A 62,527-nucleotide genomic window follows, 5' to 3' on the forward strand; every position below is an offset into this window, starting at 1 on the left:
ATCGCTTAAAAACACACCAGTCAAATAATAATGGAAGTTTATAGTACTGATTGTATCTTCTTCCCTTTTCTGAAACTCGATAAGTTTTTTTTAATTTTCCGAGAGAGAGAGAGAGAGAAATGTAAGAAGCCAGCTAAGATTGCCATTGGAATCTTGTCCAGGACAATATATAGTACACTTTGACAAGAAAGCACCTATTGTTAGCATGGGATGGAAGTTTCTTTACAGTAGAAATTCGGAGAGGAAAACATATAAATATTAGTTTTTGTTGTTGCACAGTGCACACTTTAAACTTTAAAGGCTTTGTACGGTCAACTTTAAATTTTTTTGTCTTTCCTACTTTGTTTGAATTAGTTTAGTGCCCTGTCAAGTATATCTCTATAGGGTCGGAATTAAATTACAGTTCTACCCAAAAGGCACACCACGTAACGTAAGTGAATTTGCCAAGTTCAAGCAAGAAGCTTTCTTGCTATATTGGGTTCTGTACATTACTATAATGTTAACCCATGTGGTTAAATTAGTTGATCCTCCCATATAATGAATGATATCTTTAACTTGTTAAGCATAAGAAATCATGGAAAGATAATGGTTCTCCAATATTGTTGTTCTTCATCTTTGGCCCTGTTTCATTTTTGTGGCTCCTAAGGAGACAAATAACTCATAATAATTATGCTATATATATGTGTATATATATATATATATATATATATATATATATATATATTTTGCAAATGTCATAAAAATTTAGCAAGGAACATCCGTGACAACTAGCCACATCCCACCTCACCCCTCACTCTTTTCCCTTATAAAAAGCAAGCCTTGCATGCTCTTATTTTTCATTCAAATCATCACTCACACTTAAAGTTCTAATATCTCTTTTTCCTTTGCACTATTCCCGTTCTTATTTTTTTCTTCCCATCTCTCTCAAGCTCAAGCAAAGTGAGCAACGAAAGTCGATCATTCAGCGGCGAAGAGACAAACTCGATTATTCAACGTATGTAAGCAATTCCTTAATTAATTTACCCACATTTACTGCGATACATGATTGTAATCAACCCAAATACAAAACCCTAAATATTGCCGCATTAGTGTTTAACTCATAAGCTAGCAGTTGAAACCCTAATATTCGATTAATTTTGGAGAATATCGATTGCAGATTGATCCTAGTTCGTTAATAGCTGCGGTACGATGGAAAACCGAACGGAAATAATGTTGCAAAAAATATGTTAAATATATATATATATATATATATATATAATATATATATACACATGCATCTTTCAACATTTAAGTTATAGTAATAGGAATACATTTAGTACATAGTATGTATTATTTAATATATATATATTTATCATAATTTTATTATATTTAATACATATTCTATATATGCAGTTTATATATGTACTAAAAACGGGTAATAAATATTCAATTATAGCATATCAATTTCTTTTAATAATAGTTTTTTTATAAACATCAATTTTCATCATTTTATTCATTTATTTTGATACGTAGTAATATAATTAAAAAAGTTATTAAAAATACAATATTAATTGAAAATATATCCATTTTTATTAGTAAAAATTTATTTGTTACATTTATATATGAACTTTTATCATATGTATAATATTTGTCTACATAAAACCAAATGTAATATATAAATAAAAGTAAACATAATACTATTGCAAAATTAGTACTTGGTTTGATTGGTAAGGCTTGGAAGATACGCTGGGTGACTCCGGATCCATTCCCAGCTAAGAAATATTCAGTTTTCTTTAGCTTTTGAAAAAAAAACGACAAATTAAACAAAATTCGGCGAAAACGACAAAAAAAAAATGAAACAATCGGAAACGACGACAAAAGGGAAAATTTGCGTTTCGCCGGCCGTTTTTACTCCGGCAGCGGCGCCGCCGCCGATTTCCGGTGAATTTCGCCGACATTTAAAACCATGGTTTCAATAGACCCTCTCAACTTATTTTCTTTCTAAACTGATTAGTTGATCTTCTCACTTTTCGGCCAAGACAAACCATCCTTTTTGAGCCCCTAAAAGGCGGTCCAGATTTTTGTTATGCCCTTTTCCTAATCATCATTATAATTGATGAATATCCTCTGTCTCTTTTTGGTGTCTCATTTGGTGTCCCTTCGATCAAAACAAACAATTTCATTATTTTATTTAATTATTAATTTATATTAATTTAAAAATAAATTAAAATAATTAAATTGGCATATTTTAATTAGAGGGATATCAAAAAAGACATTAAAAGAGATAGAGGATCTTGATTCATAATTGATCTCCAATGACTAGAGTGATATTTTTCTGGTACGAAGTCCATTTTATACATTGGAAGCAAAAACAAGATCCATTGTATATATTATAGAAAAATATGAAAGAATCTATAACTACAAATTAAAACTTAATCACGCCGTTTCCTTCTATACACAAGTTGTGACTTGTGAGATTGAGAGAATGACCGCATAAAGAATGGTCCTCAAAAACTGAGAATCCACAGAAAGTAATCATTATCTATTTTTCCTAATTATTGACTGGATGGTGAGATCTCCATATATTTAAATGCTGTTGTACCATCAGAAAGCTCAATCCGATTATATAAATTTTATTTTCTTTTATTGTGTGTTGAAATTTCAGTACATATTTCTTTAAATTTCAGTACATATTCCTAGAACGAAAGTTACTTGAGGTAACTATCAGCTAATGATAAGTGATAGCCCCATTAGCGTGTGGCCAATATACTATGACCATGACTCTTGAGTCTTGACAACTTGACATTTTTTAGAAAGAGAAAAAACAAGTACAAAATCAAATCTTTATTGCTTAAAAAAGACAAGGCACTATGCAAAAAATTAAAAATCTTTCTTGAGGTCATATGGTTTTATTTTAATTTTTTATTTTACTCATGTTCTATTAAACAAACGTATTTTTCTCGGAGCATTTTGAATCCTAGAACCACATGGATATAAGGATAGACAAATAAAATAATAAAACGTGTAGATATTCAAAATAAATAAATGAATAATTAATATGATGTTTCATAGCATTTTTTACGTAATCACATATACAAAGATATATTGAGATTCCTTAAGGTCCAAAGAGACTTGAAATCGAGCCATTGAATTGCAACGCCGATCGTACGTCCTCAAAAATCCGATGCTTAGCTTAGCCTTGATCAAGAAAACAACATGTGATACCTAAGAAGCCAAAAGCCAATCGCTTAAAAACACACCAGTCAAATAATGGAAGTTTATAGTACTGATTGTATCTTCTTCCCTTTTCTGAAACTCGATAAGTTTTTTTTAATTTTCCGAGAGAGAGAGAGAGAGAGAGAGAGAAATGTAAGAAGCCAGCTAAGATTGCCATTGGAATCTTGTCCAGGACAATATATAGTACACTTTGACAAGAAAGCACCTATTGTTAGCATGGGATGGAAGTTTCTTTACAGTAGAAATTCGGAGAGGAAAACATATAAATATTAGTTTTTGTTGTTGCACAGTGCACACTTTAAACTTTAAAGGCTTTGTACGGTCAACTTTAAATTTTTTTCTCTTTCCTACTTTGTTTGAATTAGTTTAGTGCCCTGTCAAGTAGATCTCTATAGGGTCGGAATTAAATTACAGTTCTACCCAAAAGGCACACCACGTAAGTGAATTTGCCAAGTTCAAGCAAGAAGCTTTCTTGCTATATTGGGTTCTGTACATTACTATAATGTTAACCCATGTGGTTAAATTAGTTGATCCTCCCCTATAATGAATGATATATTTAACTTGTTAAGCATAAGAAATCATGGAAAGATAATGGTTCTCCAATATTGTTGTTCTTCGTCTTTGGCCCTGTTTTATTTTTGTGGCTCCTAAGGAGACAAATAACTCATAATAATTATGCTATATATATATGCATATATTATATATATATATATATATATATATATATATATTTTGCAAATGTCATAAAAATTTAGCAAGGCACATCCGTGACAACTAGCCACATCCCACTTCACCCCTCACTATTTTCCCTTATAAAAAGCAAGCCTTGCATGCTCTTATTTTTCATTCAAACCATCACTCACACTTAAAGTTCTTTTCGAGTTAACTACCAAACAGGCCCTAATATCTCTTTTTCCTTTGCACTATTCCCGTTCTTATTTTCTTCTTCCCATCTCTCTCAATGCCCAATAAAAAGTGGAAATAGTTACACGTATGCATTTAATGTGACGGGTCAAAGAGGGACTTTGTGGTGGCACGCTCACATTTTCTGGCTCAGAGCCACCGTTTACTGCCATTGTTATCATGCCCAAACTATCCACTCCTTTCCCTTTCCCTCAACCTTACAGAGAGCAAAATATCATATTGGGTGAGTTTATTCCATAGATACCACATATATGTGGTATCTATGGAATAAACTCACCCAATATGATATTTTGCGTGAAAACGGCAGTGGCGTAGCTGGGGTCGGGGACGAGGCTGGCCTCGATGTTGCTGACGTCATACTCGAGCTCCTTGTACTTTCTGATGACATCGCCGACGGACTTGCCGGGGATCATCGCCGCCACATTGTGCCACTTCTCCGGCGTCTCCTTGTCGTACACGGCCAGGGCGTTCTCGAACTGCTTGTTCTCCGCCGCCGTCCATCCACCGCCGCTCTTCGTGTCCTCCTGAAGCCAGTTGTACGGCACCAGAGATATGATTTCCATCTCTCTCTCTTCAACGTCGCTGTTCCACCACTCGCCTATATTTACAACGACTATTATTATAATTTATACCCACCAATAATACACAGATAAATATTTTTTTTAGAAAATTCATGACTGAGTTTTGACTTTTGACTTTTGACAACAACATGATTGATCAGATAAAAAAACAAAAAAAAAAACAAAAAACAAAAAACAAAACGACAATATGATTGATACCATGAAGGGTCGTGTACGCTTCTCAGCCAATAATATTTTTGAAATGATAAAAATGTGCCCCAACGACTTTTTTCGTGAAACATCTTTTTTTTTCATATCTTTAAAATCCAACCTAAAGTAAATGAGAGATATACTTACTTTTTTACCGTATTTTTCTTACCAAATAAAAGTTTATCATAAATAAAAAAAAAAATTAGCTACTCTGTTGTGATATAATTAACTTAACACTAATATATATCACATCTTGTCACCTTAATGAATGTGGTGAGTTTACTTCCGTGGGTAACAACTGGCAACAAATACGGAAAATAATAAGTATTCAATTTTTAAACATGTAAAATATATGATATTTAAGATTTAATAATATCTATATATGTATTACGCATGTTTATGTATCGGTATTTATTTCTTTTGAGTTTTTTTTATATAAATTCTATATACTTAAAAACTTAATTTTGTTGTATAATACTTTTAATTTTCAAAGTATACATTGACGGATGTGCATTCAATGTGATAGTATTTAACTAATAACACAAATGATATTTAACAATTTGGTCTAATCTTTTATTCAATTTAAAATTATTTAACAAACACAACTAAATTATAAATAAAAAAATGATTTAAATACAATTTGGACTAATCTTTTATTCAAATTAAAATTATTTAACAAACACAACTAAATTATAAATTAATATTTTATTTTCCATATATATATATTTGTAAAAAGAGGTTAAGAAAAATGATATTAAAAAAATAGATCAAATATATATACATATACGTGAGGAAATGTCTCAAGGGACAACGTTCATACTTCATATTATATATATGAAGTATATATATATATATATATATATATATATATATATATATATATATATATATTACATAAGAAGCAAAATAAGTTATTTTTTTCTTTCCAAGAAATTTCAAAGAAACAAAAGCTAAAGAGCTCAAAGCTATATTACTAAAGTAATCTCTTTACTTTTTTTTTTACGGAGGGCTAATTGTTTGGAGGATTCAACCATCTTTTTATTTTATTATACCACGGTTTTATACATAATGAATAATGAACACGTTTAAAATATATAATGGTATTCAATCGTTGAGGTTTTACTAAAATATTTATTCGATTTATATGTACATAATTTCCATTATTATTTTTAAAATAAATAGAACGGGAGCAATATGTAAAATGCAACTTGGTTTTAAGTTTCATTCCAAACAAAATGTAAACATTTAAGTGCATTTAATTTTCTCTTAAATGTTGAAATCACTATCGGTGCTTTGGTAGAGATGGATGGCCAATGAAGGCACGAAAAATGATCACAAGGCAACTATTTGCTCTTTTTTTGGGTATTGCGGGTGCTTTGTTTGTCCATTCATTTTGCATGTAACTAAAAGATATTTCATTATTAATTTTTATTTATAGATGAAAAAAATGATGTAATTAAAAAGTAGACGTATCCACTTCTTGTACCCAAAAAGTAATTAGTACCTCCCCAAATTTTTTAAATTCACCCAAACCCAACTTATTATCAGACCGCTGACATTTTCCATCATTCATTGGTCAATAACTCAAAGTCTCAAACAAAGGGTTTAAAGAAAGTGAACTGTGTGGGTCCCACTACAATATTTTCCCTGCGCTGATATGCTGTGAAAATAATTTTCTTTAAGAAAGCACACGAAACTCGTACCCCACTTTATCCACTTCCATCCACGAGCACGCGTTCACTTCACGCGCCACATAATCGTTTTCCTGTACAATACTCAGCGTTCCTTTTCTAAACTATTATTATATAAATTCGTTTTCTCTCTCTCTTTTTCTCTCTTCCCTCTCTGCAAATCCACTGTCACAAACACTTCAAAAACACACTCTCTCTCGCTCTCTGTAATAGTTATACACACACCATTTCATTCTCTCTCTCTCTCTCTCAGTGTTGTATCTCTCTCTCAGTGTTGTAGCTCTCTTATTTCAGACTACCAGGAATTTTCTTTTTCCCCTGAATATCACCGGCGTTTGGAACATTGCTAGTAACGAATGGCCACAGGTTCACACACCTCTCTCTCTCTCTCACTCACTTTCTCTTTCTCAGGTTTATTTATAAATGCTATAAATTTAGTTACTAAAATCTCTTTTAATTTATTTTTTTTTAAGAGCAGATACAAATGTGATAGTAGGAGAATTGAATAACTAACTAGTTGTGATCAAGGATCGAAATACCGTTATCGTTACCGTTCCGAGCCTTCGAATTTACTGGTAACCGCCCGTACCGTAAAGGAATACCGGGGGAAGCGAGAAAAAAAGAGGAAACCGGTACCGTTGAACTTACCGTTACCGTAGAGGAATACCGTCAAATACCGGTATTTACCGAGGGGAATTCAGAAAAGAAATATACAAAAAAAACATACAAAGTACGTAGGATAAAACAAGTCACAAAATTTCTTCATAAATCAATAAACAAGTTCATCATAACCTTAATCATCACTAACTAATCACAAAATTATCAAATAATTCGGATTAAATCCAAAAAAATTACAAACATCAACACAAAATTTCTAAAATTATAAACAAGTCACAAATTTATTCATAAATCAATAAACAAGTTCATCATAACCTTAATCATCACTAACTAATCACAAAATTATCAAATAATTCGGATTAAATCCAAAAAAATTACAAACATCAACACAAAATTTCTAAAATTAAAAACAAGTCACAAAATATCTTCATAAATCAATAAACCACTTCATCATAACCTTAATCATCACTAAATAATAAAAAAATTACCAAATAATTCGGATTAATTACAAAAAATTAGAATCATGAACACAAACCTTAAATCAACACTACATTTAAGTTCACAACTATCAATTTATACTTAATCTTAAAAAATTATCAAGAAATTTCAAGTTTTAAACTCAAAATCATCAAAAAATAAAATTTGGCCGGGAAGTGGACCGGGAAAGGGGTTACCGGCGGGATCTGGGAAGATTTGGCCTTCGTCGCGTTGGGAAATGGGCGGGACGGCGGGATCCGGTCGGAAAGCTGGCAAAATTGGTCTGGGTCGCGACGGTTTTCCCGGAACCACCGGAAAATTCCGGTTTTGGTGGTTCCGGTGCCGGGGAGCTCCAAAAAGGGGGAACCGGACCGGTTCCCGTCCGGTTCCCCCGGTTTTTAAATCCTTGGTTGTGATTACTCATAGCTTAACGTCGTTTCTGGGTGGTAAGTTCTTAGCTTTTAGCCTGTGTCGTTTTATAACTTCTGTCATTTTTTAGAAAACGTTTTCCTATCATTTGACTATCTGATGTCGTTTAGTTATGAAAAAGACCGAAAATAGTGTTTTTTTATTAATTTTTTTTTTTTTTTTGGCTCTCGTGAGGCATTGTTTTGTTAAAATGAAATATTGAAGTGTCTATTATTGGGTCATCTTTTTACAATACCATTTTTTTCGCTATTGTCTTAATCTCGTCTTTGTGAGTAATGTCCCTTAACTAGAATGAACATGAGACTATTTTACCTAAGCCCATAACCTATGCTTATAAATGGTACTTAGGAGAACAGTTATTACTAAAGTTGAATATTTTTTCTAAAATCAACAAAAAAACGTCATTACGACAAATGCATTAGTGGACCCTATAGACATATTTCAACAAATTCAAAATTATTAACATAAATATTATCATATATAAATGGTTGACTTACATATAAACAAATTCTAAATTTATTTACATGCAGCTATAAGATACACTAATATGATTATATTTTTGGTTAATTTAAACAAAAAATATTTAATTTACTCATATTCAAGTTCAAATCCCATGAACTAATAATGCCCTCACATAAGATGAGAATTCACAACAAGAATATAGTGTCATATAATCTAAATCCTTCATAAGTTTTTTTTTTTTTTTTCAAAAAAAAGCTCGAGGCATATCTAACAGAAAAAAGATATAACATCTAAAGATATAGGCATCAAACATCTTTGAACACCGATAAGTGAGACCACAAGACAAATCTTCAAAAGTTCATGTGCCTAGTTTTATTTATCTGTCAATATTATATACTATTGATGACCCTATTTAGTATTAGGAAGGCATAAATATTGTTATACTTCCCTTCCTACAGATGAAAATTAAACATCATATTGTTCGAAATATCATTCAACCACTTCTAAAAAAAATAGTGGTTGATTAACTAGCGAATTGAAGAAATTTCAGGAACGAGACTGTGTAGTAGCAATGTGGTGCACCTAAAATTCGAAAAACGACACAACAATCAACGATAATCAAGCATCTAATTTCCCAGTCAATGCACGTTCTGAATCTGATTGTTGCTTTGCAAGCATATAAAATATGGGTATAAAATTATATATTAGCATTGGGGCCAAAACGCAAACCGAAACTTTATTGTCGAATATATCTCTTTTTCTTTTTCTTTTGATTTGAGCCAATCATGTAGGAAGTAAGATGTGATATATATTAGTGTTAAGTTAAGTATATCACAACAGAGTGGCTAATTTTTTTATTTCTGAGAAGCTTTTATTTGGTAAGAAAAATGCGGTAAAAAAGTAAGTATATCTCTCATTTACTTTAGGTTGGATTTTAAAGATATGAAAAAAAAAAGATGTTTCACGAAAAAAGTTATTGGGGCACATTTTTATCATTTCAAAAATATTATTGGCTGAGAAGCGTACACCGACCCTTCATGGTATCAATCATATTGTCGGTTTTTTTTTTTTTTATCTGATCAAAAGTCAAAAGTCAAAACTCAGTCATGAATTTTCTAAAAAAAAAATATTTATCTGTGTATTATTGGTGGGTATAAATTATAATAATAGTCGTTGTAAATATAGGCGAGTGGTGGAACAGCGACGTTGAAGAGAGAGAGAGATGAAAATCATATCTCCGGTGCCGTACAACTGGCTTCAGGAGGACACGAAGAGCGGCGGCGGATGGACGGCGGCGGAGAACAAGCAGTTCGAGAACGCCCTGGCCGTGTACGACAAGGAGACGCCGGAGAAGTGGCACAATGTGGCGGCGATGATCCCCGGCAAGTCCGTCGACGACGTCATCAGAAAGTACAAGGAGCTCGAGTATGACGTCAGCAACATCGAGGCCGGCCTCGTTCCCGACCCCAGCTACGCCACCGCCGCTTTCACCCTCGACTGGGTCGCCGCCGCCGCCGCCCACCCCAAGCGCTCCAAGCCCCTCAACCAAGAGCGCAAAAAAGGCGTTCTCTGGACCGAAGAAGAGCACAAGTAAGCCCACTTATCAACTTTCCCTGATTTTTTTACAGCCCAATTAATGCCGAGAATTAACAACTTTTTTTTTATCATGGATATCAGGCTGTTTCTGATGGGTCTGAAGAAGTACGGGAAAGGCAATTGGAGGAACATCTCGCGGAACTTCGTGGTGACGAGGACGCCGACGCAAGTGGCGAGCCACGCGCAGAAGTATTTCATCCGCCAGGTGTCGGGCGGGAAGGACAAGGGCAGAGCGAGCATCCACGACATCACCACCGTCAACCTCAGCGATCCTCGCACGCCCTCGCCGGAGTCCGTGAGGCCCTCGTCTCCGGTGCCTCCTCAGCCGCCGGCGTTACAGTGGAACCAGCCGAGCAGCGCTCAGATAGGCTTTCACGTCGGAAGCGCCAACGTCTTCAACCTCTCGTCCAGTCCGTACGGGATTATCTCGTTTGGGCTCAAAATGCAGGGGTATAGCGGTAATAATAACAACGCCGGTGGCAATAGCTCAGAGTATGGGTTTTTCACTAACCAACTAACACAGATACAACCAAAATGGTCTGGTTGACTGAGCTTGACCTCTAAACAAACCCTTATTGAAATGCTGACTCTGCATGCAATAACTCAAGCATCATAAGCCTAATTCACTTTGGGATCTCTCTTTTTCTTTTTCTTTTTCTTTTTATTTTTATTTGTTAGAACGCAAATATTATTATTCTTTTTTTTTCTTCTTCTTTCTTACCTCTCTCTCTCTTTTCTTTTTTCTTTAATTGGACCTTTCCTATCATATGCCTCTTATATCAAAGCAGTTGTAAACTTGTAATTAGCCGTTTGCTTTTTTTTTAAAAAAAAAGTGTCGTCGCAACTGCTATGCAATGCAATAGATATCACTGCATGAATCCATTTAATTAAACTATTTATTATTTTGCAGCTCTGTTTATATTATCCAAGACTTATTTAACAATATTATTATATGTCTAATAGTATACTATTAAACAAGTAATGCACAAAAGTTACAACTTATTTAACAATATTATTATATGTATTGTTAATTAACTAAGATAACCGAAAATTATTAATCTTATATATTTGATAAATCAAGTAGAGCTAAGAGTTCTGAAAAAAGAAGGTAGAACTAGTAGTATATTAATTTTTCTTCTTAATCGATAATATTCTAATCAATTGTGTGTTATTTTTGTAGCAATTTCAAAACATAGCCAAACAGATAGTATATTAATTTTTCTTCTTAATCGATAATATTATTTTATGTATTGTTAATTAACTAAGATAACCGAAAATTATTAATCTTATGAAATTTGTAACTTATTAGGCCATTCAAAACATGACGTTTTGGATATAAGCAATATTTGGAAACTTATTAAAAAATAACCAAACAGATGAGATTGTACGCTCAAACGGACGGTGAGTAGCTCAAACGGACGGTGATTACTTCCCTCACAGTCAAAATCTACTATGCGAGTTCGAAGAGCGAGCTGGTTAAAGTAATTAATCACAATTTGAGCTACCACACTTTTTTTTTTTTTTAACGAAATATCACAAGGTTTGCGTTCTTCGTAATTTTTATTTGATCACATACCTACAAAATATTCATAAACTTAGACAAAAGTTCCCCTAAAAGATTGTGAAATGTTGTTAAGGTTTGAAATTAATTAGTGTTAATATATATTGATAATCAATGCGTCGTGTAACATTATAAAAATATCATTTAGAAAATACTCTAAAATAAATATCAACTCTCTCCTCAAGCATGCAGAATTCACAGGTCGCCACAAGCTCATGGGATCATACCCAAAAACAAAAAAACAAAAATCATGTGTAGTAAGATGTAATCAAGCATCTAATCACACCAACCCCACTAAAACAATTAGCCCCAAGACTAATCTCTCCAAGGACTACATTCTATCTATTAATTGATTTTTTTTAAATACAAAAATTATGTGTACTAAGACAAAATTAAAATTAGAAACGGTTATGCAAGATAAACTGCCTTAGGAGCAACGAGAAGTTGGATTAGGAGCACATTGTCAAGAAATAAAAATAAAATGGTTGTGACTTTGTGAGTTATAATATCGACACCGGACATTTAGCCTTGGACGAAAGTTCCAACAATGATGTGGTTGCTTAGTTCTGTTACCCGGAGTAACAATAATTCACCGGCTTCAGACTCAGACATGCAGAAAATCACATCTCATGTCAGCAAAGGAGAGTCGAACACGAAACCTCGGCAATCTGTAACTTTTACTCTTGAAAAAAAATTGGATTAAGATAACAAGACCGACATAAATTATTAGCTAAACAAGAATGGTAGAATACAAATGAAAGGTTTTTGCGGGAACAGATTTGTTCTCTAATGAAAGCTGTTTATTGTGACATTAGCTTCGGACCGAAGACACGAGCTGGCGCTCTAGCTCTGCTTAATTTTAGCAGCAGCTTCCGCGAGCAGAGGTTCGAGCTCTCCTTTCCTGTGGAGCTTCACAGTTTCTGCATCGACGGAACAAAGAATTAAAAAAATCTCTTAAGACCACAGCATTTATCATAATTGGTTAAAGCCGTACAATTTATTTTACTTTTTTTTTCTTTTTTTTTTAAAAAAAAGCTGTTGGATAGTATCATCTTAAAAGTTGCGGAACTGCGATATCTTGTATGATTAGATATTCTGTTGTAAGTTTGAGTAGGAAAGTAAAGTCTTACCTGAACAACCGCCAATGTGGTTCCCTCCTGTACATCAATACAAACAAAAGTTTGAGATTCCAACTGTTAAATGGTCTATGCGAACTCAAAATTGAAAGACAAAGCAAGAAATAATCGAGTATTGTGGGATTAATATGCACAACTCATTAAGCTTTAGATCAATTCAATTAACTTGAGTTTCATCCTAATTAATTGTAGGGTTCAGTCGGTGGATCGATTGACCAATGATATTCACCTGACTACTGTGCCGGTGACATTTTGGTGCCTAAACCAAGTTTTTGAGAAAAGCACTCACAAACTATTTAAGAAACTAGATTCTTATTGAAACTTAAGTGTTGGACAAAGAAGTGAGCTTGCGGTGAGGAAATGATTTGAGGAGAAATTGCACCGCCACAAAAATACCTTCCCAATGCTCGCGATTTCAATCTAACTATTCTTCACCGCCACGAAAATACCTTCCCAATGCTTTTCGGCTATCCATTTATCTGTCTCTTCGTCATCCCGTCCAGCTCATCACCACTTGAACACCATATGATTGCTTCATTGCCAGATAGCGATGAGCATGATATGTTTCTTCCGATTGAAGCTACAATAATTGTGTCCATTGACCTCAGTGGCCAGCCTCCAATTTCTTTCTTCTCACCTAGTGAAACAGCCCGGCTTTTTCTGCTCTGTTGGACTGACTCGTTTAAGCCACTTGCCTATGTTGTTCTCCATGATGTCCACCAACACCAGTTCCCAGGTTAAACAATATCCAGATTTTCGTAAACTATATCACAGAGCCACGACGCTACCTTCCTCTGCATAAGCATTCTGAGTATCCTTTTTTTTTCTTTGCTCACTCAGCATGTATAGCTCTACCATCTCAACCTAGCGAGATTGTAAAATGTTTGTCAACTAGCGATAAGCTAGCACAAACTGACTCTTCTTGATCGCAGCCATGCTCGTAAGATAATTACAAACATGAACTACAAGAGAGAGAGAGAGAGAGAGAGAGAGAGAGAGAGAGAGAGCATTTCTTCTTCCAAAAGTTTTTTGTTTTAAGAGAAACGAATATAATTTATTAGTTTCTTTGATAGAATTTCTTTAAAAAAAATTAATATATTTACGGAGAGACTAAAATCCTACAAAATTAATCATTTGACTATTTTTCTCGAAAAATGAGTCCATTGACTAAAATGACGCTTAGAAAATAGTTCATATTTGGGGTAAATATTCTATTAAATACATGAGTACCCAAAAAGCACCCATATATTGTGGTGTGAGATACAGATAAATCGTGAAAAAATTGGCTAAGAGATGTTGAAGCTCACGAATACGATTCCAAGACTAAGAGATATTCAAGGAGGGAAAATGGACGCTGATCTTAATATTAAGAACCGGCCCACCTATATTGCCGAAGTCAAAGATTCAATATTGTAAGCAAAATTATTCCAAAGCTGACAGACAATACAGAACGTTAACATGGTATCTCTTTCGAATGAAATATATTTGCATGTTACTTAGTGATGAAGCAATCATAAACCGATGCTTACCAATGAAAACGTTTGGAACAGTATGTTGTCCAGTAATTCTCTCCAGTAACTTCTGGAGCTGTGGCCCTTGGGCACCTGAAGAAATGAAAGGATATTCAGCTTGTTAAACAAAAACCCATTAAGACTGCAGAGGATAAGTTCCCTAAATGCTTAACAAACCATAAATTTTTTTAATGCCGTTTTTTTTAACTTTCAAATGCCAGAAACCCGTTTGACCGACTAAAAGTCAAATTTATACCTCCCTATTAGAATACTTATTTGGTTGCTTTCCCTCTCTAGCTTTTTTTCGTTACAGCTTCAATTTTTCACTATTTGCTGTATATAAAAATTAACTGCAGCCTTTTATCATATTTTTAAAGAAAACCCACTTTGTTATAATTTTTAGTACATTCTGATAAGAAAGCACCTGTTACAAAGATATATATAGATTTTAATATCAGTTTTTGTTGTACCAGTTACCACTTACCACACGTGAAAGAGCTGTGCGGTCAATAAAAAAACACTAGTATAATTTTTGTGGCTTAATTTGTTTTTATCCCTGTAGGGATTAAAAATCAAACAGAACATGTTTAATCTGTAATTTTTTTATCCTTACTAGTACTACTTTGTTTGAATTAGTTTAATGTACTTTCAAGTGTGTATATATATATATATATATATATATATATATATATATATATATATTTTATAATTTTCTATAATGTTAACCCACGTGGTCTAATTAGTTAATCCTCCCATAACTGAATGATATCCTTTTTACTTGTCAAGCATAAGAAATCATGTACAGATACTGATTCTCCAATATTGGTGTTCTTGGTCCGGATCTGAAAAATTAGCGCACGAAGTTAGCAATAACGTCTCTCCTTGCAAATGCGTTGTTTGTGGAGAATCATCCATGATTTCAAAGGAAGGTTTTAATTTTTGGATTGAGTTTGAATCTTCAAAAAGTGTTTCCATTAATCCATCGAGGAGGTGGAGGTGGGGGTTAGAATTTTTGTATTTTACAGAAATTCTTTTTATTTGAGTCAATTAAGTATATAGGCATATTTATATTTTCACATTGTTGTGTTATATAGTCAATCTTTCATAAATACTAAGTAAATGACAACGTCCATATATTTATACGAGTAAATTGACGTAAATATTTCACCTTTTTTATTTCACTGAAAGAACGAACCAAAAATATCACGTCATGTTTGTGATCATTTATTTAGTATATACGAAAAGATAGCTATATAATAATGTAAAAGTGTAAATATAGCTACATACCTAATTATTTATTTTTATTTTTAAGCTTTTTTTTTTATAAAAAGGTCTTTAAGCATCTCTTATCCTATATGTAAATTACCATATTCCATATTGTAGGCTTTGTAGAGTAGAGTATAAGGATTGGCCATAGATAATAAACCTTTAACAGTAAAACTAAAATAAAATAAAATAAATATTTTTGAAGACACAGCCACAGATAGATTGTGGTGAAATTCACACTGCTTACTCTATTATTGCTTCATCTATTATTGACACAGGTACATTACATATACGATATTTTATTCTCCGAGAGAGAGAGAGAGACGATATTTTATTTTCCATGAGAGAGAGAGAGAGAGGTATTGGAATCTCAATAGTACATTCTGAAAAGAAAGAACTTGTTAAAATACACGGAATAGTCTCCTTAAAGCAGAAGTTGTTTGTAACAAAAGTTAAGAGATGGACATAAAACAAATAATATTTTTTTTATCAGAAAATAATAATATTTTTTTATCAGAAAACAAATAATATTAGTCTTTGTTGTTAGTGTTACTGTTAAAGGTTGTACGTGAGAGTCTGAGAGATATTAGCCATTTTCTACCATATACCATGCTATAGGCTTTGTAGGGTAGAGTATAAGGGCTAGATAATAAATTTAGAAAAAGAAAACAAATAAGGAAAAGACTAAAAATAAATAAAATAAAATAAAAATATATTTGATGACAGGTAGATTGTGTGAAATTCACTCACACCCGGCTTCCTCTTTAATGACACAGGAACATAAGATATTTTATTCTCCATGAGAGAGAGAGAATTGTATTGTTGGAATCTCAATAGTACATTCTGAAAAAGAAAGAACCTGTTAAAATGCACGGATGTCTCCTTAAAGCATAAATCTTTTGTAACAAAAGTTAAGATAGGGATAGAAAACAAATAACATTAGTCTCTTTGTCGTTGCTACGCGTGAAAGGTTGTACGGTCAATAAAAAAATCTAAAACACTGGTTTGATTTTGTGTCTCAAGTCAACTACTACCATTTTGCTAAGGTTTTTTTAATTTCCCGCCAAAAACTTAATTTGGTCATAAATACTAATAAGTCATTTGTACAAATACAATTTTACCTTCAACATGATGCTAACAATTGTTGACATCTATTGTTGTCATAAATGTCAATTATTGATATCTGTAAGTTTTGAGTTCTCTGTTTGTTGACATAAATGTCAACAATAGATATTTATTGTTGTTATCTATGTCAATAATTGACATAAATTGTTGAGGGTAAAATTATATTTGTATAAGTAATTTAGTAGTATTTTTGACCAAATTAAGCTTTTGATAGGAAATTAGAAAAAACTTATATAGTTGAGACAATTTCTCTTTTTTTTTTCTTGTAAGAATTAATATCAAATAGAAGAGAGGTTTAATCTTTCTTTTCTTTCCTTACTACTTTGTTTTTATGTGTATATATATATATATATACACATATTTTTTTACTTTCTATAATACTAGCCCACGTCGTTTAATTAGTTAATCCTCCCATATAATGAATGAGATTCTCTTACTTGTTAAACTTAGAGAATCATGAAGAGATATCGATTCTCCAATAATGTTTTCTTCATCTTTGTTCCCGCTTCATAGAGCATGGACGACCATTTCGGGTGCGGATCTGAAATGAGCATTAATATTTCTCCAAGGGATAATTCGTCGTTTGTATAGCGAGTTATCAATGACTAAGCTTTCAAAGGAAGGTTTTGGTTTTTGAGGTGAGTTTAATTTTTGAGAAGTGTTTCCATCAATCCGTCGAGCAATGACTTTTGACGGAGCATATTTGGCTTACATCTACATTTTCAACAATTTTCCACAACAAGCGTAGAAAAACTAACAATGAATGCATTATCTTATCCATCACGAATACAAGCCACTTAAACATTATCAAAACTGTTTTTATGCCAATCCTATAAAACGTGGGGCTTCAAAATACTTAATTCTCAACATAAAATCTCATATTAAAAAATAAAGGTAAATATGTCAAAAGATTATCAGTGATGTTGGAGGCTTTTCAATCACACAATCTTCAATGATATATCATCCACATAAGGTTTCAATAGACCCTCTCAACTTATTTTCTTTCTAAATTGATTAGTTGATCTTCTCACTTTTCGGCCAAGACGAGCCGGCCTATTCGAGCCCCTAAAAGGGGTCCAGATTCTTGCTATGTCCTTTTCCTAACTGTTACTATAATTGATGAACTCGGATCCTCTGTCATTTTTCGGTGTCTCATTTGGTGTCTCTCTAATCAAAATAAGCAATTTCATTATTTTATTTAATTATTAATTTATATTAATTTAAAAATAAATTAAAATAATTCAATTGACATATTTTAATTGGAGGGATATCAAAAGAGACATAAAAAAGAGATAGAGAGAGATAGAGGATCTTGATTCATAATTGATCTCCAATGACTATAGTGATATTTTTCTGGTACGAAGTCCATTTTATACATTGGAAGCAAAAACAAGATCCATTGTATATATTATAGACAAATATGAAAGAATCTATAACTACAAATTAAAACTCTTAAATCAGAGGTCAATCACGCCGTTTCCTTCTATACACAAGTTGTGACTTGTGAGATTGAGAGAATGACCGCATAAAGAATGGTCCTCAAAACTGAGAATCCACAGAAAGTGGTCATTATCTATTTTTTCCTAATTATTGACTGGAGGGTGAGATCTCCATATATTTAAAGGATAGTGTTGTACCATCAGAAAGCTCAATCCGATTATATAAATTTTATTTTCTTTTATTGTGTGTTGAAATTTCAGTACATATTCCTAGAAATAAAGTTACTTGAGGTAACTATCAGCTAATGATAATCGATAGCCCCATTAGCGTGTGGCCATGACTTTTGAGTCTTGACAACTTGACATTTTTTAGAAGAAGAAAAAACACGTAAAAACTTAAAAGGTTGGTGTCCATACAGACCTAATCTATCAAAGCATTTCCCATATAAGTTGGGCAAATATGATGAGACAAATATGTATGAAGAACCAACAATATCTGGACTCACATCTTTATTGCTTAAAAAAGACAAGGCACTATGCAAAAAATTAAATCTTTCTTGAGGTCATATGGTTTTATTTTACTCATGTTCTATAAAACAAATGTATTTTTCTCGGAGCATTTTGAATCCTAGAACCACATGGATACTCAAAATAAATAATTAATATGATGTTTCATAGCATTTTTTACGTAATATCACATATACAAAGATATAGTGAGATTCCATAAGGTCCAAATAGACTTGAAATCGAGCCATTGAATTGCAACGCCGACCGTACGTCCTCAAAAATCCGATGCTTGGTTTGGTTTGATCCTGTAGAATTTTTATATCACACGACAGATATTTAGCTTAGCCTTGATCAAGAAAACAACATGTGATACCTAAGAAGCCAAAAGCCAATCGCTTAAAAACACACCAGTCAAATAATAATGGAAGTTTATAGTACTGATTGTATCTTCTTCCCTTTTCTGAAACTCGATAAGTTTTTTTTAATTTTCCGAGAGAGAGAGAGAGAGAAATGTAAGAAGCCAGCTAAGATTGCCATTGGAATCTTGTCCAGGACAATATATAGTACACTTTGACAAGAAAGCACCTATTGTTAGCATGGGATGGAAGTTTCTTTACAGTAGAAATTCGGAGAGGAAAACATATAAATATTAGTTTTTGTTGTTGCACAGTGCACACTTTAAACTTTAAAGGCTTTGTACGGTCAACTTTAAATTTTTTTGTCTTTCCTACTTTGTTTGAATTAGTTTAGTGCCCTGTCAAGTATATCTCTATAGGGTCGGAATTAAATTACAGTTCTACCCAAAAGGCACACCACGTAACGTAAGTGAATTTGCCAAGTTCAAGCAAGAAGCTTTCTTGCTATATTGGGTTCTGTACATTACTATAATGTTAACCCATGTGGTTAAATTAGTTGATCCTCCCATATAATGAATGATATCTTTAACTTGTTAAGCATAAGAAATCATGGAAAGATAATGGTTCTCCAATATTGTTGTTCTTCATCTTTGGCCCTGTTTCATTTTTGTGGCTCCTAAGGAGACAAATAACTCATAATAATTATGCTATATATATGTGTATATATATATATATATATATTTTGCAAATGTCATAAAAATTTAGCAAGGAACATCCGTGACAACTAGCCACATCCCACCTCACCCCTCACTCTTTTCCCTTATAAAAAGCAAGCCTTGCATGCTCTTATTTTTCATTCAAATCATCACTCACACTTAAAGTTCTAATATCTCTTTTTCCTTTGCACTATTCCCGTTCTTATTTTTTTCTTCCCATCTCTCTCAAGCTCAAGCAAAGTGAGCAACGAAAGTCGATCATTCAGCGGCGAAGAGACAAACTCGATTATTCAACGTATGTAAGCAATTCCTTAATTAATTTACCCACATTTACTGCGATACATGATTGTAATCAACCCAAATACAAAACCCTAAATATTGCCGCATTAGTGTTTAACTCATAAGCTAGCAGTTGAAACCCTAATATTCGATTAATTTTGGAGAATATCGATTGCAGATTGATCCTAGTTCGTTAATAGCTGCGGTACGATGGAAAACCGAACGGAAATAATGTTGCAAAAAATATGTTAAATATATATATATATATATAATATATATATACACATGCATCTTTCAACATTTAAGTTATAGTAATAGGAATACATTTAGTACATAGTATGTATTATTTAATATATATATATTTATCATAATTTTATTATATTTAATACATATTCTATATATGCAGTTTATATATGTACTAAAAACGGGTAATAAATATTCAATTATAGCATATCAATTTCTTTTAATAATAGTTTTTTTATAAACATCAATTTTCATCATTTTATTCATTTATTTTGATACGTAGTAATATAATTAAAAAAGTTATTAAAAATACAATATTAATTGAAAATATATCCATTTTTATTAGTAAAAATTTATTTGTTACATTTATATATGAACTTTTATCATATGTATAATATTTGTCTACATAAAACCAAATGTAATATATAAATAAAAGTAAACATAATACTATTGCAAAATTAGTACTTGGTTTGATTGGTAAGGCTTGGAAGATACGCTGGGTGACTCCGGATCCATTCCCAGCTAAGAAATATTCAGTTTTCTTTAGCTTTTGAAAAAAAAACGACAAATTAAACAAAATTCGGCGAAAACGACAAAAAAAAATGAAACAATCGGAAACGACGACAAAAGGGAAAATTTGCGTTTCGCCGGCCGTTTTTACTCCGGCAGCGGCGCCGCCGCCGATTTCCGGTGAATTTCGCCGACATTTAAAACCATGGTTTCAATAGACCCTCTCAACTTATTTTCTTTCTAAACTGATTAGTTGATCTTCTCACTTTTCGGCCAAGACAAACCATCCTTTTTGAGCCCCTAAAAGGCGGTCCAGATTTTTGTTATGCCCTTTTCCTAATCATCATTATAATTGATGAATATCCTCTGTCTCTTTTTGGTGTCTCATTTGGTGTCCCTTCGATCAAAACAAACAATTTCATTATTTTATTTAATTATTAATTTATATTAATTTAAAAATAAATTAAAATAATTAAATTGGCATATTTTAATTAGAGGGATATCAAAAAAGACATTAAAAGAGATAGAGGATCTTGATTCATAATTGATCTCCAATGACTAGAGTGATATTTTTCTGGTACGAAGTCCATTTTATACATTGGAAGCAAAAACAAGATCCATTGTATATATTATAGAAAAATATGAAAGAATCTATAACTACAAATTAAAACTTAATCACGCCGTTTCCTTCTATACACAAGTTGTGACTTGTGAGATTGAGAGAATGACCGCATAAAGAATGGTCCTCAAAAACTGAGAATCCACAGAAAGTAATCATTATCTATTTTTCCTAATTATTGACTGGATGGTGAGATCTCCATATATTTAAATGCTGTTGTACCATCAGAAAGCTCAATCCGATTATATAAATTTTATTTTCTTTTATTGTGTGTTGAAATTTCAGTACATATTTCTTTAAATTTCAGTACATATTCCTAGAACGAAAGTTACTTGAGGTAACTATCAGCTAATGATAAGTGATAGCCCCATTAGCGTGTGGCCAATATACTATGACCATGACTCTTGAGTCTTGACAACTTGACATTTTTTAGAAAGAGAAAAAACAAGTACAAAATCAAATCTTTATTGCTTAAAAAAGACAAGGCACTATGCAAAAAATTAAAAATCTTTCTTGAGGTCATATGGTTTTATTTTAATTTTTTATTTTACTCATGTTCTATTAAACAAACGTATTTTTCTCGGAGCATTTTGAATCCTAGAACCACATGGATATAAGGATAGACAAATAAAATAATAAAACGTGTAGATATTCAAAATAAATAAATGAATAATTAATATGATGTTTCATAGCATTTTTTACGTAATCACATATACAAAGATATATTGAGATTCCTTAAGGTCCAAAGAGACTTGAAATCGAGCCATTGAATTGCAACGCCGATCGTACGTCCTCAAAAATCCGATGCTTAGCTTAGCCTTGATCAAGAAAACAACATGTGATACCTAAGAAGCCAAAAGCCAATCGCTTAAAAACACACCAGTCAAATAATGGAAGTTTATAGTACTGATTGTATCTTCTTCCCTTTTCTGAAACTCGATAAGTTTTTTTTAATTTTCCGAGAGAGAGAGAGAGAGATAGAGAAATGTAAGAAGCCAGCTAAGATTGCCATTGGAATCTTGTCCAGGACAATATATAGTACACTTTGACAAGAAAGCACCTATTGTTAGCATGGGATGGAAGTTTCTTTACAGTAGAAATTCGGAGAGGAAAACATATAAATATTAGTTTTTGTTGTTGCACAGTGCACACTTTAAACTTTAAAGGCTTTGTACGGTCAACTTTAAATTTTTTTCTCTTTCCTACTTTGTTTGAATTAGTTTAGTGCCCTGTCAAGTAGATCTCTATAGGGTCGGAATTAAATTACAGTTCTACCCAAAAGGCACACCACGTAAGTGAATTTGCCAAGTTCAAGCAAGAAGCTTTCTTGCTATATTGGGTTCTGTACATTACTATAATGTTAACCCATGTGGTTAAATTAGTTGATCCTCCCCTATAATGAATGATATATTTAACTTGTTAAGCATAAGAAATCATGGAAAGATAATGGTTCTCCAATATTGTTGTTCTTCGTCTTTGGCCCTGTTTTATTTTTGTGGCTCCTAAGGAGACAAATAACTCATAATAATTATGCTATATATATATGCATATATTATATATATATATATATATATATATATATATATATTTTGCAAATGTCATAAAAATTTAGCAAGGCACATCCGTGACAACTAGCCACATCCCACTTCACCCCTCACTATTTTCCCTTATAAAAAGCAAGCCTTGCATGCTCTTATTTTTCATTCAAACCATCACTCACACTTAAAGTTCTTTTCGAGTTAACTACCAAACAGGCCCTAATATCTCTTTTTCCTTTGCACTATTCCCGTTCTTATTTTCTTCTTCCCATCTCTCTCAATGCCCAATAAAAAGTGGAAATAGTTACACGTATGCATTTAATGTGACGGGTCAAAGAGGGACTTTGTGGTGGCACGCTCACATTTTCTGGCTCAGAGCCACCGTTTACTGCCATTGTTATCATGCCCAAACTATCCACTCCTTTCCCTTTCCCTCAACCTTACAGAGAGCAAAATATCATATTGGGTGAGTTTATTCCATAGATACCACATATATGTGGTATCTATGGAATAAACTCACCCAATATGATATTTTGCGTGAAAACGGCAGTGGCGTAGCTGGGGTCGGGGACGAGGCTGGCCTCGATGTTGCTGACGTCATACTCGAGCTCCTTGTACTTTCTGATGACATCGCCGACGGACTTGCCGGGGATCATCGCCGCCACATTGTGCCACTTCTCCGGCGTCTCCTTGTCGTACACGGCCAGGGCGTTCTCGAACTGCTTGTTCTCCGCCGCCGTCCATCCACCGCCGCTCTTCGTGTCCTCCTGAAGCCAGTTGTACGGCACCAGAGATATGATTTCCATCTCTCTCTCTTCAACGTCGCTGTTCCACCACTCGCCTATATTTACAACGACTATTATTATAATTTATACCCACCAATAATACACAGATAAATATTTTTTTTAGAAAATTCATGACTGAGTTTTGACTTTTGACTTTTGACAACAACATGATTGATCAGATAAAAAAACAAAAAAAAAAACAAAAAACAAAAAACAAAACGACAATATGATTGATACCATGAAGGGTCGTGTACGCTTCTCAGCCAATAATATTTTTGAAATGATAAAAATGTGCCCCAACGACTTTTTTCGTGAAACATCTTTTTTTTTCATATCTTTAAAATCCAACCTAAAGTAAATGAGAGATATACTTACTTTTTTACCGCATTTTTCTTACCAAATAAAAGTTTATCATAAATAAAAAAAAAAAAAATTAGCTACTCTGTTGTGATATAATTAACTTAACACTAATATATATCACATCTTGTCACCTTAATGAATGTGGTGAGTTTACTTCCGTGGGTAACAACTGGCAACAAATACGGAAAATAATAAGTATTCAATTTTTAAACATGTAAAATATATGATATTTAAGATTTAATAATATCTATATATGTATTACGCATGTTTATGTATCGGTATTTATTTCTTTTGAGTTTTTTTTATATAAATTCTATATACTTAAAAACTTAATTTTGTTGTATAATACTTTTAATTTTCAAAGTATACATTGACGGATGTGCATTCAATGTGATAGTATTTAACTAATAACACAAATGATATTTAACAATTTGGTCTAATCTTTTATTCAATTTAAAATTATTTAACAAACACAACTAAATTATAAATAAAAAAATGATTTAAATACAATTTGGACTAATCTTTTATTCAAATTAAAATTATTTAACAAACACAACTAAATTATAAATTAATATTTTATTTTCCATATATATATATTTGTAAAAAGAGGTTAAGAAAAATGATATTAAAAAAATAGATCAAATATATATACATATACGTGAGGAAATGTCTCAAGGGACAACGTTCATACTTCATATTATATATATGAAGTATATATATATATATATATATATATATATATATATTACATAAGAAGCAAAATAAGTTATTTTTTTCTTTCCAAGAAATTTCAAAGAAACAAAAGCTAAAGAGCTCAAAGCTATATTACTAAAGTAATCTCTTTACTTTTTTTTTTACGGAGGGCTAATTGTTTGGAGGATTCAACCATCTTTTTATTTTATTATACCACGGTTTTATACATAATGAATAATGAACACGTTTAAAATATATAATGGTATTCAATCGTTGAGGTTTTACTAAAATATTTATTCGATTTATATGTACATAATTTCCATTATTATTTTTAAAATAAATAGAACGGGAGCAATATGTAAAATGCAACTTGGTTTTAAGTTTCATTCCAAACAAAATGTAAACATTTAAGTGCATTTAATTTTCTCTTAAATGTTGAAATCACTATCGGTGCTTTGGTAGAGATGGATGGCCAATGAAGGCACGAAAAATGATCACAAGGCAACTATTTGCTCTTTTTTTGGGTATTGCGGGTGCTTTGTTTGTCCATTCATTTTGCATGTAACTAAAAGATATTTCATTATTAATTTTTATTTATAGATGAAAAAAATGATGTAATTAAAAAGTAGACGTATCCACTTCTTGTACCCAAAAAGTAATTAGTACCTCCCCAAATTTTTTAAATTCACCCAAACCCAACTTATTATCAGACCGCTGACATTTTCCATCATTCATTGGTCAATAACTCAAAGTCTCAAACAAAGGGTTTAAAGAAAGTGAACTGTGTGGGTCCCACTACAATATTTTCCCTGCGCTGATATGCTGTGAAAATAATTTTCTTTAAGAAAGCACACGAAACTCGTACCCCACTTTATCCACTTCCATCCACGAGCACGCGTTCACTTCACGCGCCACATAATCGTTTTCCTGTACAATACTCAGCGTTCCTTTTCTAAACTATTATTATATAAATTCGTTTTCTCTCTCTCTTTTTCTCTCTTCCCTCTCTGCAAATCCACTGTCACAAACACTTCAAAAACACACTCTCTCTCGCTCTCTGTAATAGTTATACACACACCATTTCATTCTCTCTCTCTCTCTCTCAGTGTTGTATCTCTCTCTCAGTGTTGTAGCTCTCTTATTTCAGACTACCAGGAATTTTCTTTTTCCCCTGAATATCACCGGCGTTTGGAACATTGCTAGTAACGAATGGCCACAGGTTCACACACCTCTCTCTCTCTCTCACTCACTTTCTCTTTCTCAGGTTTATTTATAAATGCTATAAATTTAGTTACTAAAATCTCTTTTAATTTTTTTTTTTTTAAGAGCAGATACAAATGTGATAGTAGGAGAATTGAATAACTAACTAGTTGTGATCAAGGATCGAAATACCGTTATCGTTACCGTTCCGAGCCTTCGAATTTACTGGTAACCGCCCGTACCGTAAAGGAATACCGGGGGAAGCGAGAAAAAAAGAGGAAACCGGTACCGTTGAACTTACCGTTACCGTAGAGGAATACCGTCAAATACCGGTATTTACCGAGGGGAATTCAGAAAAGAAATATACAAAAAAAACATACAAAGTACGTAGGATAAAACAAGTCACAAAATTTCTTCATAAATCAATAAACAAGTTCATCATAACCTTAATCATCACTAACTAATCACAAAATTATCAAATAATTCGGATTAAATCCAAAAAAATTACAAACATCAACACAAAATTTCTAAAATTATAAACAAGTCACAAATTTATTCATAAATCAATAAACAAGTTCATCATAACCTTAATCATCACTAACTAATCACAAAATTATCAAATAATTCGGATTAAATCCAAAAAAATTACAAACATCAACACAAAATTTCTAAAATTAAAAACAAGTCACAAAATATCTTCATAAATCAATAAACCACTTCATCATAACCTTAATCATCACTAAATAATAAAAAAATTACCAAATAATTCGGATTAATTACAAAAAATTAGAATCATGAACACAAACCTTAAATCAACACTACATTTAAGTTCACAACTATCAATTTATACTTAATCTTAAAAAATTATCAAGAAATTTCAAGTTTTAAACTCAAAATCATCAAAAAATAAAATTTGGCCGGGAAGTGGACCGGGAAAGGGGTTACCGGCGGGATCTGGGAAGATTTGGCCTTCGTCGCGTTGGGAAATGGGCGGGACGGCGGGATCCGGTCGGAAAGCTGGCAAAATTGGTTTGGGTCGCGACGGTTTTCCCGGAACCACCGGAAAATTCCGGTTTTGGTGGTTCCGGTGCCGGGGAGCTCCAAAAAGGGGGAACCGGACCGGTTCCCGTCCGGTTCCCCCGGTTTTTAAATCCTTGGTTGTGATTACTCATAGCTTAACGTCGTTTCTGGGTGGTAAGTTCTTAGCTTTTAGCCTGTGTCGTTTTATAACTTCTGTCATTTTTTAGAAAACGTTTTCCTATCATTTGACTATCTGATGTCGTTTAGTTATGAAAAAGACCGAAAATAGTGTTTTTTTATTAATTTTTTTTTTTTTTTTGGCTCTCGTGAGGCATTGTTTTGTTAAAATGAAATATTGAAGTGTCTATTATTGGGTCATCTTTTTACAATACCATTTTTTTCGCTATTGTCTTAATCTCGTCTTTGTGAGTAATGTCCCTTAACTAGAATGAACATGAGACTATTTTACCTAAGCCCATAACCTATGCTTATAAATGGTACTTAGGAGAACAGTTATTACTAAAGTTGAATATTTTTTCTAAAATCAACAAAAAAACGTCATTACGACAAATGCATTAGTGGACCCTATAGACATATTTCAACAAATTCAAAATTATTAACATAAATATTATCATATATAAATGGTTGACTTACATATAAACAAATTCTAAATTTATTTACATGCAGCTATAAGATACACTAATATGATTATATTTTTGGTTAATTTAAACAAAAAATATTTAATTTACTCATATTCAAGTTCAAATCCCATGAACTAATAATGCCCTCACATAAGATGAGAATTCACAACAAGAATATAGTGTCATATAATCTAAATCCTTCATAAGTTTTTTTTTTTTTTTTCAAAAAAAAGCTCGAGGCATATCTAACAGAAAAAAGATATAACATCTAAAGATATAGGCATCAAACATCTTTGAACACCGATAAGTGAGACCACAAGACAAATCTTCAAAAGTTCATGTGCCTAGTTTTATTTATCTGTCAATATTATATACTATTGATGACCCTATTTAGTATTAGGAAGGCATAAATATTGTTATACTTCCCTTCCTACAGATGAAAATTAAACATCATATTGTTCGAAATATCATTCAACCACTTCTAAAAAAAATAGTGGTTGATTAACTAGCGAATTGAAGAAATTTCAGGAACGAGACTGTGTAGTAGCAATGTGGTGCACCTAAAATTCGAAAAACGACACAACAATCAACGATAATCAAGCATCTAATTTCCCAGTCAATGCACGTTCTGAATCTGATTGTTGCTTTGCAAGCATATAAAATATGGGTATAAAATTATATATTAGCATTGGGGCCAAAACGCAAACCGAAACTTTATTGTCGAATATATCTCTTTTTCTTTTTCTTTTGATTTGAGCCAATCATGTAGGAAGTAAGATGTGATATATATTAGTGTTAAGTTAAGTATATCACAACAGAGTGGCTAATTTTTTTATTTCTGAGAAGCTTTTGTTTGGTAAGAAAAATGCGGTAAAAAAGTAAGTATATCTCTCATTTACTTTAGGTTGGATTTTAAAGATATGAAAAAAAAAAGATGTTTCACGAAAAAAGTTATTGGGGCACATTTTTATCATTTCAAAAATATTATTGGCTGAGAAGCGTACACCGACCCTTCATGGTATCAATCATATTGTCGGTTTTTTTTTTTTTTATCTGATCAAAAGTCAAAAGTCAAAACTCAGTCATGAATTTTCTAAAAAAAAAATATTTATCTGTGTATTATTGGTGGGTATAAATTATAATAATAGTCGTTGTAAATATAGGCGAGTGGTGGAACAGCGACGTTGAAGAGAGAGAGAGATGAAAATCATATCTCCGGTGCCGTACAACTGGCTTCAGGAGGACACGAAGAGCGGCGGCGGATGGACGGCGGCGGAGAACAAGCAGTTCGAGAACGCCCTGGCCGTGTACGACAAGGAGACGCCGGAGAAGTGGCACAATGTGGCGGCGATGATCCCCGGCAAGTCCGTCGACGACGTCATCAGAAAGTACAAGGAGCTCGAGTATGACGTCAGCAACATCGAGGCCGGCCTCGTTCCCGACCCCAGCTACGCCACCGCCGCTTTCACCCTCGACTGGGTCGCCGCCGCCGCCGCCCACCCCAAGCGCTCCAAGCCCCTCAACCAAGAGCGCAAAAAAGGCGTTCTCTGGACCGAAGAAGAGCACAAGTAAGCCCACTTATCAACTTTCCCTGATTTTTTTACAGCCCAATTAATGCCGAGAATTAACAACTTTTTTTTTATCATGGATATCAGGCTGTTTCTGATGGGTCTGAAGAAGTACGGGAAAGGCAATTGGAGGAACATCTCGCGGAACTTCGTGGTGACGAGGACGCCGACGCAAGTGGCGAGCCACGCGCAGAAGTATTTCATCCGCCAGGTGTCGGGCGGGAAGGACAAGGGCAGAGCGAGCATCCACGACATCACCACCGTCAACCTCAGCGATCCTCGCACGCCCTCGCCGGAGTCCGTGAGGCCCTCGTCTCCGGTGCCTCCTCAGCCGCCGGCGTTACAGTGGAACCAGCCGAGCAGCGCTCAGATAGGCTTTCACGTCGGAAGCGCCAACGTCTTCAACCTCTCGTCCAGTCCGTACGGGATTATCTCGTTTGGGCTCAAAATGCAGGGGTATAGCGGTAATAATAACAACGCCGGTGGCAATAGCTCAGAGTATGGGTTTTTCACTAACCAACTAACACAGATACAACCAAAATGGTCTGGTTGACTGAGCTTGACCTCTAAACAAACCCTTATTGAAATGCTGACTCTGCATGCAATAACTCAAGCATCATAAGCCTAATTCACTTTGGGATCTCTCTTTTTCTTTTTCTTTTTCTTTTTATTTTTATTTGTTAGAACGCAAATATTATTATTCTTTTTTTTTCTTCTTCTTTCTTACCTCTCTCTCTCTTTTCTTTTTTCTTTAATTGGACCTTTCCTATCATATGCCTCTTATATCAAAGCAGTTGTAAACTTGTAATTAGCCGTTTGCTTTTTTTTTAAAAAAAAAGTGTCGTCGCAACTGCTATGCAATGCAATAGATATCACTGCATGAATCCATTTAATTAAACTATTTATTATTTTGCAGCTCTGTTTATATTATCCAAGACTTATTTAACAATATTATTATATGTCTAATAGTATACTATTAAACAAGTAATGCACAAAAGTTACAACTTATTTAACAATATTATTATATGTATTGTTAATTAACTAAGATAACCGAAAATTATTAATCTTATATATTTGATAAATCAAGTAGAGCTAAGAGTTCTGAAAAAAGAAGGTAGAACTAGTAGTATATTAATTTTTCTTCTTAATCGATAATATTCTAATCAATTGTGTGTTATTTTTGTAGCAATTTCAAAACATAGCCAAACAGATAGTATATTAATTTTTCTTCTTAATCGATAATATTATTTTATGTATTGTTAATTAACTAAGATAACCGAAAATTATTAATCTTATGAAATTTGTAACTTATTAGGCCATTCAAAACATGACGTTTTGGATATAAGCAATATTTGGAAACTTATTAAAAAATAACCAAACAGATGAGATTGTACGCTCAAACGGACGGTGAGTAGCTCAAACGGACGGTGATTACTTCCCTCACAGTCAAAATCTACTATGCGAGTTCGAAGAGCGAGCTGGTTAAAGTAATTAATCACAATTTGAGCTACCACACTTTTTTTTTTTTTTAACGAAATATCACAAGGTTTGCGTTCTTCGTAATTTTTATTTGATCACATACCTACAAAATATTCATAAACTTAGACAAAAGTTCCCCTAAAAGATTGTGAAATGTTGTTAAGGTTTGAAATTAATTAGTGTTAATATATATTGATAATCAATGCGTCGTGTAACATTATAAAAATATCATTTAGAAAATACTCTAAAATAAATATCAACTCTCTCCTCAAGCATGCAGAATTCACAGGTCGCCACAAGCTCATGGGATCATACCCAAAAACAAAAAAACAAAAATCATGTGTAGTAAGATGTAATCAAGCATCTAATCACACCAACCCCACTAAAACAATTAGCCCCAAGACTAATCTCTCCAAGGACTACATTCTATCTATTAATTGATTTTTTTTAAATACAAAAATTATGTGTACTAAGACAAAATTAAAATTAGAAACGGTTATGCAAGATAAACTGCCTTAGGAGCAACGAGAAGTTGGATTAGGAGCACATTGTCAAGAAATAAAAATAAAATGGTTGTGACTTTGTGAGTTATAATATCGACACCGGACATTTAGCCTTGGACGAAAGTTCCAACAATGATGTGGTTGCTTAGTTCTGTTACCCGGAGTAACAATAATTCACCGGCTTCAGACTCAGACATGCAGAAAATCACATCTCATGTCAGCAAAGGAGAGTCGAACACGAAACCTCGGCAATCTGTAACTTTTACTCTTGAAAAAAAATTGGATTAAGATAACAAGACCGACATAAATTATTAGCTAAACAAGAATGGTAGAATACAAATGAAAGGTTTTTGCGGGAACAGATTTGTTCTCTAATGAAAGCTGTTTATTGTGACATTAGCTTCGGACCGAAGACACGAGCTGGCGCTCTAGCTCTGCTTAATTTTAGCAGCAGCTTCCGCGAGCAGAGGTTCGAGCTCTCCTTTCCTGTGGAGCTTCACAGTTTCTGCATCGACGGAACAAAGAATTAAAAAAATCTCTTAAGACCACAGCATTTATCATAATTGGTTAAAGCCGTACAATTTATTTTACTTTTTTTTCCTTTTTTTTTTAAAAAAAAGCTGTTGGATAGTATCATCTTAAAAGTTGCGGAACTGCGATATCTTGTATGATTAGATATTCTGTTGTAAGTTTGAGTAGGAAAGTAAAGTCTTACCTGAACAACCGCCAATGTGGTTCCCTCCTGTACATCAATACAAACAAAAGTTTGAGATTCCAACTGTTAAATGGTCTATGCGAACTCAAAATTGAAAGACAAAGCAAGAAATAATCGAGTATTGTGGGATTAATATGCACAACTCATTAAGCTTTAGATCAATTCAATTAACTTGAGTTTCATCCTAATTAATTGTAGGGTTCAGTCGGTGGATCGATTGACCAATGATATTCACCTGACTACTGTGCCGGTGACATTTTGGTGCCTAAACCAAGTTTTTGAGAAAAGCACTCACAAACTATTTAAGAAACTAGATTCTTATTGAAACTTAAGTGTTGGACAAAGAAGTGAGCTTGCGGTGAGGAAATGATTTGAGGAGAAATTGCACCGCCACAAAAATACCTTCCCAATGCTCGCGATTTCAATCTAACTATTCTTCACCGCCACGAAAATACCTTCCCAATGCTTTTCGGCTATCCATTTATCTGTCTCTTCGTCATCCCGTCCAGCTCATCACCACTTGAACACCATATGATTGCTTCATTGCCAGATAGCGATGAGCATGATATGTTTCTTCCGATTGAAGCTACAATAATTGTGTCCATTGACCTCAGTGGCCAGCCTCCAATTTCTTTCTTCTCACCTAGTGAAACAGCCCGGCTTTTTCTGCTCTGTTGGACTGACTCGTTTAAGCCACTTGCCTATGTTGTTCTCCATGATGTCCACCAACACCAGTTCCCAGGTTAAACAATATCCAGATTTTCGTAAACTATATCACAGAGCCACGACGCTACCTTCCTCTGCATAAGCATTCTGAGTATCCTTTTTTTTTCTTTGCTCACTCAGCATGTATAGCTCTACCATCTCAACCTAGCGAGATTGTAAAATGTTTGTCAACTAGCGATAAGCTAGCACAAACTGACTCTTCTTGATCGCAGCCATGCTCGTAAGATAATTACAAACATGAACTACAAGAGAGAGAGAGAGAGAGAGAGAGAGAGAGAGAGAGAGCATTTCTTCTTCCAAAAGTTTTTTGTTTTAAGAGAAACGAATATAATTTATTAGTTTCTTTGATAGAATTTCTTTAAAAAAAATTAATATATTTACGGAGAGACTAAAATCCTACAAAATTAATCATTTGACTATTTTTCTCGAAAAATGAGTCCATTGACTAAAATGACGCTTAGAAAATAGTTCATATTTGGGGTAAATATTCTATTAAATACATGAGTACCCAAAAAGCACCCATATATTGTGGTGTGAGATACAGATAAATCGTGAAAAAATTGGCTAAGAGATGTTGAAGCTCACGAATACGATTCCAAGACTAAGAGATATTCAAGGAGGGAAAATGGACGCTGATCTTAATATTAAGAACCGGCCCACCTATATTGCCGAAGTCAAAGATTCAATATTGTAAGCAAAATTATTCCAAAGCTGACAGACAATACAGAACGTTAACATGGTATCTCTTTCGAATGAAATATATTTGCATGTTACTTAGTGATGAAGCAATCATAAACCGATGCTTACCAATGAAAACGTTTGGAACAGTATGTTGTCCAGTAATTCTCTCCAGTAACTTCTGGAGCTGTGGCCCTTGGGCACCTGAAGAAATGAAAGGATATTCAGCTTGTTAAACAAAAACCCATTAAGACTGCAGAGGATAAGTTCCCTAAATGCTTAACAAACCATAAATTTTTTTAATGCCGTTTTTTTTAACTTTCAAATGCCAGAAACCCGTTTGACCGACTAAAAGTCAAATTTATACCTCCCTATTAGAATACTTATTTGGTTGCTTTCCCTCTCTAGCTTTTTTTCGTTACAGCTTCAATTTTTCACTATTTGCTGTATATAAAAATTAACTGCAGCCTTTTATCATATTTTTAAAGAAAACCCACTTTGTTATAATTTTTAGTACATTCTGATAAGAAAGCACCTGTTACAAAGATATATATAGATTTTAATATCAGTTTTTGTTGTACCAGTTACCACTTACCACACGTGAAAGAGCTGTGCGGTCAATAAAAAAACACTAGTATAATTTTTGTGGCTTAATTTGTTTTTATCCCTGTAGGGATTAAAAATCAAACAGAACATGTTTAATCTGTAATTTTTTTATCCTTACTAGTACTACTTTGTTTGAATTAGTTTAATGTACTTTCAAGTGTGTGTATATATATATATATATATATATATATATATATATATATTTTATAATTTTCTATAATGTTAACCCACGTGGTCTAATTAGTTAATCCTCCCATAACTGAATGATATCCTTTTTACTTGTCAAGCATAAGAAATCATGTACAGATACTGATTCTCCAATATTGGTGTTCTTGGTCCGGATCTGAAAAATTAGCGCACGAAGTTAGCAATAACGTCTCTCCTTGCAAATGCGTTGTTTGTGGAGAATCATCCATGATTTCAAAGGAAGGTTTTAATTTTTGGATTGAGTTTGAATCTTCAAAAAGTGTTTCCATTAATCCATCGAGGAGGTGGAGGTGGGGGTTAGAATTTTTGTATTTTACAGAAATTCTTTTTATTTGAGTCAATTAAGTATATAGGCATATTTATATTTTCACATTGTTGTGTTATATAGTCAATCTTTCATAAATACTAAGTAAATGACAACGTCCATATATTTATACGAGTAAATTGACGTAAATATTTCACCTTTTTTATTTCACTGAAAGAACGAACCAAAAATATCACGTCATGTTTGTGATCATTTATTTAGTATATACGAAAAGATAGCTATATAATAATGTAAAAGTGTAAATATAGCTACATACCTAATTATTTATTTTTATTTTTAAGCTTTTTTTTTTATAAAAAGGTCTTTAAGCATCTCTTATCCTATATGTAAATTACCATATTCCATATTGTAGGCTTTGTAGAGTAGAGTATAAGGATTGGCCATAGATAATAAACCTTTAACAGTAAAACTAAAATAAAATAAAATAAATATTTTTGAAGACACAGCCACAGATAGATTGTGGTGAAATTCACACTGCTTACTCTATTATTGCTTCATCTATTATTGACACAGGTACATTACATATACGATATTTTATTCTCCGAGAGAGAGAGAGAGAGAGACGATATTTTATTTTCCATGAGAGAGAGAGAGAGGTATTGGAATCTCAATAGTACATTCTGAAAAGAAAGAACTTGTTAAAATACACGGAATAGTCTCCTTAAAGCAGAAGTTGTTTGTAACAAAAGTTAAGAGATGGACATAAAACAAATAATATTTTTTTTATCAGAAAATAATAATATTTTTTTATCAGAAAACAAATAATATTAGTCTTTGTTGTTAGTGTTACTGTTAAAGGTTGTACGTGAGAGTCTGAGAGATATTAGCCATTTTCTACCATATACCATGCTATAGGCTTTGTAGGGTAGAGTATAAGGGCTAGATAATAAATTTAGAAAAAGAAAACAAATAAGGAAAAGACTAAAAATAAATAAAATAAAATAAAAATATATTTGATGACAGGTAGATTGTGTGAAATTCACTCACACCCGGCTTCCTCTTTAATGACACAGGAACATAAGATATTTTATTCTCCATGAGAGAGAGAGAATTGTATTGTTGGAATCTCAATAGTACATTCTGAAAAAGAAAGAACCTGTTAAAATGCACGGATGTCTCCTTAAAGCATAAATCTTTTGTAACAAAAGTTAAGATAGGGATAGAAAACAAATAACATTAGTCTCTTTGTCGTTGCTACGCGTGAAAGGTTGTACGGTCAATAAAAAAATCTAAAACACTGGTTTGATTTTGTGTCTCAAGTCAACTACTACCATTTTGCTAAGGTTTTTTTAATTTCCCGCCAAAAACTTAATTTGGTCATAAATACTAATAAGTCATTTGTACAAATACAATTTTACCTTCAACATGATGCTAACAATTGTTGACATCTATTGTTGTCATAAATGTCAATTATTGATATCTGTAAGTTTTGAGTTCTCTGTTTGTTGACATAAATGTCAACAATAGATATTTATTGTTGTTATCTATGTCAATAATTGACATAAATTGTTGAGGGTAAAATTATATTTGTATAAGTAATTTAGTAGTATTTTTGACCAAATTAAGCTTTTGATAGGAAATTAGAAAAAACTTATATAGTTGAGACAATTTCTCTTTTTTTTTTCTTGTAAGAATTAATATCAAATAGAAGAGAGGTTTAATCTTTCTTTTCTTTCCTTACTACTTTGTTTTTATGTGTATATATATATATATATATATATATACACATATTTTTTTACTTTCTATAATACTAGCCCACGTCGTTTAATTAGTTAATCCTCCCATATAATGAATGAGATTCTCTTACTTGTTAAACTTAGAGAATCATGAAGAGATATCGATTCTCCAATAATGTTTTCTTCATCTTTGTTCCCGCTTCATAGAGCATGGACGACCATTTCGGGTGCGGATCTGAAATGAGCATTAATATTTCTCCAAGGGATAATTCGTCGTTTGTATAGCGAGTTATCAATGACTAAGCTTTCAAAGGAAGGTTTTGGTTTTTGAGGTGAGTTTAATTTTTGAGAAGTGTTTCCATCAATCCGTCGAGCAATGACTTTTGACGGAGCATATTTGGCTTACATCTACATTTTCAACAATTTTCCACAACAAGCGTAGAAAAACTAACAATGAATGCATTATCTTATCCATCACGAATACAAGCCACTTAAACATTATCAAAACTGTTTTTATGCCAATCCTATAAAACGTGGGGCTTCAAAATACTTAATTCTCAACATAAAATCTCATATTAAAAAATAAAGGTAAATATGTCAAAAGATTATCAGTGATGTTGGAGGCTTTTCAATCACACAATCTTCAATGATATATCATCCACATAAGGTTTCAATAGACCCTCTCAACTTATTTTCTTTCTAAATTGATTAGTTGATCTTCTCACTTTTCGGCCAAGACGAGCCGGCCTATTCGAGCCCCTAAAAGGGGTCCAGATTCTTGCTATGTCCTTTTCCTAACTGTTACTATAATTGATGAACTCGGATCCTCTGTCATTTTTCGGTGTCTCATTTGGTGTCTCTCTAATCAAAATAAGCAATTTCATTATTTTATTTAATTATTAATTTATATTAATTTAAAAATAAATTAAAATAATTCAATTGACATATTTTAATTGGAGGGATATCAAAAGAGACATAAAAAAGAGATAGAGAGAGATAGAGGATCTTGATTCATAATTGATCTCCAATGACTATAGTGATATTTTTCTGGTACGAAGTCCATTTTATACATTGGAAGCAAAAACAAGATCCATTGTATATATTATAGACAAATATGAAAGAATCTATAACTACAAATTAAAACTCTTAAATCAGAGGTCAATCACGCCGTTTCCTTCTATACACAAGTTGTGACTTGTGAGATTGAGAGAATGACCGCATAAAGAATGGTCCTCAAAACTGAGAATCCACAGAAAGTGGTCATTATCTATTTTTTCCTAATTATTGACTGGAGGGTGAGATCTCCATATATTTAAAGGATAGTGTTGTACCATCAGAAAGCTCAATCCGATTATATAAATTTTATTTTCTTTTATTGTGTGTTGAAATTTCAGTACATATTCCTAGAAATAAAGTTACTTGAGGTAACTATCAGCTAATGATAATCGATAGCCCCATTAGCGTGTGGCCATGACTTTTGAGTCTTGACAACTTGACATTTTTTAGAAGAAGAAAAAACACGTAAAAACTTAAAAGGTTGGTGTCCATACAGACCTAATCTATCAAAGCATTTCCCATATAAGTTGGGCAAATATGATGAGACAAATATGTATGAAGAACCAACAATATCTGGACTCACATCTTTATTGCTTAAAAAAGACAAGGCACTATGCAAAAAATTAAATCTTTCTTGAGGTCATATGGTTTTATTTTACTCATGTTCTATAAAACAAATGTATTTTTCTCGGAGCATTTTGAATCCTAGAACCACATGGATACTCAAAATAAATAATTAATATGATGTTTCATAGCATTTTTTACGTAATATCACATATACAAAGATATAGTGAGATTCCATAAGGTCCAAATAGACTTGAAATCGAGCCATTGAATTGCAACGCCGACCGTACGTCCTCAAAAATCCGATGCTTGGTTTGGTTTGATCCTGTAGAATTTTTATATCACACGACAGATATTTAGCTTAGCCTTGATCAAGAAAACAACATGTGATACCTAAGAAGCCAAAAGCCAATCGCTTAAAAACACACCAGTCAAATAATAATGGAAGTTTATAGTACTGATTGTATCTTCTTCCCTTTTCTGAAACTCGATAAGTTTTTTTTAATTTTCCGAGAGAGAGAGAGAGAGAAATGTAAGAAGCCAGCTAAGATTGCCATTGGAATCTTGTCCAGGACAATATATAGTACACTTTGACAAGAAAGCACCTATTGTTAGCATGGGATGGAAGTTTCTTTACAGTAGAAATTCGGAGAGGAAAACATATAAATATTAGTTTTTGTTGTTGCACAGTGCACACTTTAAACTTTAAAGGCTTTGTACGGTCAACTTTAAATTTTTTTGTCTTTCCTACTTTGTTTGAATTAGTTTAGTGCCCTGTCAAGTATATCTCTATAGGGTCGGAATTAAATTACAGTTCTACCCAAAAGGCACACCACGTAACGTAAGTGAATTTGCCAAGTTCAAGCAAGAAGCTTTCTTGCTATATTGGGTTCTGTACATTACTATAATGTTAACCCATGTGGTTAAATTAGTTGATCCTCCCATATAATGAATGATATCTTTAACTTGTTAAGCATAAGAAATCATGGAAAGATAATGGTTCTCCAATATTGTTGTTCTTCATCTTTGGCCCTGTTTCATTTTTGTGGCTCCTAAGGAGACAAATAACTCATAATAATTATGCTATATATATGTGTATATATATATATATATATATATATATATATATATATATATATATATTGCAAATGTCATAAAAATTTAGCAAGGAACATCCGTGACAACTAGCCACATCCCACCTCACCCCTCACTCTTTTCCCTTATAAAAAGCAAGCCTTGCATGCTCTTATTTTTCATTCAAATCATCACTCACACTTAAAGTTCTAATATCTCTTTTTCCTTTGCACTATTCCCGTTCTTATTTTTTTCTTCCCATCTCTCTCAAGCTCAAGCAAAGTGAGCAACGAAAGTCGATCATTCAGCGGGGAAGAGACAAACTCGATTATTCAACGTCTGTAAGCAATTCCTTAATTAATTTACCCACATTTACTGCGATACATGATTGTAATCAACCCAAATACAAAACCCTAAATATTGCCGCATTAGTGTTTAACTCATAAGCTAGCAGTTGAAACCCTAATATTCGATTAATTTTGGAGAATATCGATTGCAGATTGATCCTAGTTCGTTAATAGCTGCGGTACGATGGAAAACCGAACGGAAATAATGTTGCAAAAAATATGTTAAATATATATATATATATATATATATATAATATATATATACACATGCATCTTTCAACATTTAAGTTATAGTAATAGGAATACATTTAGTACATAGTATGTATTATTTAATATATATATTTATCATAATTTTATTATATTTAATACATATTCTATATATGCAGTTTATATATGTACTAAAAACGGGTAATAAATATTCAATTATAGCATATCAATTTCTTTTAATAATAGTTTTTTTATAAACATCAATTTTCATCATTTTATTCATTTATTTTGATACGTAGTAATATAATTAAAAAAGTTATTAAAAATACAATATTAATTGAAAATATATCCATTTTTATTAGTAAAAATTTATTTGTTACATTTATATATGAACTTTTATCATATGTATAATATTTGTCTACATAAAACCAAATGTAATATATAAATAAAAGTAAACATAATACTATTGAAAAATTAGTACTTGGTTTGATTGGTAAGGCTTGGAAGATACGCTGGGTGACTCCGGATCCATTCCCAGCTAAGAAATATTCAGTTTTCTTTAGCTTTTGAAAAAAAAACGACAAATTAAACAAAATTCGGCGAAAACGACAAAAAAAAATGAAACAATCGGAAACGACGACAAAAGGGAAAATTTGCATTTCGCCGGCCGTTTTTACTCCGGCAGCGGCGCCGCCGCCGATTTCCGGTGAATTTCGCCGACATTTAAAACCATGGTTTCAATAGACCCTCTCAACTTATTTTCTTTCTAAACTGATTAGTTGATCTTCTCACTTTTCGGCCAAGACAAATCATCCTTTTTGAGCCCCTAAAAGGCGGTCCAGATTTTTGTTATGCCCTTTTCCTAATCATCATTATAATTGATGAATATCCTCTGTCTCTTTTTGGTGTCTCATTTGGTGTCCCTTCGATCAAAACAAACAATTTCATTATTTTATTTAATTATTAATTTATATTAATTTAAAAATAAATTAAAATAATTAAATTGGCATATTTTAATTAGAGGGATATCAAAAAAGACATTAAAAGAGATAGAGGATCTTGATTCATAATTGATCTCCAATGACTAGAGTGATATTTTTCTGGTACGAAGTCCATTTTATACATTGGAAGCAAAAACAAGATCCATTGTATATATTATAGAAAAATATGAAAGAATCTATAACTACAAATTAAAACTTAATCACGCCGTTTCCTTCTATACACAAGTTGTGACTTGTGAGATTGAGAGAATGACCGCATAAAGAATGGTCCTCAAAAACTGAGAATCCACAGAAAGTAATCATTATCTATTTTTCCTAATTATTGACTGGATGGTGAGATCTCCATATATTTAAATGCTGTTGTACCATCAGAAAGCTCAATCCGATTATATAAATTTTATTTTCTTTTATTGTGTGTTGAAATTTCAGTACATATTTCTTTAAATTTCAGTACATATTCCTAGAACGAAAGTTACTTGAGGTAACTATCAGCTAATGATAAGTGATAGCCCCATTAGCGTGTGGCCAATATACTATAACCATGACTCTTGAGTCTTGACAACTTGACATTTTTTAGAAAGAGAAAAAACAAGTACAAAATCAAATCTTTATTGCTTAAAAAAGACAAGGCACTATGCAAAAAATTAAAAATCTTTCTTGAGGTCATATGGTTTTTTTTTAATTTTTTATTTTACTCATGTTCTATTAAACAAACGTATTTTTCTCGGAGAATTTTGAATCCTAGAACCACATGGATATAAGGATAGAAAAATAAAATAATAAAACGTGTAGATATTCAAAATAAATAAATGAATAATTAATATGATGTTTCATAGCATTTTTTACGTAATCACATATACAAAGATATATTGAGATTCCTTAAGGTCCAAAGAGACTTGAAATCGAGCCATTGAATTGCAACGCCGACCGTACGTCCTCAAAAATCCGATGCTTAGCTTAGCCTTGATCAAGAAAACAACATGTGATACCTAAGAAGCCAAAAACCAATCGCTTAAAAACACACCAGTCAAATAATGGAAGTTTATAGTACTGATTGTATCTTCTTCCCTTTTCTGAAACTCGATAAGTTTTTTTTAATTTTCCGAGAGAGAGAGAGAGAGAGAGAGAGAAATGTAAGAAGCCAGCTAAGATTGCCATTGGAATCTTGTCCAGGACAATATATAGTACACTTTGACAAGAAAGCACCTATTGTTAGCATGGGATGGAAGTTTCTTTACAGTAGAAATTCGGAGAGGAAAACATATAAATATTAGTTTTTGTTGTTGCACAGTGCACACTTTAAACTTTAAAGGCTTTGTACGGTCAACTTTAAATTTTTTTCTCTTTCCTACTTTGTTTGAATTAGTTTAGTGCTCTGTCAAGTAGATCTCTATAGGGTCGGAATTAAATTACAGTTCTACCCAAAAGGCACACCACGTAAGTGAATTTGCCAAGTTCAAGCAAGAAGCTTTCTTGCTATATTGGGTTCTGTACATTACTATAATGTTAACCCATGTGGTTAAATTAGTTGATCCTCCCCTATAATGAATGATATATTTAACTTGTTAAGCATAAGAAATCATGGAAAGATAATGGTTCTCCAATATTGTTGTTCTTCGTCTTTGGCCCTGTTTTATTTTTGTGGCTCCTAAGGAGACAAATAACTCATAATAATTATGCTATATATATATGCATATATTATATATATATATATATATATATATATATTTTGCAAATGTCATAAAATTTAGCAAGGCACATCCGTGACAACTAGCCACATCCCACTTCACCCCTCACTATTTTCCCTTATAAAAAGCAAGCCTTGCATGCTCTTATTTTTCATTCAAACCATCACTCACACTTAAAGTTCTTTTCGAGTTAACTACCAAACAGGCCCTAATATCTCTTTTTCCTTTGCACTATTCCCGTTCTTATTTTCTTCTTCCCATCTCTCTCAATGCCCAATAAAAAGTGGAAATAGTTACACGTATGCATTTAATGTGACGGGTCAAAGAGGGACTTTGTGGTGGCACGCTCACATTTTCTGGCTCAGAGCCACCGTTTACTGCCATTGTTATCATGCCCAAACTATCCACTCCTTTCCCTTTCCCTCAACCTTACAGAGAGCAAAATATCATATTGGGTGAGTTTATTCCATAGATACCACATATATGTGGTATCTATGGAATAAACTCACCCAATATGATATTTTGCGTGAAAACGGCAGTGGCGTAGCTGGGGTCGGGGACGAGGCTGGCCTCGATGTTGCTGACGTCATACTCGAGCTCCTTGTACTTTCTGATGACATCGCCGACGGACTTGCCGGGGATCATCGCCGCCACATTGTGCCACTTCTCCGGCGTCTCCTTGTCGTACACGGCCAGGGCGTTCTCGAACTGCTTGTTCTCCGCCGCCGTCCATCCACCGCCGCTCTTCGTGTCCTCCTGAAGCCAGTTGTACGGCACCAGAGATATGATTTCCATCTCTCTCTCTTCAACGTCGCTGTTCCACCACTCGCCTATATTTACAACGACTATTATTATAATTTATACCCACCAATAATACACAGATAAATATTTTTTTTAGAAAATTCATGACTGAGTTTTGACTTTTGACTTTTGACAACAACATGATTGATCAGATAAAAAAACAAAAAAAAAACAAAAAACAAAAAACAAAACGACAATATGATTGATACCATGAAGGGTCGTGTACGCTTCTCAGCCAATAATATTTTTGAAATGATAAAAATGTGCCCCAACGACTTTTTTCGTGAAACATTTTTTTTTTTTCATATCTTTAAAATCCAACCTAAAGTAAATGAGAGATATACTTACTTTTTTACCGCATTTTTCTTACCAAATAAAAGTTTATCATAAATAAAAAAAAAAATTAGCTACTCTGTTGTGATATAATTAACTTAACACTAATATATATCACATCTTGTCACCTTAATGAATGTGGTGAGTTTACTTCCGTGGGTAACAACTGGCAACAAATACGGAAAATAATAAGTATTCAATTTTTAAACATGTAAAATATATGATATTTAAGATTTAATAATATCTATATATGTATTACGCATGTTTATGTATCGGTATTTATTTCTTTTGAGTTTTTTTTATATAAATTCTATATACTTAAAAACTTAATTTTGTTGTATAATACTTTTAATTTTCAAAGTATACATTGACTGATGTGCATTCAATGTGATAGTATTTAACTACTAACAAAAATGATATTTAACAATTTGGTCTAATCTTTTATTCAATTTAAAATTATTTAACAAACACAACTAAATTATAAATAAAAAAAATGATTTAAATACAATTTGGACTAATCTTTTATTCAAATTAAAATTATTTAACAAACACAACTAAATTATAAATTAATATTTTATTTTCCATATATATATATTTGTAAAAAGAGGTTAAGAAAAATGATATTAAAAAAATAGATCAAATATATATCCTTCTAATAATAATAAGAGCGAATATTTTGGTAGGCCTGTGCACGGTCCGGTCCGGTCCAAAACCGGCCAAAAAACCGGACCGGACCGTTCAAAACGGTTCAAAAAAACCCAAACCGGACCGGACCAAAAAACTGTAAAAACCGGACCGGACCGGACCGTTTTAAATCATCCAGACCGGACCGGACCGTTTTAAACCGTTTAGACCGTTTTGAACCGTTTAGACCGGACCGGACCGGACCGTTTTGGACCGTTGGACCGTTTTGGACCGTTTAACATAATTTTTTTAAAAAAAACCATTAATTTTCCACCAAAACACAAACATATAATCATATTTGGGAGTTAAATACATGCACAAATGCCTAATTTGGCTAATTGGACATCAATTAATTTTTTTTTTTAATTTTTTTTAATTTTTTTTATAAATAATCCGGTCCGGTCCGGTTTAACGGTTTTTTAAAAAAAAAACCGGACCGGACCGTTTACATTGAGTAAACCGGACCGGACCGGACCGGGGGAAAAAAAACCGTTTTAAACCGGACCGGCGGTTTAAAAATCCCCGGTCCGGTCCGGTTTACGGTTTTTACGGTTTTTTTGCGCCGCCCTATATTTTGGTACTGTTCACAAGCCGAGATTTGAACTGTTCACAAGCCGAGATTTGAGCCACCTTTTCACCCAAGCCGACATCCGAGTCACCTTTTCGTCAAGCTGATATATATGAGCCATCTTTTCATTGATAAAACCGATTAATACTTTTCTTTGCATTTTCTTTGGTGCCTATTCATTTCCCTCTTCTCTCACTCACTCTCCAGTTTTACTAATTTCTCTCTTCGGCCATTTCTTCAAGCTCTCTTTTTTATGCTCTCCTGCAAAGCTCCGCACACTTCTACTTGATCTCTTATGTCGGCCCTCAAACACGATCCAGGTTTTCTCTCTCTCTCTCTCTCTCTCTCTCTCTCTCTCTCTCTCTAATTTCGGAAATCTGGAAATCTGGATTCTGGAGATCAATTGTGGGTTTCTACATATCCCCATTTCTCCATTACCATTCTTATTAAAATGTTATTTCTTCTGATTGTAGACTTTGTTGGCAAGCGCGATCTCAGGTTACTTTGTTGGCAAGCGCGATCTCAGGTTCTTTCCGTCTCTCTAATTCACTTAATGACACACTTCATATATTCTCTTTAATTCCAATACATTTCTATCACGCTCACACTTAATAGAAGAATTGGTATCTTAGTAAATTGTCTTCGTGTATGTTGTTCTTCGCCAAGGCTCTCAAATAAATATATTAAGAACTTTATTTAAGACGGAAGGAAGTTTCACAAAGGCTTTTTATGTTTTCCTTTCTATTTTTTTTATCTCAGGTTCACACGGTCTGAGACACCCCACATCGATTGTTGGAACCATCCCAAAGTTTAAATCCTTCTAACATGCATCCTAAAGACAGCGCTCAAGGTACTATCTCTTTCTCTATTATTTTTTCTCAGGTTTCTGTTTGTCTATATTTATTTTCCTTTTCATGACACTTAAGATTTACATAATTGAAATGGAATTAGAATTTTTTTTAACTCATGTTAGATTTTTTTTTAAGCGCAGACTTCTATTTTATGAATAATTTGTGAAGAAATTTCATTGAACCAAAACGTTCATTCTTATTATTTTCTTTGTTTTTTTCAATTTCCTTAGGGTACACTTCATGTATGTACAGTGGGTCTAACCATGAGTGCAAGTCAAAATTAACGTTTTAGACTAAACTTCGTGTAATACTGAAATTCATTTGTATGTCAACGTACTCTAATAACTTTTTACTGATGAATATTACATCGATATTTACAATATAGATATTCCAATTATTCATTCGAAATTAATTGTATATGCAGAACGTGTGTAGTTAGTATAGTTTCGTGAAGTTGAGCCATTATGTTGATCCGTGTATACGCCATTGGTCCTTAAGTTCGATTATTTGACAACCTCGGGAACAACCCATCTACTCTCCAAATTTAGCAGGAAGATGTCCATATCTGTAGTGAAAACTGGATAATGCTTTGCATTTGAAATCATTTATGCCAAGAATCAGAGTGTACTCGGAAGTTGAATTTAGTGGGTATTGCATATAATCCTCTGTTGTTTAGGTCTTATGGTTCTTTTGTCTTTTTATAATGTTGCAGGATATTTTGTTTTATATTTAAATTTATTAACTTGCTTCCTCTAATGGTTTTCAACAGTATAATTGTCTATCTTTGATCATGCAAATTTGTGGACCTTATCAAGTTTGCTATTACTTAATGCAGGTAGACATCCTTTAGAATCAGTACTACCTGCAACATCATCTGCAGAGAATGCAACCAGGAAGGGGTAGGTAGATCATATTTTCCAGCCGTCAAGTCTTCTCAATGAATTGGTATAACGTTTTTTTTTTATTGGGTGCTTTTCTTCTTCCCATAGGGATTTTCACCTATCTTTAGTAGATGAACATTCTCAAGCTTCAAATCAGAGAAACAGGAAACCTCAGCGTCGTCTTACAGCGAAGCATTGCTTAGATGATCAATTTGGGGTAAGTAGTTATTTATGTAAAAGAAATTAAAAAAATATCCTCACGTAGTATAAGAAGGATAAGTATTTTTTTTAATTTACAGGGCACTCACAATTCTTTGAAAAGGCAGAGACAACGGGGTTCGGCCCGATCGGAGTTCTTTTGTAGAGGTAACCTCAAATTTGTACTTTGTTTGACTACTACTTTATATTTTTAAAAAAAATTGTTCATCTACTTAATAAAAATATGCTTGCCTTTTTTCTTCTAATATAGTCCTAATTATTTCTTGATTATTTTGGGAATCCTTTATTTTCTCAATTTTTAATTGATTTCCTTTTCGCATTTCTGTCCAGGCATGCAAGATAAAACATCAGATTCGTTGCCAGTCATTCCTCTGCAGGTCTTCTTGATTTTATATTTCCATAGACTCCTTATTTCTGTAATTTTATTTTGATTTTTAGATTCTTTTTTAACAAGGATCTATTTTATTTATGCAGATACACGAAAATGAAATAGTTTGTGAACAATCAAATACAGGTGGAGATTGCTTACCCAGATCAAAACAATTATGCTCTACTGCTACGTTTCCTGCCTTCGCTAATGGTATACTTTTGCTTGTTTTTTGGTTATGTTTATTTTAACTATCGTTCGTTTTATTTTTGTACTGTTTAATTTATATCAATGGAATTTTTTTGGGAAGATGACATTCAAATTATTTTGGAGTTTGTATGCATAACAAAATGCTTGATTTTACAGCTAAGGACAAATTGCTTCATGAATCTTCAATGCTCCATTGGCAAAGTGCTACAATCTTCAATGCTCCATTGGCAAAGTGCTACAATCATTTTGGCTATGCAATCAAAGCTCATGTGAATGCAAATAGTATGCTTCAATCTTTTGCGCATGTTTGTATTCTACAAATTCTAGATTATTAAGTGTTTAGTTGTGACCTATTATTTTTTATTTTAATGAAATATCTCTATTTTTATGGGTTTTTCTTTGGTATATTTGGCAGAACAAGTGAATCCAGTTGGTAATGACATTCCAGCATCCCCAAACTTTTTGAAAGCAAGCAAGCTCTGTAAGCACTGTGGAGCCATTAAATTCCAATATGAGCCACCAAACTTTTGTTGTTCAAGGCCAAAGAGGCTATCACAAAAGCGTTCTATGTTCAAGACACGAGAATTGTAAATTCAAGAGGAAGGCAACACCAACTCACCGTTAGCCAAGTTTACAAGCTCTCCGAGCTTAATTGTATCGACCAAGAATTGGAGAACAAAGATGATGATCTCTCCCCTGCAACATCTAGCTCCAACAAAAAACCTAGACTTTAATTAAACTAATTTTTATTTTATTTTAAAAGAACATCATAATTTTCTTTTTTTCTTCCACATCTTTGCATTTTAGGATTGCGTGTGTTGATTGAAAAACTATGGAAAATATTAGTTTTATGTTTGTGAATACGATACTTACTTTATAATTCTTATTATCTCTTTAATGTATGTTAGTTAAGAAAAACTAATTAATTTTAAATTCTTCTTTTTCAAATAAAACTATAATAAACACGTGCGTAGCACATGTTACTATCTAGTACATATACGTGAGGAAATGTCTCAAGGGACAACGTTCATACTTCATATTATATATATGAAGTATATATATATATATATATATATATATATATATATATATATATATATATATTACATAAGAAGCAAAATAAGTTATTTTTTTCTTTCCAAGAAATTTCAAAGAAACAAAAGCTAAAGAGCTCAAAGCTATATTACTAAAGTAATCTCTTTACTTTTTTTTTACGGAGGGCTAATTGTTTGGAGGATTCAACCATCTTTTTATTTTATTATACCACGGTTTTATACATAATGAATAATGAACACGTTTAAAATATATAATGGTATTCAATCGTTGAGGTTTTACTAAAATATTTATTCGATTTATATGTACATAATTTCCATTATTATTTTTAAAATAAATAGAACGGGAGCAATATGTAAAATGCAACTTGGTTTTAAGTTTCATTCCAAACAAAATGTAAACATTTAAGTGCATTTAATTTTCTCTTAAATGTTGAAATCACGGTCGGTGCTTTGGTAGAGATGGATGGCCAATGAAGGCACGAAAAATGATCACAAGGCAACTATTTGCTCTTTTTTTGGGTATTGCGGGTGCTTTGTTTGTCCATTCATTTTGCATGTAACTAAAAGATATTTCATTATTAATTTTTATTTATAGATGAAAAAAATGATGTAATTAAAATGTAGACGTATCCACTTCTTGTACCCAAAAAGTAATTAGTACCTCCCCAAATTTTTTAAATTCACCCAAACCCAACTTATTATCAGACCGCTGACATTTTCCATCATTCATTGGTCAATAACTCAAAGTCTCAAACAAAGGGTTTAAAGAAAGTGAACTGTGTGGGTCCCACTACAATATTTTCCCTGCGCTGATATGCTGTGAAAATAATTTTCTTTAAGAAAGCACACGAAACTCGTACCCCACTTTATCCACTTCCATCCACGAGCACGCGTTCACTTCACGCGCCACATAATCGTTTTCCTGTACAATACTCAGCGTTCCTTTTCTAAACTATTATTATATAAATTCGTTTTCTCTCTCTCTTTTTCTCTCTTCCCTCTCTGCAAATCCACTGTCACAAACACTTCAAAAACACACTCTCTCTCGCTCTCTGTAATAGTTATACACACACCATTTCATTCTCTCTCTCTCTCTCAGTGTTGTATCTCTCTCTCAGTGTTGTAGCTCTCTTATTTCAGACTACCAGGAATTTTCTTTTTCCCCTGAATATCACCGGCGTTTGGAACATTGCTAGTAACGAATGGCCACAGGTTCACACACCTCTCTCTCTCTCTCACTCACTTTCTCTTTCTCAGGTTTATTTATAAATGCTATAAATTTAGTTACTAAAATCTCTTTTAATTTTTTTTTTTTTTTTAAGAGCAGATACAAATGTGATAGTAGGAGAATTGAATAACTAACTAGTTGTGATCAAGGATCGAAATACCGTTATCGTTACCGTTCCGAGCCTTCGAATTTACTGGTAACCGCCCGTACCGTAAAAGAATACCGGGGGAAGCGAGAAAAAAAGAGGAAACCGGTACCGTTGAACTTACCGTTACCGTAGAGGAATACCGTCAAATACCGGTATTTACCGAGGGGAATTCAGAAAAGAAATATACAAAAAAAACATACAAAGTACGTAGGATAAAACAAGTCACAAAATTTCTTCATAAATCAATAAACAAGTTCATCATAACCTTAATCATCACTAACTAATCACAAAATTATCAAATAATTCGGATTAAATCCAAAAAAATTACAAACATCAACACAAAATTTCTAAAATTATAAACAAGTCACAAATTTATTCATAAATCAATAAACAAGTTCATCATAACCTTAATCATCACTAACTAATCACAAAATTATCAAATAATTCGGATTAAATCCAAAAAAATTACAAACATCAACACAAAATTTCTAAAATTAAAAACAAGTCACAAAATATCTTCATAAATCAATAAACCACTTCATCATAACCTTAATCATCACTAAATAATCAAAAAATTACCAAATAATTCGGATTAATTACAAAAAATTAGAATCATGAACACAAACCTTAAATCAACACTACATTTAAGTTCACAACTATCAATTTATACTTAATCTTAAAAAATTATCAAGAAATTTCAAGTTTTAAACTCAAAATCATCAAAAAATAAAATTTGGCCGGGAAGTGGACCGGGAAAGGGGTTACCGGCGGGATCTGGGAAGATTTGGCCTTCGTCGCGTTGGGAAATGGGCGGGACGGCGGGATCCGGTCGGAAAGCTGGCAAAATTGGTCTGGGTCGCGACGGTTTTCCCGGAACCACCGGAAAATTCCGGTTTTGGTGGTTCCGGTGCCGGGGAGCTCCAAAAAGGGGGAACCGGACCGGTTCCCGTCCGGTTCCCCCGGTTTTTAAATCCTTGGTTGTGATTACTCATAGCTTAACGTCGTTTCTGGGTGGTAAGTTCTTAGCTTTTAGCCTGTGTCGTTTTATAACTTCTGTCATTTTTTAGAAAACGTTTTCCTATCATTTGACTATATGATGTCGTTTAGTTATGAAAAAGACCGAAAATAGTGTTTTTATATTATTTTTTTTTTTTTTTTGGCTCTCGTGAGGCATTGTTTTGTTAAAATGAAATATTGAAGTGTCTATTATTGGGTCATCTTTTTACAATACCATTTTTTTCGCTATTGTCTTAATCTCGTCTTTGTGAGTAATGTCCCTTAACTAGAATGAACATGAGACTATTTTACCTAAGCCCATAACCTATGCTTATAAATGGTACTTAGGAGAACAGTTATTACTAAAGTTGAATATTTTTTCTAAAATCAACAAAAAAACGTCATTACGACAAATGCATTAGTGGACCCTATAGATATATTTCAACAAATTCAAAATTATTAACACAAATATTATCATATATAAATGGTTGACTTACATATAAACAAATTCTAAATTTATTTACATGCAGCTATAAGATACACTAATATGATTATATTTTTGGTTAATTTAAACAAAAAATATTTAATTTACTCATATTCAAGTTCAAATCCCATGAACTAATAATGCCCTCACATAAGATGAGAATTCACAACAAGAATATAGTGTCATATAATCTAAATCCTTCATAAGTTTTTTTTTTTTTTTTTTCAAAAAAAAGCTCGAGGCATATCTAACAGAAAAAAGATATAACATCTAAAGATATAGGCATCAAACATCTTTGAACACCGATAAGTGAGACCACAAGACAAATCTTCAAAAGTTCATGTGCCTAGTTTTATTTATCTGTCAATATTATATACTATTGATGACCCTATTTAGTATTAGGAAGGCATAAATATTGTTATACTTCCCTTCCTACAGATGAAAATTAAACATCATATTGTTCGAAATATCATTCAACCACTTCTAAAAAAAATAGTGGTTGATTAACTAGCGAATTGAAGAAATTTCAGGAACGAGACTGTGTAGTAGCAATGTGGTGCACCTAAAATTCGAAAAACGACACAACAATCAACGATAATCAAGCATCTAATTTCCCAGTCAATGCACGTTCTGAATCTGATTGTTGCTTTGCAAGCATATAAAATATGGGTATAAAATTATATATTAGCATTGGGGCCAAAACGCAAACCGAAACTTTATTGTCGAATATATCTCTTTTTCTTTTTCTTTTGATTTGAGCCAATCATGTAGGAAGTAAGATGTGATATATATTAGTGTTAAGTTAAGTATATCACAACAGAGTGGCTAATTTTTTTATTTCTGAGAAACTTTTGTTTGGTAAGAAAAATGCGGTAAAAAAGTAAGTATATCTCTCATTTACTTTAGGTTGGATTTTAAAGATATGAAAAAAAAAAAGATGTTTCACGAAAAAAGTTATTGGGGCACATTTTTATCATTTCAAAAATATTATTGGCTGAGAAGCGTACACCGACCCTTCATGGTATCAATCATATTGTCGGTTTTTTTTTTTTTTTATCTGATCAAAAGTCAAAAGTCAAAACTCAGTCATGAATTTTCTAAAAAAAAAATATTTATCTGTGTATTATTGGTGGGTATAAATTATAATAATAGTCGTTGTAAATATAGGCGAGTGGTGGAACAGCGACGTTGAAGAGAGAGAGATGGAAATCATATCTCCGGTGCCGTACAACTGGCTTCAGGAGGACACGAAGAGCGGCGGCGGATGGACGGCGGCGGAGAACAAGCAGTTCGAGAACGCCCTGGCCGTGTACGACAAGGAGACGCCGGAGAAGTGGCACAATGTGGCGGCGATGATCCCCGGCAAGTCCGTCGACGACGTCATCAGAAAGTACAAGGAGCTCGAGTATGACGTCAGCAACATCGAGGCCGGCCTCGTTCCCGACCCCAGCTACGCCACCGCCGCTTTCACCCTCGACTGGGTCGCCGCCGCCGCCGCCCACCCCAAGCGCTCCAAGCCCCTCAACCAAGAGCGCAAAAAAGGCGTTCTCTGGACCGAAGAAGAGCACAAGTAAGCCCACTTATCAACTTTCCCTGATTTTTTTACAGCCCAATTAATGCCGAGAATTAACAACTTTTTTTTTATCATGGATATCAGGCTGTTTCTGATGGGTCTGAAGAAGTACGGGAAAGGCAATTGGAGGAACATCTCGCGGAACTTCGTGGTGACGAGGACGCCGACGCAAGTGGCGAGCCACGCGCAGAAGTATTTCATCCGCCAGGTGTCGGGCGGGAAGGACAAGGGCAGAGCGAGCATCCACGACATCACCACCGTCAACCTCAGCGATCCTCGCACGCCCTCGCCGGAGTCCGTGAGGCCCTCGTCTCCGGTGCCTCCTCAGCCGCCGGCGTTACAGTGGAACCAGCCGAGCAGCGCTCAGATAGGCTTTCACGTCGGAAGCGCCAACGTCTTCAACCTCTCGTCCAGTCCGTACGAGATTATCTCGTTTGGGCTCAAAATGCAGGGGTATAGCGGTAATAATAACAACGCCGGTGGCAATAGCTCAGAGTATGGGTTTTTCACTAACCAACTAACACAGATACAACCAAAATGGTCTGGTTGACTGAGCTTGACCTCTAAACAAACCCTTATTGAAATGCTGACTCTGCATGCAATAACTCAAGCATCATAAGCCTAATTCACTTTGGGATCTCTCTTTTTCTTTTTCTTTTTATTTTTATTTGTTAGAACGCAAATATTATTATTCTTTTTTTTTCTTCTTCTTTCTTACCTCTCTCTCTCTTTTCTTTTTTCTTTAATTGGACCTTTCCTATCATATGCCTCTTATATCAAAGCAGTTGTAAACTTGTAATTAGCCGTTTGCTTTTTTTTTATAAAAAAAAGTGTCGTCGCAACTGCTATGCAATGCAATAGATATCACTGCATGAATCCATTTAATTAAACTATTTATTATTTTGCAGCTCTGTTTATATTATCCAAGACTTATTTAACAATATTATTATATGTCTAATAGTATACTATTAAACAAGTAATGCACAAAAGTTACAACTTATTTAACAATATTATTATATGTATTGTTAATTAACTAAGATAACCGAAAATTATTAATCTTATATATTTGATAAATCAAGTAGAGCTAAGAGTTCTGAAAAAAGAAGGTAGAACTAGTAGTATATTAATTTTTCTTCTTAATCGATAATATTCTAATCAATTGTGTGTTATTTTTGTAGCAATTTCAAAACATAGCCAAACAGATAGTATATTAATTTTTCTTCTTAATCGATAATATTATTTTATGTATTGTTAATTAACTAAGATAACCGAAAATTATTAATCTTATGAAATTTGTAACTTATTAGGCCATTCAAAACATGACGTTTTGGATATAAGCAATATTTGGAAACTTATTAAAAAATAACCAAACAGATGAGATTGTACGCTCAAACGGACAGTGAGTAGCTCAAACGGACGGTGATTACTTCCCTCACAGTCAAAATCTACTATGCGAGTTCGAAGAGCGAGCTGGTTAAAGTAATTAATCACAATTTGAGCTACCACACTTTTTTTTTTTAACGAAATATCACAAGGTTTGCGTTCTTCGTAATTTTTATTTGATCACATACCTACAAAATATTCATAAACTTAGACAAAAGTTCCCCTAAAAGATTGTGAAATGTTGTTAAGGTTTGAAATTAATTAGTGTTAATATATATTGATAATCAATGCGTCGTGTAACATTATAAAAATATCATTTAGAAAATACTCTAAAATAAATATCAACTCTCTCCTCAAGCATGCAGAATTCACAGGTCGCCACAAGCTCATGGGATCATACCCAAAAACAAAAAAACAAAAATCATGTGTAGTAAGATGTAATCAAGCATCTAATCACACCAACCCCACTAAAACAATTAGCCCCAAGACTAATCTCTCCAAGGACTACATTCTATCTATTAATTGATTTTTTTTAAATACAAAAATTATGTGTACTAAGACAAAATTAAAATTAGAAACGGTTATGCAAGATAAACTGCCTTAGGAGCAACGAGAAGTTGGATTAGGAGCACATTGTCAAGAAATAAAAATAAAATGGTTGTGACTTTGTGAGTTATAATATCGACACCGGACATTTAGCCTTGGACGAAAGTTCCAACAATGATGTGGTTGCTTAGTTCTGTTACCCGGAGTAACAATAATTCACCGGCTTCAGACTCAGACATGCAGAAAATCACATCTCATGTCAGCAAAGGAGAGTCGAACACGAAACCTCGGCAATCTGTAACTTTTACTCTTGAAAAAAAATTGGATTAAGATAACAAGACCGACATAAATTATTAGCTAAACAAGAATGGTAGAATACAAATGAAAGGTTTTTGCGGGAACAGATTTGTTCTCTAATGAAAGCTGTTTATTGTGACATTAGCTTCGGACCGAAGACACGAGCTGGCGCTCTAGCTCTGCTTAATTTTAGCAGCAGCTTCCGCGAGCAGAGGTTCGAGCTCTCCTTTCCTGTGGAGCTTCACAGTTTCTGCATCGACGGAACAAAGAATTAAAAAAATCTCTTAAGACCACAGCATTTATCATAATTGGTTAAAGCCGTACAATTTATTTTACTTTTTTTTCCTTTTTTTTTTAAAAAAAAGCTGTTGGATAGTATCATCTTAAAAGTTGCGGAACTGCGATATCTTGTATGATTAGATATTCTGTTGTAAGTTTGAGTAGGAAAGTAAAGTCTTACCTGAACAACCGCCAATGTGGTTCCCTCCTGTACATCAATACAAACAAAAGTTTGAGATTCCAACTGTTAAATGGTCTATGCGAACTCAAAATTGAAAGACAAAGCAAGAAATAATCGAGTATTGTGGGATTAATATGCACAACTCATTAAGCTTTAGATCAATTCAATTAACTTGAGTTTCATCCTAATTAATTGTAGGGTTCAGTCGGTGGATCGATTGACCAATGATATTCACCTGACTACTGTGCCGGTGACATTTTGGTGCCTAAACCAAGTTTTTGAGAAAAGCACTCACAAACTATTTAAGAAACTAGATTCTTATTGAAACTTAAGTGTTGGACAAAGAAGTGAGCTTGCGGTGAGGAAATGATTTGAGGAGAAATTGCACCGCCACAAAAATACCTTCCCAATGCTCGCGATTTCAATCTAACTATTCTTCACCGCCACGAAAATACCTTCCCAATGCTTTTCGGCTATCCATTTATCTGTCTCTTCGTCATCCCGTCCAGCTCATCACCACTTGAACACCATATGATTGCTTCATTGCCAGATAGCGATGAGCATGATATGTTTCTTCCGATTGAAGCTACAATAATTGTGTCCATTGACCTCAGTGGCCAGCCTCCAATTTCTTTCTTCTCACCTAGTGAAACAGCCCGGCTTTTTCTGCTCTGTTGGACTGACTCGTTTAAGCCACTTGCCTATGTTGTTCTCCATGATGTCCACCAACACCAGTTCCCAGGTTAAACAATATCCAGATTTTCGTAAACTATATCACAGAGCCACGACGCTACCTTCCTCTGCATAAGCATTCTGAGTATCCTTTTTTTTTCTTTGCTCACTCAGCATGTATAGCTCTACCATCTCAACCTAGCGAGATTGTAAAATGTTTGTCAACTAGCGATAAGCTAGCACAAACTGACTCTTCTTGATCGCAGCCATGCTCGTAAGATAATTACAAACATGAACTACAAGAGAGAGAGAGAGAGAGAGAGAGAGAGAGAGAGCATTTCTTCTTCCAAAAGTTTTTTGTTTTAAGAGAAACGAATATAATTTATTAGTTTCTTTGATAGAATTTCTTTAAAAAAAATTAATATATTTACGGAGAGACTAAAATCCTACAAAATTAATCATTTGACTATTTTTCTCGAAAAATGAGTCCATTGACTAAAATGACGCTTAGAAAATAGTTCATATTTGGGGTAAATATTCTATTAAATACATGAGTACCCAAAAAGCACCCATATATTGTGGTGTGAGATACAGATAAATCGTGAAAAAATTGGCTAAGAGATGTTGAAGCTCACGAATACGATTCCAAGACTAAGAGATATTCAAGGAGGGAAAATGGACGCTGATCTTAATATTAAGAACCGGCCCACCTATATTGCCGAAGTCAAAGATTCAATATTGTAAGCAAAATTATTCCAAAGCTGACAGACAATACAGAACGTTAACATGGTATCTCTTTCGAATGAAATATATTTGCATGTTACTTAGTGATGAAGCAATCATAAACCGATGCTTACCAATGAAAACGTTTGGAACAGTATGTTGTCCAGTAATTCTCTCCAGTAACTTCTGGAGCTGTGGCCCTTGGGCACCTGAAGAAATGAAAGGATATTCAGCTTGTTAAACAAAAACCCATTAAGACTGCAGAGGATAAGTTCCCTAAATGCTTAACAAACCATAAATTTTTTTAATGCCGTTTTTTTTAACTTTCAAATGCCAGAAACCCGTTTGACCGACTAAAAGTCAAATTTATACCTCCCTATTAGAATACTTATTTGGTTGCTTTCCCTCTCTAGCTTTTTTTCGTTACAGCTTCAATTTTTCACTATTTGCTGTATATAAAAATTAACTGCAGCCTTTTATCATATTTTTAAAGAAAACCCACTTTGTTATAATTTTTAGTACATTCTGATAAGAAAGCACCTGTTACAAAGATATATATAGATTTTAATATCAGTTTTTGTTGTACCAGTTACCACTTACCACACGTGAAAGAGCTGTGCGGTCAATAAAAAAACACTAGTATAATTTTTGTGGCTTAATTTGTTTTTATCCCTGTAGGGATTAAAAATCAAACAGAACATGTTTAATCTGTAATTTTTTTATCCTTACTAGTACTACTTTGTTTGAATTAGTTTAATGTACTTTCAAGTGTATATATATATATATATATATATATATATATATATATATATATATATATATTTTATAATTTTCTATAATGTTAACCCACGTGGTCTAATTAGTTAATCCTCCCATAACTGAATGATATCCTTTTTACTTGTCAAGCATAAGAAATCATGTACAGATACTGATTCTCCAATATTGGTGTTCTTGGTCCGGATCTGAAAAATTAGCGCACGAAGTTAGCAATAACGTCTCTCCTTGCAAATGCGTTGTTTGTGGAGAATCATCCATGATTTCAAAGGAAGGTTTTAATTTTTGGATTGAGTTTGAATCTTCAAAAAGTGTTTCCATTAATCCATCGAGGAGGTGGAGGTGGGGGTTAGAATTTTTGTATTTTACAGAAATTCTTTTTATTTGAGTCAATTAAGTATATAGGCATATTTATATTTTCACATTGTTGTGTTATATAGTCAATCTTTCATAAATACTAAGTAAATGACAACGTCCATATATTTATACGAGTAAATTGACGTAAATATTTCACCTTTTTTATTTCACTGAAAGAACGAACCAAAAATATCACGTCATGTTTGTGATCATTTATTTAGTATATACGAAAAGATAGCTATATAATAATGTAAAAGTGTAAATATAGCTACATACCTAATTATTTATTTTTATTTTTAAGCTTTTTTTTTTATAAAAAGGTCTTTAAGCATCTCTTATCCTATATGTAAATTACCATATTCCATATTGTAGGCTTTGTAGAGTAGAGTATAAGGATTGGCCATAGATAATAAACCTTTAACAGTAAAACTAAAATAAAATAAAATAAATATTTTTGAAGACACAGCCACAGATAGATTGTGGTGAAATTCACACTGCTTACTCTATTATTGCTTCATCTATTATTGACACAGGTACATTACATATACGATATTTTATTCTCCGAGAGAGAGAGAGAGAGACGATATTTTATTTTCCATGAGAGAGAGAGAGAGGTATTGGAATCTCAATAGTACATTCTGAAAAGAAAGAACTTGTTAAAATACACGGAATAGTCTCTTTAAAGCAGAAGTTGTTTGTAACAAAAGTTAAGAGATGGACATAAAACAAATAATATTTTTTTTATCAGAAAATAATAATATTTTTTTATCAGAAAACAAATAATATTAGTCTTTGTTGTTAGTGTTACTGTTAAAGGTTGTACGTGAGAGTCTGAGAGATATTAGCCATTTTCTACCATATACCATGCTATAGGCTTTGTAGGGTAGAGTATAAGGGCTAGATAATAAATTTAGAAAAAGAAAACAAATAAGGAAAAGACTAAAAATAAATAAAATAAAATAAAAATATATTTGATGACAGGTAGATTGTGTGAAATTCACTCACACCCGGCTTCCTCTTTAATGACACAGGAACATAAGATATTTTATTCTCCATGAGAGAGAGAGAATTGTATTGTTGGAATCTCAATAGTACATTCTGAAAAAGAAAGAACCTGTTAAAATGCACGGATGTCTCCTTAAAGCATAAATCTTTTGTAACAAAAGTTAAGATAGGGATAGAAAACAAATAACATTAGTCTCTTTGTCGTTGCTACGCGTGAAAGGTTGTACGGTCAATAAAAAAATCTAAAACACTGGTTTGATTTTGTGTCTCAAGTCAACTACTACCATTTTGCTAAGGTTTTTTTAATTTCCCGCCAAAAACTTAATTTGGTCATAAATACTAATAAGTCATTTGTACAAATACAATTTTACCTTCAACATGATGCTAACAATTGTTGACATCTATTGTTGTCATAAATGTCAATTATTGATATCTGTAAGTTTTGAGTTCTCTGTTTGTTGACATAAATGTCAACAATAGATATTTATTGTTGTTATCTATGTCAATAATTGACATAAATTGTTGAGGGTAAAATTATATTTGTATAAGTAATTTAGTAGTATTTTTGACCAAATTAAGCTTTTGATAGGAAATTAGAAAAAACTTATATAGTTGAGACAATTTCTCTTTTTTTTTCTTGTAAGAATTAATATCAAATAGAAGAGAGGTTTAATCTTTCTTTTCTTTCCTTACTACTTTGTTTTTATGTGTATATATATATATATATACACATATTTTTTTACTTTCTATAATACTAGCCCACGTCGTTTAATTAGTTAATCCTCCCATATAATGAATGAGATTCTCTTACTTGTTAAACTTAGAGAATCATGAAGAGATATCGATTCTCCAATAATGTTTTCTTCATCTTTGTTCCCGCTTCATAGAGCATGGACGACCATTTCGGGTGCGGATCTGAAATGAGCATTAATATTTCTCCAAGGGATAATTCGTCGTTTGTATAGCGAGTTATCAATGACTAAGCTTTCAAAGGAAGGTTTTGGTTTTTGAGGTGAGTTTAATTTTTGAGAAGTATTTCCATCAATCCGTCGAGCAATGACTTTTGACGGAGCATATTTGGCTTACATCTACATTTTCAACAATTTTCCACAACAAGCGTAGAAAAACTAACAATGAATGCATTATCTTATCCATCACGAATACAAGCCACTTAAACATTATCAAAACTGTTTTTATGCCAATCCTATAAAACGTGGGGCTTCAAAATACTTAATTCTCAACATAAAATCTCATATTAAAAAATAAAGGTAAATATGTCAAAAGATTATCAGTGATGTTGGAGGCTTTTCAATCACACAATCTTCAATGATATATCATCCACATAAGGTTTCAATAGACCCTCTCAACTTATTTTCTTTCTAAATTGATTAGTTGATCTTCTCACTTTTCGGCCAAGACGAGCCGGCCTATTCGAGCCCCTAAAAGGGGTCCAGATTCTTGCTATGTCCTTTTCCTAACTGTTACTATAATTGATGAACTCGGATCCTCTGTCATTTTTCGGTGTCTCATTTGGTGTCTCTCTAATCAAAATAAGCAATTTCATTATTTTATTTAATTATTAATTTATATTAATTTAAAAATAAATTAAAATAATTCAATTGACATATTTTAATTGGAGGGATATCAAAAGAGACATAAAAAAGAGATAGAGAGAGATAGAGGATCTTGATTCATAATTGATCTCCAATGACTATAGTGATATTTTTCTGGTACGAAGTCCATTTTATACATTGGAAGCAAAAACAAGATCCATTGTATATATTATAGACAAATATGAAAGAATCTATAACTACAAATTAAAACTCTTAAATCAGAGGTCAATCACGCCGTTTCCTTCTATACACAAGTTGTGACTTGTGAGATTGAGAGAATGACCGCATAAAGAATGGTCCTCAAAACTGAGAATCCACAGAAAGTGGTCATTATCTATTTTTTCCTAATTATTGACTGGAGGGTGAGATCTCCATATATTTAAAGGATAGTGTTGTACCATCAGAAAGCTCAATCCGATTATATAAATTTTATTTTCTTTTATTGTGTGTTGAAATTTCAGTACATATTCCTAGAAATAAAGTTACTTGAGGTAACTATCAGCTAATGATAATCGATAGCCCCATTAGCGTGTGGCCATGACTTTTGAGTCTTGACAACTTGACATTTTTTAGAAGAAAAAAAACACGTAAAAACTTAAAAGGTTGGTGTCCATACAGACCTAATCTATCAAAGCATTTCCCATATAAGTTGGGCAAATATGATGAGACAAATATGTATGAAGAACCAACAATATCTGGACTCACATCTTTATTGCTTAAAAAAGACAAGGCACTATGCAAAAAATTAAATCTTTCTTGAGGTCATATGGTTTTATTTTACTCATGTTCTATAAAACAAATGTATTTTTCTCGGAGCATTTTGAATTCTAGAACCACATGGATACTCAAAATAAATAATTAATATGATGTTTCATAGCATTTTTTACGTAATATCACATATACAAAGATATAGTGAGATTCCATAAGGTCCAAATAGACTTGAAATCGAGCCATTGAATTGCAACGCCGACCGTACGTCCTCAAAAATCCGATGCTTGGTTTGGTTTGATCCTGTAGAATTTTTATATCACACGACAGATATTTAGCTTAGCCTTGATCAAGAAAACAACATGTGATACCTAAGAAGCCAAAAGCCAATCGCTTAAAAACACACCAGTCAAATAATGGAAGTTTATAGTACTGATTGTATCTTCTTCCCTTTTCTGAAACTCGATAAGTTTTTTTTAATTTTCCGAGAGAGAGAGAGAGAAATGTAAGAAGCCAGCTAAGATTGCCATTGGAATCTTGTCCAGGACAATATATAGTACACTTTGACAAGAAAGCACCTATTGTTAGCATGGGATGGAAGTTTCTTTACAGTAGAAATTCGGAGAGGAAAACATATAAATATTAGTTTTTGTTGTTGCACAGTGCACACTTTAAACTTTAAAGGCTTTGTACGGTCAACTTTAAATTTTTTTGTCTTTCCTACTTTGTTTGAATTAGTTTAGTGCCCTGTCAAGTATATCTCTATAGGGTCGGAATTAAATTACAGTTCTACCCAAAAGGCACACCACGTAAGTGAATTTGCCAAGTTCAAGCAAGAAGCTTTCTTGCTATATTGGGTTCTGTACATTACTATAATGTTAACCCATGTGGTTAAATTAGTTGATCCTCCCATATAATGAATGATATCTTTAACTTGTTAAGCATAAGAAATCATGGAAAGATAATGGTTCTCCAATATTGTTGTTCTTCATCTTTGGCCCTGTTTCATTTTTGTGGCTCCTAAGGAGACAAATAACTCATAATAATTATGCTATATATATGTGTATATATATATATATATATATATATATATATATATTGCAAATGTCATAAAAATTTAGCAAGGAACATCCGTGACAACTAGCCACATCCCACCTCACCCCTCACTCTTTTCCCTTATAAAAAGCAAGCCTTGCATGCTCTTATTTTTCATTCAAATCATCACTCACACTTAAAGTTCTAATATCTCTTTTTCCTTTGCACTATTCCCGTTCTTATTTTTTTCTTCCCATCTCTCTCAAGCTCAAGCAAAGTGAGCAACGAAAGTCGATCATTCAGCGGCGAAGAGACAAACTCGATTATTCAACGTCTGTAAGCAATTCCTTAATTAATTTACCCACATTTACTGCGATACATGATTGTAATCAACCCAAATACAAAACCCTAAATATTGCCGCATTAGTGTTTAACTCATAAGCTAGCA

At 33.0% G+C, this 62,527-nt stretch overlaps 3 protein-coding genes, 3 long non-coding RNA genes and 1 pseudogene across 10 annotated transcripts; 4 read left to right on the forward strand and 3 right to left on the reverse strand.

Annotated features, from left to right (window-relative positions):
• The first annotated feature begins 9,803 nt into the window (after window positions 1–9,803).
• Window positions 9,804–10,768, forward strand: LOC149388181 (transcription factor DIVARICATA-like). The gene is made up of 2 exons (XM_089623300.1): window positions 9,804–10,177; window positions 10,265–10,768. Exons 1-2 carry the CDS (start codon window positions 9,810–9,812, stop codon window positions 10,728–10,730), a joined length of 834 nt encoding a protein of 277 aa, XP_089479426.1. The 5' UTR covers window positions 9,804–9,809; the 3' UTR covers window positions 10,731–10,768.
• Window positions 10,769–12,404: 1,636 nt separating this feature from the next.
• On the reverse strand, window positions 12,405–14,485 carry LOC149388182 (uncharacterized). The gene is made up of 3 exons (XR_016300781.1): window positions 14,410–14,485; window positions 12,875–12,901; window positions 12,405–12,664 (listed from the first exon to the last, which is right to left on the reverse strand). It is a non-coding gene; the product is annotated as an uncharacterized LOC149388182 (long non-coding RNA).
• A 14,397-nt stretch (window positions 14,486–28,882) lies between these two features.
• Window positions 28,883–29,847, forward strand: LOC149388183 (transcription factor DIVARICATA-like). The gene is made up of 2 exons (XM_089623308.1): window positions 28,883–29,256; window positions 29,344–29,847. Exons 1-2 carry the CDS (start codon window positions 28,889–28,891, stop codon window positions 29,807–29,809), a joined length of 834 nt encoding a protein of 277 aa, XP_089479434.1. The 5' UTR covers window positions 28,883–28,888; the 3' UTR covers window positions 29,810–29,847.
• Window positions 29,848–31,483: 1,636 nt separating this feature from the next.
• Window positions 31,484–33,562, reverse strand: LOC149388184 (uncharacterized). The gene is made up of 3 exons (XR_016300780.1): window positions 33,487–33,562; window positions 31,954–31,980; window positions 31,484–31,743 (listed from the first exon to the last, which is right to left on the reverse strand). It is a non-coding gene; the product is annotated as an uncharacterized LOC149388184 (long non-coding RNA).
• An 8,934-nt stretch (window positions 33,563–42,496) lies between these two features.
• LOC149388185 (transcription factor DIVARICATA pseudogene) lies at window positions 42,497–53,056 on the forward strand (annotated as a pseudogene). Its single transcript, XR_016300638.1, has 3 exons — window positions 42,497–42,563; window positions 52,101–52,503; window positions 52,591–53,056. The product of XR_016300638.1 is annotated as a transcription factor DIVARICATA pseudogene (transcript).
• LOC149388186 (uncharacterized) lies at window positions 44,553–47,911 on the forward strand. Of its 4 annotated transcripts, none has more exons than XM_089621790.1 (10): window positions 44,553–44,814; window positions 44,968–45,020; window positions 45,254–45,344; window positions 46,181–46,244; window positions 46,335–46,443; window positions 46,526–46,592; window positions 46,776–46,822; window positions 46,920–47,025; window positions 47,179–47,199; window positions 47,231–47,301. In XM_089621790.1, exons 3-10 carry the CDS (start codon window positions 45,320–45,322, stop codon window positions 47,293–47,295), a joined length of 504 nt encoding a protein of 167 aa, XP_089477916.1. In that variant the 5' UTR covers window positions 44,553–44,814; window positions 44,968–45,020; window positions 45,254–45,319; the 3' UTR covers window positions 47,296–47,301. The 4 variants fall into 4 exon arrangements, with proteins under 4 accessions (XP_089477916.1, XP_089477913.1, XP_089477915.1 ...); XM_089621787.1 differs by adding an exon at window positions 47,438–47,911 and having other exon boundaries at window positions 44,590–44,814; window positions 47,179–47,304; XM_089621788.1 differs by adding an exon at window positions 47,438–47,911 and having other exon boundaries at window positions 44,591–44,814; window positions 44,968–44,992; window positions 47,179–47,304.
• Window positions 53,057–54,722: 1,666 nt separating the features above from the next.
• Window positions 54,723–56,797, reverse strand: LOC149388187 (uncharacterized). The gene is made up of 3 exons (XR_016300782.1): window positions 56,722–56,797; window positions 55,193–55,219; window positions 54,723–54,982 (listed from the first exon to the last, which is right to left on the reverse strand). It is a non-coding gene; the product is annotated as an uncharacterized LOC149388187 (long non-coding RNA).
• Between the last annotated feature and the right edge of the window lie 5,730 nt (window positions 56,798–62,527).

The sequence above is a fragment of the Urtica dioica genome, chromosome 8 (assembly GCF_054948205.1).
Source record: "Urtica dioica subsp. dioica isolate 48M chromosome 8, U.dioica_male_clone48M_v1_H2, whole genome shotgun sequence".
NCBI classification, from domain to species: domain Eukaryota; kingdom Viridiplantae; phylum Streptophyta; class Magnoliopsida; order Rosales; family Urticaceae; genus Urtica; species Urtica dioica.

Excerpts from the sequence above, each read along its gene's own strand:
- LOC149388183 (XM_089623308.1), top strand. The coding sequence starts at position 28,889 with ATGAAAATCATATCTCCGGTGCCGTACAACTGGCTTCAGGAGGACACG. Across the intron at positions 29,257-29,343 it reads TGGACCGAAGAAGAGCACAA|GCTGTTTCTGATGGGTCTGA; the intron begins GTAAGCCCACTT and ends CATGGATATCAG.
- LOC149388181 (XM_089623300.1), top strand. The coding sequence starts at position 9,810 with ATGAAAATCATATCTCCGGTGCCGTACAACTGGCTTCAGGAGGACACG. Across the intron at positions 10,178-10,264 it reads TGGACCGAAGAAGAGCACAA|GCTGTTTCTGATGGGTCTGA; the intron begins GTAAGCCCACTT and ends CATGGATATCAG.
- LOC149388186 (XM_089621787.1), top strand. The coding sequence starts at position 45,320 with ATGCATCCTAAAGACAGCGCTCAAG. Across the intron at positions 46,245-46,334 it reads GAGAATGCAACCAGGAAGGG|GGATTTTCACCTATCTTTAG; the intron begins GTAGGTAGATCA and ends TTCTTCCCATAG. Across the intron at positions 47,305-47,437 it reads AGCTCATGTGAATGCAAATA|AACAAGTGAATCCAGTTGGT; the intron begins GTATGCTTCAAT and ends TATATTTGGCAG.